Below are 67241 nucleotides of genomic sequence, written 5' to 3'. Positions count from 1 at the left end.
CTGCAATACTGTGTCCTGTTCTGGGCACCACACTTTAGGAAAGATGGGGACAAATTGGAGAGAGTTCAGAGGAGAGCAACAAAAATGATAAAAACTTTAGAAAACCTGACCTATGAGGAAAGGTTAAAAAAATGGGTATGTTTAGTCTTGAGAAAAGAAGACTGAGGGGGGACTTGATAACAGTCTTTAAATATATTAAGGGCTGCTATAAAGAGGATGGTGAGGTGATCAATTGTTCTCTATGGCTACCACAATTAGGACAAGAAGTAATGGGCTTAATCTGTAGTAAGGGATATTTATATTTAGGTTAGATCATTATGAAAAACTATAAGGATAGTTAAGCTCTGGAATTGGCTCCCAAGGGAGGTTCTGGAATCCCCATAATTGGAAATCTTTAAAAACAGGTTAGCTAAATACTTGTCAGGGATGGTCAAGTTTTACCTGGTCCTGCCACAACACAGGTGTCTAGACTTGAGGACTTTTTAAAGTTCCCTCCAGTTCTATGGTTCTATGAATGGGGATGCCTAGTGTCTGATGATCAAGGTGAAAGAGTTTTGTTTTTTTGTACATTGGGAAAATGGAGTTGGCAAGCTGTGATTTAGAGTCCTTTTAAACTAATTAACATTTGCAAAACACTTTGAGATCATCGCTGAAGCACAAAGGATTATTAATAATTAAATGCTCAGGGGGTTACTCTGTGACCACAGAAAGTGCAGTCCTTTGTGCTCTTCCATTTATTATCAGCTCTTATCTCAAACTATTAGCAATCATCACCAGTACTAATCACATTAGAATTACTGTTCATGTTCTTATCATATGCTCATGGTTATTGATTTTTGCTTTATATACCCATTTCTACGTTCCCTTAGGAGGAGAACTGAGAGCCCAAAGGATGTAGCAAAGTTAATACTACATATCCTTGGGAAAAAAATATTGATTAAAAAAAAAAAGATCAGTTTGTTGTCATTCCCCCAGACAACAGCAAGGTAAGAGAATTTAAAATAGTTTATGTATAATATAAACTAACAATGCTAAGAAAAAGTCTCTGATAAGTGTGGGTACAGGTATCGTTGAGTATCCTGTTAGTTCTCTGTACTTGGCGGGGAGATGATCAAAAAACACTCAGCTGCTGCAGGATGTATCAGTAGCTGGGGCCCTTCTCTCTAAGCAAGTACTTCCCAAGCATAGTGCCTGGACTGTACAACACAGTGCTGCTGATGGTGCCATGCAGTGTAAGTATCTCTGGAAATCAGTTCATTAATCTCTCTACTTCAGGTCTCTCATCTGTAGACTACGGATACTGAGGGTACGTCTTCACTACCCGCCGTATCGGTGGGTAGCAATCGATTTATCTGGGATCGATATATCACGTCTCATTAAGACGCGATATATTGATCCCCAAACGCGCTCACTGTCGACTCCGGTACTCCACCAGAGCGAGCAGCGGTAGCGCAGTCGATGGGGGAGCCGCGGCCATCGATCCTGCGCCATCTGGACCCCAGGTAATTCGATCCAAGATACTTCGACTTCAGCTATGCTATTCACGTAGCTGAAGTTGCATATCTTGGATCGATTCCCCCCCCCCCCAGTGTAGACCAGCCCTGATACTCACCATCGTAAAGTGCTCAGAGTTCTATGGATGAAAACCCTAATAGGTTCTAAGTAATATGAAGTTTACAAATGGATTTAGCCACACAACAGTTCTGATATTCAACCTGAATTTAAATTGTTATAGTCTGAAATTCTCTTTTGAAATATATCAGGGAGTAGCCGTGTTAGTCTGTATTGACAAAAACAACAAGGAGGCCGGTGGCACCTTAAAAACTAACAGATTTATTTGAGAATAAGCTTTCGTGGGTAAAAAAAACCTCACTTCTTCAGATGCATTGAGTGAAAGTTTGAAATATAGTTTTCCAAGATTTATGTTTAAGTGACTGAAGACCCTGCCGAGAGTGAGTTAGCCATAAAATTAGATTTTATGGAACAGCAAACAATATACATGTGAATGCTCTAAAATTAGAAGACATACACATATGTATAAAATATTTTAATATTAATGTGCTGCAATGTACATGGAGCTCACAAGTTCTATAATGTAAAAACAAAAGAACAAAGTTTAGCTGACTTTAGTTTGATGTCAGAATTTCTTGTAGCATAATTCCCATTCTGACTTTTAGGTGTTCGTTTCTGAAGATATAGCTGTTTGATAATGACCTCTCACTACTGGCTTCTGAAACAGAACAAAACAAAACAGGTAATGGTGACAGTTTAATGGACAAAAGCAAGGGCGAAATAAAACATGCCACTTTGACAAGTCTTTGCCATGGACAAAGAGAAGCAAGATCCCTTTTTTCTAGTAATCACCATCTCTCAAAGCCTCATGGCTTTTTGTTGGTTTACAAACATGGATTTACCACAAGTTCTCTCTATTCATTACAGTTTAAAGTATTTATGGATACCTGTGTAACTTTTTTTCTCCTCTAAAGAAAGTTTTGCCCAAGTTACCCTGTAAGTTCAGTTATCCATCCAGAGAATAGAAATGTTCTAGGTCATGGGTGGCCAACCTGAGCCTGAGAAGGAGCCAGAATTTACCAATGTACATTGTCAAAGAGCCACAGTAATAAGTCAGCAGCCCCCCATCAACTCTTCTCCCTCCCCCATTCCCAGCATCTCCCAACCACCGGCAGCCCCACAGATCAGTGCCTCCCCCTCCCTCCTGATCAGCTGGTTTGTGGCATGCAGGAGGCTCTGGGGGCGGGGGAGGGAGTCAAACAGTAAGCACCCCCGGCACACTGGAAAGTTGGCACCTGTAGCTCCATCCCCGGAGTCGGTGCCTGTACAAGGAGCTGCATATTAACTTCTGAAGAGCCGCATTTGGCTCTGGAGCCACAGGTTGGCCACCCCTGTTCTAGGTAATTGAACTTACTGGATGGCTGGGGCAAAAGTTCCTTGAGAGAAAATATCTCTGGCCCTGTGCTTAATTTTATATACACAAGTAGCCCCATGAAGTTAATGGGACTTTTTGCATACTAAAATTAGATACATGAGTACATCTTTGCAAGATTAGGGACTGTATTATAATAACCTGCTGTTTGTTTCTGTCCTCCTGAGCAGGGGACTATACCAGATCAAATACTTACTAGTGTGATTACTAAGATATTTTCATATTTATATTATTTGAGTGTATGAATACACTAGAAAATCTGCAAATTATTCTTCAGGGAAAAAAACCCATAAAAAATATGCAAACATTGCAAGCAACACTGGATCAAGCCCAACACTTTTGAAAGTGGTTTAGTGAAACAAGTTCCTTGATATAAACTATCAGGGGTGGGCAAACTACGGCCTGGGGGCCGCATCCGGCCCTCGAGCTTCTGCAAGGGGAGCAGGGTCCGGGGCTTACCCTGCTCTGGCGCTCCAGCCGGGGAGCAGTATCAAGGGCTTGCCCCGCTCCACCCGGCTTCCGCAAGCAGCAGCATGTCCCCCCCTCCAGCTCCTATGCGTAGGGGCAGCCGAGGGACTCCGCACACTGCCCCTGCCCCAAGAGCCGCCCCCGCAGCTCCCATTGGCCAGGAACCGCAGCCAGTGGGAGCTGCAGGGGCAGTACCTGCAGATGGGGCAGCGCACAGAGCCGCCTGGCTGCGGCTCTGTGTAGGAGCTGGAAGGGGGACATGCTGCTGTTTCCAGGAGCTGCTTGAGGTAAGCACCGCCTGGAGCCTGCACCCCTGACTCCCCCTATGCCCCAGCCCTGATCCCCTTTCTGCCCTCCGAACCCCTCAGTCCCAGCCCGGAGCACCCTCCCTGCATCCCCAACCCCTCATGCCCAGTCCCACCCCAGAGCCCACACCCCCAGCTGGAGCCCTCACTCCACCCCGCACCCCAACACCCAATTTCGTGAGCATTCATGGCCCGCCATACAATTTCCATACCCCGATGTGACCCTCGGGCCAAAACGTTTGCCCACCCCTGCTTTATATACTCCTCATTGTTGCTTGTTGTGTTCGGACCTCAAGAAACTGGCTATTGCCTCTATGGAATACTGTAGTGTATACGCACTCCTTTACTGCCAGCTCAGATAAACTGAGATTTTATTTCAATCCAGGCTACTGGTTCAGATATCTCATTGTCAACTGGAACCTACAGGGTGTATTCCTCATTCTGAGTAGTTTTCTATTCTCTGGTCAGCAAAAAGTTGCTGCTTCAGAAGTTCTTTACTGAAATTTACAAGATCAACTGTGCCTCTAACCCAGAAGTCTTTTTCCTTCTCTGTGCCTCTTTTTTCATGGCTTTAGGTTTACCATAAACTGTATATAACTGAGATCCAAGTATTAACACTTGTTTGTGTTATGGATACGAATATCCAGAGTCACACTACTAAAAAAAAAAAAAAAAAAAAAGTCAGAAGGAATATATAACCACGTTTCAGGTTTTAAGACAATCTCTAACTATTATTAGGTTAGGGAGATACTCTTTTGGGAGGTAGATTATCTTACATCTGCTTATTGTGGCATTTCTTACACCTTCCTCTGAAGCATGTGGTGCTGGCCATTGTCAGAGATGGGATTCTGGATTAGATGAACCAGGTGTCTGATCCAGTATGGCATTTGCTATGCGTCCAGAGCTTCACATTTTTCATCAGTGATGTTTTGTATTTTATCTGATTTTGCTGTTAGTTCCTCCAACATGTTTGGGCTTCTCTGGAAGTATTGGAAAAGCCATTATGACTTATTCCTCCAGCTTCTTCACTATGGTGGCATGCAAACAGAAGTCTGATTTTGCCAGCCTCTTCCCTTTTGGCATTTTGTACACAAGCACATTGACCAGTGTCAAATATTTCTGGGATAAAAAATGTTTTAGCATTTGGACAGACACACAGCCCAACAGAGCTGTTTAGCAAATGGGTTATAGTAGCTTTCCAGCACTGCTTTCTGTTTCAATTCTCAGACCTCCTCCAATATTTCAAGTAAACTCAAATCAACAAGTATCAAAACAAGACTTGGTAACCGGACTAAGTACGTCATCCATTTTATGAGATCTTGTAGTCAACTTTTCTTTTATTTGGAAAAAAAAAATCTATAAAAAATATAACAGTAGTCATCTTCACATGGCCACAAGAAACACATATGTAATTATCAATTGGTTAAGTTAATCAGGCAATAAACCAAACGTACAGATAGCAGTGAGAAAGTCCAGCTCTAAGAGCTCAAGTTCATTGTGGTACATCATTTTGTTATGAGCTGATCAAATTGTACTACAGTCTCACAATAAAAGATCAGCACCATTTCAAAATAAAGGATTATTAGTTTTTCAAAAGGTGAGGATTAACACCTGACTGTATCCTCCACACACTGTGTGACTGTTCACAGGGTGCCCAGGACTGCGAGTCACCTTGTTACCCTCCTGTCTCCAGTGAGAGGGAGACTTGCTTGTGCTTAACTGGTTGTCGTGTCAGCACCCTGACACTACCAGCCTATTATACCACCCAAACAATCTCTGGGCTTTGCCAGCCCTTACGTTGCCTTGCAGGTTAACAACAGGTGCACCCCAGTCCCTGAGCCCTTTGAAGCATTCCCCTGTAGCGTTCAGCTCCTCATACACTGAACACTCAGAGTAATACCAGGTATGCTGCCCCAAGGGAATAGTGTACACATTAGCTTGAATAATTCAGCTCCAGTTTAGCTCCTTGTACTATACCACAGCACTTAGGTATATTTTTAGTGAAAACAGGAATAGTTTATTAACAAAGAACAGAGATTCAAAGATTCAAGCGAACAGTGATTAAGGATAATGGAAACAGAAGGGTTACATATACAACAAAATCAATACATGCTTTCTAGGGACCACACCTTAATAGGCTAACCTCCTGTCTAGAGCAGTCTTATCTCACACATAGCCCTTTTTGCAATGTTTCCAACCAAGACTGCCTGGAGTCCTGTTTTTGTAAAGGTTAACATACTGTCCATTTACTGCCTAGGTGCAGGATTACAGGGTGCTTTCCTTGTCCCCCAGGTGTAGTCCAGTAAATCTTTCAGGTGCACCTCCGATTATGCTCTTTTCTCCCTGCTGTTCTTCTGTTAAATTTCACAATTTTTCATCTGCATTTAGCTCAAACTGCTGATCGTGAAGGAGACATTACTCAATTTTCATTTCATCAGCTAGATAAACATCTCTGGTCTGGCAGGAAGCCAGTTTTTCACCTCTGCTGGGGATTAACACCTTGATACAAACTGTAGGAACATTTTCAGTAAATATACATCACTCCTTACATAGTAGCAATACATATGTTACAACAACATTTATAACTAGGGTGACACTGGTTTTCCTTTGATTCCTTATACAATATTCTTTGGTGAACCAGAATGTACATACCAGAATCACGATATTCTTGTAACCCCCTTTACCGGTTGCCATTCAGGAGTGCTTAGGGTCACAATCCCTTACCTACAAACTCTGCTTCCCTGCCTGTCCCCATATACAGACACCTGTTCCTACAACCAAAGGCCCCCTGTTTCCAACCCTCAGCTGCATTACTAATCCCTACAAATCCATGGACTCACTTCACCCAACCCTCTTTCCTTAAACTGTGCACAGACCTATCCCTGACTTTAACATCCTCTGCTGCATCCCTGCACAGACTATCTTCCCCTCTGCCTCTTCCCTACTGATCCATACTTCAGAGAGCTCCCCCATTCCAGTCTGCTGCACTCCTGTTATACTCCCTACATATATACAGAAACTGTTCTTTCCCCTACCTGCATCCCCCTATGCACAACCCCCACCCCATTCCAATCATACACAGACCTTCCCCCCCGATCATTTCAGTCCTCCACAGTACTCATACAAAAGCCCACTTTCACTATCATTCTTATCCACTTCTGCTTCCTTGTCTGTCCCCCACGCTGCTTCTTCCCCATCTTCACCTCCTAACAAGGACAAACACATTTAATCTGCAGCAGCAGGCACTAACAAAACTCTCTGTCTAGCAAACAGCCCCACTCACTTCCTGTGGGACGGACAATGAAACTCCGAACGTTTTTAGTGTTGTACTCTAGTAATAGAACAAACCTTTAAACCTGCTCACCCCCACTTTTTTTTTTTAACTACTATTTCTGTCTTTAAAAAGGACTATTAGACTCCTCAAGGTAAAATGTTACATTTGTAGAATTTGCTTTTTAGTGAAATATGATAGACATCTTTAAAAGGAAGCCCATTCCATCTACACACTTGTATCATCCCATTAAAATCCTGACCTGTCCCCCCCAATTCAGCCCTGTCCAATGCTCTCAAATAAAGCTGAATTTTGTTAAAATCTTTAACTAATCTAATCTTCTCTCAAGAGTTTGTAATCCCAATTTTGTCAACCATTCTGTTTATCATATAATACACTTGCAGAAACTTATCCATACGTAATACTAGATCAGGGGTGGGCAAACTACGGCCCATGGGCCGCATCCGGCGCTCCAGACATTTTAATCTGACCCTCGAGCTCCCGCCGGGGAGCAGGGTCCAGCCCTTGCCTGCTCCGGTGCTCCAGCCAGGGAATGGGGTCGGGGGCTTGCCCCATTCTGCGCAGCTCCTGGAAGCAGCAGCATGTCCCCCCTCCGGCTCCTACGCATAGGGGCAGCCAGGGGGCTCCACGTGATGCCCCCACCCTAAGCTCCCCCCCGCAGCTCCCATTGGCTGGAAACCGTGGCCAATGGGAGCTGCAGGGGCGGCGCCTGCGGACGGGGTAGCGCGCAGAGCTGTCTGACTACACCTCCGCATAGGAGCTGGATGGTGGACATGCCGTTGCTTCTGGGAGCTGCTTGAGGTAAGTGTCACCTGGAGCCTGCACCCATGACCCCCTCCTGGACCCCAACCTCCTGCCTCAGCCCTGATCTTCCTCCTGCCCTCTAACCCCTCGGTCCCAGCCCAGAGCACCCTCCTGCACCCCCAACCCCTCATCTCCAGCCCTGTCCCAGAGCTCACACCCCCAGCTGGAGCCCTCACCCCCTCCCACACCCCAACCCCCAATTTTGTGAGCATTCATGGCCTACTATACAATTTCCACACCCAGATGTGGCCCTTGGGCCAAAAAGTTTGCCCACCCCTGTACTAGATACTCTATATCAAGCTATTCCAACGCAGTGGAAAGGTAAGAAGAGCCACAGGAGGCCAACGTGTTTGCATGAGGAGCTTTTTAGCGATCTAAAAAACAAAAGCGACACATACAGGAAATGGAAGGAGGGGCACATCACCAAGGAAGTATATATGGGGATAGTGTGAGTGTATAGGGACAAAAAAATCAGGAAAGTCAAGGTAAAGAATGAGTTACAGCTCACAACTAACATTAGAGACAACAAGAAGGGGTTCTTCAAATATGTCAGACAAAAAAAGAAAGATCAGAGACAGCGTGGGTCCGTTCCTCAATGGAGAAGGTGAGCTGGTAACAGAAGATGATAGGAAGGCAGAGCTGCTCAATGCCTACTTTGGTTCAGTCTTCTCACAAAAAATAAAATGACCGGACGACTAGCGAAGATATCAGACACAATGAAGGGGAAGGGATGCAGATCAGGATAAGTAAAGAACACATCAGAAATCTTTTGACCAAGTTGAAAGAATTCAAATCAGCAGGGCCTGATTCTATTCACCCGAGCGTACTAACGGAATTGGCTGAATAAATCTTGGAGTCACTGGCAATAATATTTACAAACTCATGGATGACAGGAGAGGTCCCAGAAGACTGGAGAAGGGCTAACCTAGTGCCCATCTTTAAAAAGAGGAGCTGGGGAACTATAATCAGTCTGACTTCAATACCTGGGAAGCTACTAGAGCAATGTATAAAATATTAAATTGGCAAATACCTGGAGAGTGAAGGGGTAATCACTAGCAGCCAGCATGGATTTATAAAGTACAAATCATGCCAAACCATTTTGATTTCCTTCTTGACAGGGTAACTGGTTTGGTGAATGAGGGAATACAGTGGACATAATATACCTGGACTTTGTCAAGGCTTTTGACACAGTCCTACATCACATTCTCATAAGCAAGCTGAAGCAATGTGGGCTCGGCAGAACTACGACTAAGCAGATACATCATTGGTTAAATAACCGCAAACAAAGAGTAACTACTAATGGAATGATGTCAGATTGGAAAGAGGTCTCAGGTGGTGTTCCACAAAGATCTGTTCTGTGTCCGGTGTTGTTTAACATCTTTATTAATAACCTGGATGTAAGAAGACAGCGCATACTGATCAGATTTGCAGATGACATAAAGCTGGGGGGAGAGGGGGCTGCCAACACTTTGGAGGATACAGCTAAAATTCAGAGGGATCTTGATAAATTGTAGAACAAAATGAAATTCAACAAAGACAAATATAACGTGCTGCATTTAGGCAAAAAACCAATGCACAAATACAGAATGGCGGATAACTGGCACGGCAGCGGCACTGCTGAGAAGGATCTGGGAGTTGTGGTGTATTACAACCTTAACATGAATCAGCAATGCGATGCTGTTGCAAAAAAAGCAAATGCAATTTTAGGTTGCATTAACAGAGGCATAGCATGCAAGTCAGGGGAGGGAATAGTACCACTCTGCTTGGCCTTGGCATTGATTAGACCTCAGCTGGAGTACTGCGTCCAATTTTGGTCACCAATGTACAGAAAGGATATGAAGAAACTGGGAAGGATCCAGAGGCGAGCAACAAAGATGGGCAAAGGGATAGAATGCAAGCCATAGGAATAAAGGCTGAAGGAACTGGGTATATTTAGTTTGGAAAAGAGGAGATTAAGGGTCGGGGGACATGATAACAGTGTTCAGTACAGGAAAGGCTGCCATAAAAAAATGGAGAAAAATTGTTCTCTCTTGCCAAAGAGGGCAGGACAAGAAGCAATGGGTCCAAACTACAGCATATAGCAGATTTAGATTAACTCTCAGAAAAAAGCTTCCTAACTGTAAGAGCAGTAGAACAATGGAACAGACTGCCTAGGGAGATTGTGGAGACTCCTTATACAGAGGTTTTCAAAAGGTGGCCGGACAGCCATCTGTCTTGGATGGTTTAGACGAGGGGTTCTCAAACGACAACCCCCTTCTGACAACAAAAATTACTACACAACCCCAGGAGGGGGAAACTGAAGCCTGAGCCTGCCCGAGCCCTGCCGCCCCAAGCAGGGGGGCCAGGGCCAAAGCCCCACTGCTCTTGGCGGTGGGAAAGCCAAATCCCAAGGGCTTCAGCCCCAGGTGGGGAGCCTGTAAGCTGAGCCTCCCACCCCCTACACTCAGGGCTGAAGTCCTTGGGCTTTGGCCCTGGGCAGTGGGGCTTGGGCTTCAGCCTTGGGCCCCAGCAAGGCTAATGCCAGCCCTTGGCAATCCCATTAAAATGGAGTCCTGACCCAGAGTTTGAGAACTGCTGGTTTATACACAACAAATTCTGCATCTTGGAAGGGGGTTAGACTAAATCAGTGATTCTCAAACTTTTGTACTGGTGACCCCTTTCACATAGCAAGCTTCTGAGCATGACACCCCTCCCCCTTATAAATTAAAAACACTTTTTTACATATTTAACACCATTATAAATGCTGGAAGCAAAGCAGGATTTGAGGTAGAGGCTGACAACTCACAACCCCCCATGTAATAAGCTCACAACCCCCTGAGAGGTCCTGACCCCGAGTTTGAGAACCACTGGATTATATGACCCTTTTAGAGTCTTTTAACTCTATGATTCTATACTGAATGCATCTGACTATTTCCACAGTTAATGAAATTATTCACATGTGTAAAATAAGTGCATGTACATTTTCAGTATTGGGGCCTCACTTAGGCCATGTCTACACTAGCACTTATGTCAGCAAACCTTTTGTCGCTCAGGGGTGTGAAAAACACCCCTCCTCCTCCCCCCCAAGCAACACAAGTTTTGCTAGCATAAGCACTCAACTCCACAGCACTATGTCGCTGGGAGATGCTCTCCCACCAACAAAGCTACTGCCACTCATTGAGCTGTTTTTATTATGTCCATGGGAGAGATCTCGCCCATCGACATGGTCTCAGGGTGTGTCTACACTTTGGACTTGTCCACACTTAAAATGCCACAGCTAAGTTGCAGTGCTTCAGTATAGACACTACCTACAACACCAACAGGAGAATCCACGAAGGTAATCCACCTCCCTGAGAGGCGGTAGCTAGGTTGAGGGACAAATTCTTCAGTTGACCTAGTACTGGCTACAGAAGGTTAAGTCAGCTTAGCTATATGTCACAGGGGTATGGACAGCTGATAGACTTAGCTATGTCAATATAAGTTCTCAATGTAGACCAGCCCTTACCCTGTACTGTACACACTCCAGTTTAACTACATGCTGCTACTGTATTTTGGCTTTTTACCATTTAATTTGGTTTTATATTACTTATTATCATACTTATAGGACAATCACTTATCTAAGTGATCTGAGTAATCCTACTTTGCAAATCCAAGCCACTAGGTTCCTGAATAGCTCCCTGCTAATAAATAAAGGATGTTTATACCTGTTTTTAAAGAAATTACAGAGTTATAGCATAGCACATGAAAACAGCCGCCTAACCTGAAGAAGAGCTCTGTGTAGCTCGAAAGCTTGTCTCTCTCACCAACAGCAGTGGGGCCAATAAAAGCTATAACCTCACCCACCTTGCCTCTCTCATAGCCTGGGACGGACATGGCTACAAACAACGCCACATACAACCTTGCGCCGTTCCCCCCCCCCAGGGTCAGCTCTGGCATTAGCTACCCTTTCTCGCAGACTCTCCATAACGCGAAGTGGGTTTTTGCCTTATCTCACAAACCAGACCCGGGCCCTAGCTCTGTACGAGGCAATAGCTCCAGGCTCAGGTAGGAGTCCAGGGCTGGCTCTGTGTTACCCAGTGCGAGCGTCTGCGAGCACAGCCGGCTCCGCAACACACCGCCCCGCAGCGCGGAGCCGCAGGAGCCCAGTTCCGCGTCCCCTCGGCAGAGGGCGGCGGCGCCCGCAGGGCAGCGCTCAGCGGGGCTGCGCTTGACACACACCACACGGCAGCTAGGACCGGCCCGGCCCCGCTTCACCCCGCGGGAGCGACCCCGCAGCCTGGCTCTCGTGGCGGGGGCTCCTGGGGCCCCACGCAGGGCGCCGAGGTCGGACTGACCCCTCCCCCATTCACTGAGGGAGCAGGAAGGGCCCTCATGTACCGGCCGCTCCTCTCCGCGCGCGAACATCCAGGCGCACGCGCCGAACCATCCGTCAATCACGGGCAGATTCACCATTCCTGACGCAGCCGTCGGACCCAACAATGCGCATGCGCGTCAACTCGGTTGCTCCGCCCTGTGGGTCAAAGGTCACGCCTGAGCAAGTGTTCAGACTATCCTCGCGGAACCCAATTTTACACCGCGATCCAGCCGAAACAGCGCACGGTCAGGGGAGTAACCCCCGGCTAGACTCGGTTGCCCAAACACTATATGGCCGCCCCCCCTGGAGCAGTGCGGAAAGGTCCGTTGGGAGCGTACCAACTTCCGGCACGTGCCGCGTGTGTAGGAGGTGGGTTCATTGACCCCCGGCAGGGCCTGGCCTTGGGCTGGCCCACGTGACAGGTGGGCGGGGGACCTCCAGCACCGGCCCATGCAGGTGAGGGGGGCTTGGGTCGGTTAGGGAGCGGGGACGCCTAGCGTCAGGGCCAGGCTGGGCGCAGCCCGGGCCGGGCTAGCTCCGCAGGGCTCGTGCGGGGCGCTGCCCCGGGGTCCCGGGAGGGTGATGGGGCGTCTCGTGCCCTTTGCCCTGTGGGGCCAGGGGTGAAAGGGCCGGGCTTGGGCGGATCCCTGGCTCTGGTTTAGGGGGCTCAGCGGCAGCGGCTCTGCACAGCCCCAGGCTGAAAGCGGAGCTGGGGAGTTAAAACCAGTGAAAAACCCACGAGTTGGCAACAGTGGGGTGGCCTTGGGCATTAGGCACTGGCCTGGGACTCAGGAGATCTGGATTCAGCTACTGGCTCTGACGTGAACCCCCTGTGTGATTGGGGTAAGGCAGTCTCCGTGCCTCAGTTTCCTATTTGTAAAATGGTGCCACTGTAATAAAACTACTCTGCCTTCCCCATCCCCTCTCCTATGGGACTTTAAAGAAACAGTACACATCTTCATTTCATGTGTGTTAATTTTTTTTCAGGTGTAAAAGTTTTCCTCTCACTTTAAAGACATGGACAGTTTTGTTGAACAACTGAAAAGGGGGACAGAGGAAGAGTTTACAGAAGAGTCTGCGTGGGATGGGTCTGTGGTAAACACCACAAGCAGTTCACTTCCAACTGTCTATTTACCTTTACTCCCACGGTACCTTTGGCATCCAAGTAATTGTATTTCTCTGTTGACTGCTTATCCTTACTAGCACATGCTGGTAACTAACCTAGTAGCATTAGAGATGTCACTGCCACTGAACTCACTGAGAGTTGAGGGCTCTCCCACAGTACTGGATGGGGGGGAGTGCCATAAAGATGCATCATTGCTTTCTGTGTCTTGACACAGACCTCACTGTACCCAATTAAAAAAAAAAAGCCCTATTGCAAACTGCTAACATCTCTAATGCTTCTATGTTAATGTATATCTGTATATACGGTATCTGGCTCCATTGGGCCCCAATCTTGGTTGAGGCTTTTGTTAGCTTCTAATACAAATGCTTAATAAAAATAGAGAATGGGTCAAAACCAAAACTTTAGTACAGAAATCCTCTATATTTTGAGAGAGCCTGGATCTGAATTTTGCAGCATGGACCCATCTCAAGGGCAGTAGTGTACAGTGAATGACCCTTGTATAATTCCCAAATTTCCTTAACTCTAATTGCCCCACAGGTGATAATGCCGTTTAACTTTGCATTTATAGCCCTTGATATGGTCTCTTGCTCCTCTGCTGTTTTTCAGACAGTATGTTTCTCTGGGTAACTTCAGATCCACATAGGTGAAGATCACTTTCCATAGCTTCCAAGGCAGGTATAGTTTGTTAAGAACAAAACATAAGGTTGGCTGTAGTGGGTCAGACCAATGGTTCATTCAACCCAGTAGCCTGTCTTCTGACAGTGGCTGGTGCCAGATAGTTCAGAGGGAGTGAACAAAACAGGTGAATCCTGTTAAATTGAGTGAGCCATCCCCTGTCATCCAGTCAAAGGTATCGGGACACCTAGCTCATGGGGCTGAGTCCCTGATCATCTTGGCTAATAGCCATTGATGGACCTATCCTCCATGAACTTCTTTTTTTGAACCCAGTTATGCTTCTGGCCTTCACAGTGCTCCCTGGCAATGAGTTCCACAGGTTGATTGTCATTGTGGGAAGAAGTACTTCCTTATTTTTGTTTGAAACCTGCTGCATATTGATTTCAGTGGTTGGCTGCTGGTTCTTGTATTATGGGCAGGGGTAAATAACACTTCCCTATTCACTTTCTCCACTCCATTCATGATTTTACAGACCTCTACTGTATCCCCCTTTAGTCATTTCTTTTCTAAGAGGAATAGTGCCAGTCTTTTTTTAATTTCTCTTGACATGAAAGCTATTCCATACGCCTAGTCACTTTTTTATTGCCCTTCTCTGCACTTTTTCCAATTCTAATATATCTTTTTTGAGATAGGGCAACCAGAACTGAATGCAGTATTCCAGGTGTGGATGACTGACAGATTTTTGTAGTTGCATTATAATGTTTTCTGCCTTGTCTATCCCTTTCTTAATGATTCCTAACATTCTGTTTGCTTTTTTAACTGCTGCTGCATATTGAGCAGATGTTTTCAGAGAACTATCTACGATGCCTTCAAGATCTCTTTCTTGAGTGGTAACAGCTAATTTAGACCCCTTCATTTTGTGTGTGTAGTTGGGATTATATTTTTCCAATGTGCATTACTTTGCACTTATCAACATTGAATTTTATCTGCCGTTTTGTTGCCCGGTCACCCAGTTTTGTGAGATCCCTTTTGTAACACTTCACAGTCAGCTTTGGACTTTAACTATCTTTAGTAATTTTGAATCATTGGAAAATTTGCCACCTCACTGTTTTCCCCCCTTTTCCAGATAATTTATGAGTATGTTGAACAGCACTGGTCACAGTACAAATCTTGTGGGATCCTGCTGTTTACCTCTCTCCATTGTTAAAACTGACAATTTATTCCTACCCTTTGTTTCCTGTCTTTTAACTAGTTACTAATCCATGAGAGCATCTTTCATCTTATCGCGTGGCTGCTTACTTTGCTTATGAGCCTTTGGTGTGGGACCTTGTTCAAAAGGCTTTCTGAAAGTCCAAGTACACTGGCTTTACATGTTTGTTGACCCACTGAAAGAATTCTAATAGATTGGTGAGGCATGATTTCCCTTACAAAAGCTGTATTGACTCTTCCCCAGCATATGAGTTCATCTATGTGTCTGATAATTCTGTTCTTTACCATACTTTTAACAAATTTGCATGGTACTAAAGCTAGGCATGCTGACTGTAATTTCCAGGATTGCCTCTGGAGCCTTTTTAAAAAATCATTATTACATTAGCTCACCACCAGGCAGCAGGTATAGTGGCTTATTTAAGCCATATGTTATATACTACAGTTATTAGTTCTTAAATTTCATATTTGAGTTCCTTCGGAACTCTTGGGTGAATACCATCTGGTCCTGGCGATTTATTACAGTTTAATTTATCAATTTGTTCCAAAACCTCCTCTACTGATGCCTCAATCTGGATCAATTCCTCAGATTTGTCACCTAAAAAGAATGGCTCAGGTGTGGGAATCTCCCTTGCATTCTCTGCAGTGAAGACCAATGCAAAGAATTTGTTTAGCTTCTTTGCAACAGCCTTGTTTTCCTTGATTGCTCCCTTAGCACCTTGATCATCCAATGGCCCTACTGATTGTTTGGCAGGCTTCTGATGGACTTAAAACAAATTTTGCTGTTAGTTTTTGTCTTTTCCTAGTTGCTCTTCAAATGTTTATTTTTTTTTGGCCTGCCTAATTATATTTTTATACTTGACTTGCCAGCGTTTATGCTCCTTTCTATTTTCCTCAGTAGGATTTGATTTCCAATTTTTAAAGGATGTCTTTTTGCCTCTAACTGCCTTTTTTTATTTTGTTGTTTGGCCATGGTGACTTTTTTTTTTTAAATTTGGGATATACATTTAGTTTGAGCCTTTATTATGGTGGTTTTTAAATAGTTTCAATGCAGCTTGCAGGCATTTCATTCTTGTGACTGTTCCTTTTAATTTCCGTTTAACTGGCTTCCTTATTTTTGCGTCATTTCCCTTTTTGAAGTTACTTGCTACTGTGATGGGTTTCTTTGGTATTTTCCCCTCTACCAGCATGTAAATTTAACTTCATTTTGGTTGCTATTATAATAGCAATAATAATTGATCGGTTCAGTACCAGATCCTGTGCTCCCCTTAGGACTTTCCCCTTGTGGGTTCCAGGACTACCTGTTCCAAGAAGCAGTCATTAACGGTGTCTAGAAATTTGTTCTCACATCTTTTTATCTTGCATCCCATCCTGAGGTGACATATATCCAGTCAGTAGGGGATAGTTGAAATCCCCCATTACTATTGTTCTTTCTGTTTTTGTAGCCTCTCTAATCTCCCTGAGCATTTCACAATGCTCAATAACGATCAGATGGTGAGTTGTATATTCCTACTGTACTCTCATTATTTAAGCATGGAATTGTTATCCACAGAGATTCTATGGTACTGTTTGATTCATTTAAGATTTTTACTGTATTTGAGTCTATGCTTTATTTTATATGCATCCGAAGAAGTGGGCTGTAGTCCACGAAAGCTTATGCTCTAATAAATTTGTTAGTCTCTAAGGTGCCACAAGTACTCCTGTTCTTCTTTTTGCGGATACAGACTAACACGGCTGCTACTCTGAAACATGATCTACTATGTCATTCCCATATGTTTTGTACCCTGGTATTACCATGTCCCATTGATTACCATCATTGCACCAAGTTTCCTTGATGCCTTATATCAATATAATTCTTTACAGCCGGGCATTCAATTTCACCCAACCTAATATTTAGACTTCTAGCATTTGTATACAAGCACTTATAAAATTTGTCAATATTTAGTTGTCTGCCTTCATGTGACATAATTGAAGGGGATGCTCTTTTTGACTGTTTCTCTTCATTTCCTACCTGTACTTTATCAACTTCTATTACAGAGCATCCCCTTTAATAAATCCTCCCCTAAGGTATGTCTCTGTCCAAACCTGGTGCTCCATACGTCCGCACCTGTTGGTTTCCCCCCAGCCCTTCATTTAAAAACTCCTTCACAACCTTTTTAATTTTACATGCCAGCAATCTGGTTCCATTTTAGTTTAGATGGAGCCCATCCTTCCTGTATAGGCTCCTCCTTTCCCCAAAGGTTCCCCTGTTCCTAATAAACCTAAATCCCTCCTCTGAACACCATTGTCTCATCCACTCATTGAGACCCTGCAGTTCTGCATGTCTAACTGGCCCTGCATGTGGAACTGGAAGCATTTCAGAGAATACTACCTTTAAGTTCTTGGACTTCAATCTCTTACCTAGCAGACTAAATTTGGCCTCTAGGACCTCTCTCCTACCTTTTCCTATGTCAGTGGTACCTACATGTACAATGACCACTGGCTCCTCCCTAGCGCTGCTCAGATATCTATCTAGAGGTCTCCAGAGGTCCACAACCTATGCCCCTGGCAGGCATTTCACCATGCAGTTCTCCTGGTGCATCACAAAACCATCTATGTTTCTAATAATTGAATCCCCCATGACTGTTACCTGCCCTTGAAGAGGTATCCTCAATGTGAGAGGATAACATTACGTCATCTGGAAGGAGGATCCCAACTATGGGATCATTTCTCTCCGCTCCAGCTTGATGTTCTCCTTCCTCAAGACTTTCATCCTCAGCACAGAGGCTGTCAGACTAGGAGTGGGACTGCTTTATTGGGTCCCTGAAATTCTCACCTGTGTATCTCCCTTAGCTCCTTCAGTTCAGCCATGCTAGTCTCAAGAGCCCGTACTCAGTTTCTGAGGGCCATGAGCTGCTTGCTCTGAATGCACATATATGCCACCAGTCCATAAGGCAGGTAATCGTACATGCTGCATTCAGTGCAGTAGAGTGGATAGCCCCCACTGTGCTGCTGGACTTCTGTCTGCATTATTTCTACTCTTGCAGGGTTTTTGTTTGTTCTGTGTCATTTAAAAAAAAAAATTGGGGGGGGTGTGTTATTAACCTCAGTTTAGCAAATGTTAGGTGTATCTGGCTTTCACGCTCCTTCTCTAAACTCCTGTGTTTGCTGCTTCTGTTCACTAGCCTCTCTATTCGTTTAGGAGCTGTTTTTTAAACCCCTGTTCTCCCTGAGTTCGTCCTACCCCCTTGTCAAGGGATACTAAAGGGATTAAGGATCAAAGGATGGAAGACTAGAGCCTTGTTATTGGCAAAGATATAGATACTAAAGTAACAGCTGTGTTTTTGTTTTGTTTTTTTAAGATCACAGTCAGTAGTTATCCACTAACCTTATTTTTTCAGCAACCAGAGGTCGAAAGGCAACAGAATTTCAGGAGACTAAGAAAGCTTGTTTAAATTACATTCAGGATGCCCTGCTACAACACCAGTGGCAGAGGGCTGCAGAATTCATGACTAACTATTTGGAGACATTAGAGAGTACTTCTGCTGAAAAACGGATGGCTGCCCCAGAGGTAAGTAGAAAGGAAAAATCAGTACTCTCTCCCTCAGTTGATGGAAATAATTTAAAGGGGCATCTGAGATAATTCAGGACCCATACTTATACTTTGTTTATGTAAAATATAAATCCCTAAAACTTCACAAAAATCTAATTGTCAGATGTTTTCATAATTTTCAGGTGTCACCTGTCATCTGTTTGCACAACAGATCAGAACGTGGCCCAAATATGAATAAATATGCCACAAATCACACCAGTAGCATGTTCTACTTAAAATACAGGTTTTCATAATCTCATTCTGAAACAGAGAAATAAGCACATTTGCCACTGGTTTCCTTACATGTTGGTGTCCATTTGAAAACTGCATCTTGTTTTTAGTTCTCCATCATCTTTCTCCAGTACTGCATGAACCTTCTTGCTAGTCCCTTCCCTGCTTCCTCTATGCATCTCAACAGATGGAAAGGGTAGTAAACTACACTGAGGCCTTGTCTACACTACGAGAGTAGTTCGATTTTACTTAAATCGAATTTTTGGAATCGATATTGCAAAGTCGAACGTGTGTGTCCACACTAAGGACAGTAATTCGACTTTGTGAGTCCACACTAACGGGGAAAGCGTCGACATTGGAAGTGGTGCACTGTGGTCAGCTATCCCACAGTTCCCGGAGTCCCCGCTGCCCATTGGAATTCTGGGTGGAGCCGCAAATGCCTTCTGGGTAAAAAAAAGGTGTCCAGGGTGCTTTTGGGTAACTGTCGTCATCCGTCCATCACTCCCGCCCTCCCTCCCTGAAAGCGCCGGCGGGAAATCAGTTCGCGCACTTTTCTAGTCAGTGACAGCGCGGACGCCACAGCACTGCGAGCATGGAGCCTGCTGCAACCATCACTGCAGTTGTGGCCGCTCTCAACGCCTCGCAACTTATCATACACCTTTCCCTGAGGCAGATGCAGAAAAGTCAGGCGAGGAGGCTACGTCAACGCGGTGATGGCCTGAAGTCTGAGAGTAGCACAGACCTCTCAGAAAGCAGGGGACCCAGCGCCGAGAACATCACGGTGGCAATGGGTCATGTTGATGCCGTCGAAAGGAGATTCTGGGCACGGGAAACAAGCACTGAGTGGTGGGACCGCATAGTGCTGCAGGTCTGGGATGAATCCCAGTGGCTGCGAAACTTTCGCATGCGGAAGGGAACTTTCCTGGAACTTTGTGAGTTGCTGTCCCCTGCCCTGAAGCGCAATGACACCCGGATGCGAGCAGCCCTGACTGTCCAGAAGCGAGTGGCCATAGCCCTGTGGAAGCTTGCAACGCCAGACAGCTACCGGTCAGTCGCGAACCAGTTTGGGGTGGGCAAATCTACCGTGGGGGTTGTTGTGATGCAAGTAGCCAAGGCAATCGTTGATGTACTGCTGCCAAAGGTAGTCACCCTGGGAAACGTGGAGGCGATCATAGATGGCTTCGCAGCGATGGGATTCCCAAACTGCGGTGGGGCCATAGATGGAACTCACATCCCTATCCTGGCACCGGAACACCAGGCCAGCCAGTACATTAACAGAAAGGGCTACTTTTCCATGGTGCTGCAAGCACTGGTGGACCACAGGGGACGTTTTACCAACATCTACGTGGGATGGCCGGGCAAGGTTCATGACGCTCGTGTTTTCAGGAACTCTGGTCTGTTTAGATGGCTGCAGCAAGGTATTTACTTCCCGGACCACAAAATAACTCTTGGGGATGTGGAGATGCCTATAGTCATCCTCGGGGACCCAGCCTACCCGCTAATGCCCTGGCTCATGAAGCCCTATACTGGCGCCCTGGACACTGAAAAAGAACTCTTCAACTACCGGCTGAGCAAGTGCAGAATGGTGGTGGAGTGTGCTTTTGGCCGTCTCAAGGGGAGATGGAGAAGCTTACTGACTCGCTGTGATCTCAGCGAAACCAATATCCCCATTGTTATTGCAGCTTGCTGTGTGCTCCACAATCTCTGTGAGAGCAAGGGGGAGACCTTTATGGCGGGGTGGGAGGTTGAGGAAAATAGCCTGGCTGCTGATTACTCACAGCCAGACAGCCGGGCGATTAGAAGAGACCAGCGGGAAGCGCTGTGCATCCGGAAGGCTTTGAAAGCAAAGTTCCTGAGTGAGCAGGGTAACCTGTGACTTTAAAGTTTGTGTATTGAGAAGCTAAACCTGCCCCCATTTCTTTGCCCAGTTAATGTTGACTATCCTATCCAATTACATACCCCCTTCACCCCACTTCCAACACACGTTTCAAAATAAAAATAGTTCTACTTTGTTAAAGCACACCGTTTTCTTTAATACTGTATTCGCGGGAATTTTTTAAAACTGGGACGCAGACTGTGGTGCGGAGCGGGTGTACTGTAGTGGCGCGAATGCAGCTTCTAAACTCAAGGATTGACAGGCTCCGCTGCGGTGGGATGGTTGTTTCAACGGAGCCTGTCACCCCTCCTGATAGGGACTGTGTGTATGGGGGGGTCTATGTGACTTTGTGGCAGGGGGAGGACGGTTACAGATCCCCTGCTGTGTGGCTCTGTGATCCTGCCTAAGGACCGCCGGTTAAGATCTGTAACTGCCCTCCCCTGCCACAAAGTCACAGAGCAACCCACCCCCCACCACATAACATGAAAACAACCTCCCAGACTAACCAGGGTAACTAGTCACTGCATCACTGCACTATGTATGTGCCCTGCTGCTGTGCCTGCCCCCGACTATATACCCTGCCAAAGGTGACTGTCCTGTCGAATTACCAACCCCCTATCCCCCCCTCCTCCAAAAGAACATGATGGAAACAGTAGTTAACAGAAACGTATTTTTTATTATCAACCAAACATGGAACTGGGAAAGTGAAACTTGGACGGGGGCTTGTGTCAGGCGGGAAGGAAAGAACTTGTCAAATTTTGGGGAATGAGAGCCTTCTGCTGCTCGAGCTCTCTGCAGGGGTGGAGTGAGAGTTAGCAGGGACTCTGCCGCCTCTCCTTCTGTGCACTTTGGGTGAGGGGAGTATGGGACTTGGTGGCGGGGGAGGGCGGTTAGAGATGGACTGCAGCGGGGCTCTGTCCTCCTGCCTCCGTTCCTGCAGAACATCCACAAGGCGCCGGAGCGTGTCCGTTTGCTCCCTCATTAGTCCAAGCAGGGTTTGAGTCGCCTGCTGGTCTTCCTGACGCCACCTCTTCTCCCGATCCATGTTGGCTTGGTGCATTCGGGTCAAGTTCTCCCGCCACTGGGTCTGCTGTGCTGCCTGGGCTCTGGAGCAGGCTATAAGCTCCGAGAACATGTCCTCCCGTGTCCTCTTCTTCTTATGCCTAATCCGCGCTAGCCTCTGGGAGTGTGATGACAGGCTAGGTTGTGAGACAGTCGCAGATGGGGCTGTGGGAATGGGAAAAAGGGAGTGAATTCCTCAGAAAGATAAATGTAGTTGTGAACAAAGAACATAGTCTTTCTCTGTTAACAAGACCATGCACAGCACCTATCACATGCGCACTCAGCACAAGGTCGAATTCTCGGCCTTCGCATTCAGTGCCTGGGGTCTTCTACAGCACATTTGAGAAGCCTCTCAGGAGAACGGAATTTCTGTTGCAGGCAGACATGGTAAGCCGTAGACTTGTGGCAGCTTAAAACTTTAATATTAGCAATGGCCTCATTTCACATTGAAATCAATGTCGGTTCCTGCTGCCAGCAATTCGGCAAGCAGGAAGTCTGCTCCTGTCCCACACCCTCGCGGCTGTCCCCGGGAACGATCCCTTTCGGCTGCCCCTCTCCCGCCTCCACCGCGTGGCTGCAAACCAGCGGTTACAGTTCTGTAAAGGAACGGCAAAGCAGTCCCAACACTAACATTCCCCTACCTCATTCAAAGCAGGTCATCATGAGCGACATCACCCTCATGAGGATCTCTGACAGCGAGAAAGAGAGAATGCTCCGGGAAAGCCTGCAAAGACCAGGGCCGTATGCCGCCATGCTGTGCAGAGCAATGATTCCAGAGTACTTGATAGTCTCGTGGCGTGGCAACGTGTCCTACTACGGAGGACCCAATAAGGCCGCTCTCCCCAAGAACCTAATGCAGCGGATTTCCAATTACCTCCAGGAGAGCTTCCTCGAGATGTCACAGGAGGATTTCTGCTCCATCCCCGGACATATAGACCGCATTTTACTGTAGCTGCTGTAGCAGTGACTAACCAGTAGAGCGGCTTGGGCAGGACAATCATGCAAAACCGGACATTGCTAGATTTTTTTTCAATAGTTGCACTGCCCATGACTGAACCGTTAAGCTAATCAAACTAATCATGAGAAACCCATTTTTTAAATTGTTAATATTCCTGTTCTGTTACAAATAAATGTTTAGATTTTTACAACACTTACTGGCTGATCCTTCCCCAGATTCTGTGTCCGGGGTAACGGCTGGGGAGGGTTGGTAGGGGATCTCTGTAAGGGTGATGAAGAGATCCTGGCTGTCGGGGAAATCAGCGTTGTGAGCGCTGTCGACTGCCTCGTCCTCCTCATCTCCTTCCTCATCTTCCCCGTCCGCTAACATGTCCGAGGATCCAGCCGTGGACACTATCCCATCCTCAGAGTCCACGGTCACTGGTGGGGTAGTGGTGGCGGCCGCACCGAGGATGGAATGCAGTGCCTCGTAGAAACGGGATGTCTGGGGATGGGATCCGGAGCGTCCGTTTGCCTCTTTGGTCTTCTGGTAGCCTTGTCTCAGCTCCTTGATTTTCACGCGGCACTGCGTTACATCCCGGCTGTATCCTCTCTCTGCCATGTCTTTAGAGATCTTCTCGTAGATCTTTGCATTCCGTCTTTTGGATCGCAGCTCGGAAAGCACGGACTCATCGCCCCACACAGCGATGAGATCCAAGACTTCCCGATCAGTCCATGCTGGGGCCCTCTTTCTATTCTGAGATTGCACGGCCATCACTGCTGGAGAGCTCTACATCGTTGCCAGTGCTGCTGAGCTCGCCATGATGTCCAGACAGGAAATGAGATTCAAACTGGCCAGACAGGAAAAGGAATTCAAATTCAAATTTTCCCGGGGCTTTTCCTGTGTGGCAGTTCAGAGCATCCGAGCTCGTACTGCTGTCCAGAGCGTCAACAGAGTGGTGCACTGTGGGATAGCTCCCGGAGCTATTAGCGTCGATTTCCATCCACACCTAGCCTAATTCGACATGGCCATGTCGAATTTAGCGCTACTCCCCTCGTCGGGGAGGAGTACAGAAGTCGAATTAAAGAGACCTCTATGTCGAACTAAATACCTTCGCGGTGTGGACGGGTGCAGGGTTAATTCGATGTAACGGCGCTAACTTCGACATAAACGCCTAGTGTAGACCAGGCCTGACAAACAGCTGTTTAAAAAAATAAATTCAGTGCAGAGAACATTGGCTACTGCCATTTTGTTTGGAATTGCTGATCTAACTGTGTAGACAAATCTTGATCACAAAGATATTTGGGGGCGGGGTAGGATGCCTCTGGACAGAGGGGATGTATTTCAGTTTGCAATTTCATCTAATTATCCTTACCTTTGTATTAAGGTAACGTGAGCTACCTATACCGTACATTTTAGTGGGGTAACATGAAAGGAAAATTTCTTGTTTGCTTGAGTTATCAGTCCATGGTAGGCACCTTCTGGCTTCTATATACGGTTTTGGTGCGTTTTGTTGAAGTATGAGATTTTGATGACCACTTGTGAAGTTTCCATTGCATTTAAGCTTTATTTTCACTTATACTACATGCTGGTATATTTTACTCTAGCAGCAAATAATACACAATAGTTTTCTATTTGCAATTTAAGCCACACATAATATGGCTAAATATAACAGCCATAGTTTAGTGATGAGAGACTAATGCTGTTCTGGCTGCTGTGTGCAGAGAGTTTTCACTTCTGAAATGTTAATTCTTTTGGGATTTTTTTTTTCTCCATTGGCAGGTGATTTGGAGAATAGGAACTGAAATTTTGTGCCATCATCCCAAGAGCAGCATTGAAGAGTTCAACTATTTTGCTGAGCGGATGAAAAATCTAGGAGTAAAAAGGTATTTAAAGGTGAGGATACCCTTAAAGGGACACTTCGGAAAGAAGTATGATTTAAGTCCTGTAAATTTTACCTACTGGTGTTACAAGCAACACTTAAGAAACTCTTAAGAATATTATCTCTGATAGTTAGTATCACTGAAGAATCAAGAGACTGCACCTTAGACTTATGTAATTGCATCATTATTTTTCCATCCCATTCCCTATATAGCCTATCGTCTTGTTTGCTTTTTTGACTGTAGCTGCACATTCTGCTGAAGTCTTCATTGAGCTGACCACAGTCCCTTTCCTAAGTTGATAGTTAATTTAGAACCATGACATGTATATGGATAGCCTGTATTTTTTTTTTTTCTCTTCCAATGTGTATTACTTTGCAGTTATCACTATTGAGCTTCCGTTATCATCATGTTGCCTGTTCACCTGGCTTGGTCAGGTCTCATTGTAGCTCCTCACAGTCTGCTATGATCCTGGTTAATCTACATAACTTTGTCATCTACAAATTTTGCTGCCTAACTCCTTTCCCCCCTTTCCAGATGCATAATACATATACAAAACACTAGACTAGTCAGGAACTTTGATGTACTCTTCTGTAAATCTTTTGGCATGATTACATTTTTCCATTTATTCCTACTCTTTTTGCTTTCTGTCTTTTTGCCAATTTTTGATTCGTGACAATATTATTTTTTATTATTTGTATTGCCATACCACTGAGGAGCCCTAGTCATAGAACAGGACCCAATTATGTTAAGTGCTGTATAAACACAGACCTTCAAGAGAATCCCTGCCCCCAAAGGTTTACTTTGACTCCCATTCCATTTCTAATTAGTTTTTTTTACTAGACTTTGTTAAGGACTTTTAAAAGTCTAAATAAGCTAGCATCTGATTCTCCTCTATATACTACTTTATCAACCTGTTAAAAGAATTGTAATAGATCAGTGAGACATGATTTTCGTTTGTTGAATCTGTGCTGGTTAGGCCCCCATCATATTGTGATCTTACAGATGTTTTCTTGTTTTAGTTTATTGTTTTTAACCAATTTGCCAGTTTACTGGTACGATTCACCAGATCGCCACCATTTCCTTTTTTTAAAAAAAAAAACTATATATTTTTAAAATTACAGCTCTTGCACTCTCCTGCATTTTCAGATTTTTATTTTGTTTAACGTTTCCCAATAATTTATCAGAGTTTATTACAGAAATTAAAAAGTGGGTGAAAATCAGTGCAAAAATTAACCAGTTTTCTGGGGAAATACAGGGTTAATATTGGGACGGAGGACAGAAAAAAATTAATAGAGAAACATCAGGATATTGTAAGCAGTTTAATGCTGTGGCTTATTTTGTGAACTGTACATTACCAGTACATGAACACATGCGTGTATGTCTGTCTGTCTGTCTGTATCTTCCCCAACATTGCCTTACTTTAACAGACAGCTTCTCATTTACACGTAGACAAATTTATTAACAAAAACACATCAACCTAATGTAATGTATTGGATTTGCTTAACATAATTAGTATTTTCATGTATTTGGTCAAAATTCAGGTGAAAAGCAATTTAAAAAAAAAATAGCATTTATAAAACCTGGGAAACTTTTTTGGTAAAAATTGGTAGACTGAAAATGAAGGGCCTTATATACTTGCTATCTTCTAATTCTCTGGAATAGTGGCTGTTTTTAGTGAGGGATTGCATATTTTTGCTAGCAGCTCAGCCACTTCATATTTAAGCTCCTTCAGAAGTGTTGGATGTATACCATCTCGCTTGTGACTTATTGCTTTATAAACTGCTTGTACTAGCATTACTTTTTTTGACACCGCCATCGCTGATAGTACCTCATATTTATTACCACAAAAGAGCAGGTCTGGGATATGTATCTTCCACTGCATCATCTATGGTGAAGACTGATGCAAAAAATCATTTAGCTTCTCAGCAATGTCCACACTTACCTATATCCATGTATTTTTCTTTCTCCTTTTCCTAATATTGTATGTATCTCCAACACTTTCTGCAGATACATCATTTGACTGAAAGAATCTATGCAAAATAACTAGAGCTGTCAATCGCAGTTAATTCACGTGATTAACTCAAAAAATTAATCACAATTTAATCACGATTAATTTTTTAATCCCACATATAACAATAGAATACCAATTGAAATTTACTAAATATTTTTGGATGTTTTTCTACATTCTCAATATTTATTTCAATTACAACACAGACTATAAAGTGTACAGTGCTCACTTTATATTATTAGTTTTGATTACAAATATTTGCACTGTAAAAATGATAAGACGTATTTTTCAATTCACCTCATACAAGTACTGTAGAGCAATCTCTTTATTGTGAAAGTGTAACTTACAAATGCAGATTTTTTTTTGGTTACATAACTGCACTAAAAAACAAAACAGTGTAAAACTTCAGAGCCTACAAGTCCACTCAGTCCTATGTCTTATTCTGCCAATCGCTAAGACAAACAAGTTTGTTTACATTGACAGTAGATTCTGATGCCTGCTTCTTATTTACAATGTCACCTGAAAATTAGCATGGCACTTTTGTAGCCGGCGTTGCAAGGTATTTACATGCCAGATATGCTAAACATTTGTGTGTCCCTTCCATGCTTCGGCCACCATTCCAGAGAACATGCTGATGATGCTCCTTTTTTTGGGGGGGGGGGGACAGTGTCAATTAAATTTGTGACTGTACTCTTTGGGGGGAGAATTGTATGTCTCCTGCTCTGTTTTACCCACATTCTGCATATATTTCATGTTATAGCAGTCTCAGATGATGACCCAGCAAATGTTCGTTTTAAGAACACTCTCACAGCAGATTTGACGAAATGCAAAGAAGATACCAATGTGAGATTTCTAAAAATAGTTACAGCACTCGACCCAAGGTTTAAGAATCTGAAGTGCCATCCAAAATCTGAGAGGGACGAGGTGTGGAGCATGCTTTTAGAAGTCTTAAAATAGCAACACTCTGATGCGGAAACTACAGAACCCAAACCACCAAAAAAGAAAATGAACGTTTGCTGGTGGCATCTGACTCAGATGATGAAAATGAACGTGCATCAGTCCGCACTACTTTGGATCGTTATCAAGCAGAACCCATCATCAGCATGGAAGCACGTCCTCTGGAATGGTGGTTGAAGCATGAAGGGACATACGAATCTTTAGCGCATCTGGCACGTAAATATCTTGCAATGCCAGCTACAACAGTGCCATGCGAACGCCTGTTCTCACTTTCAGGTGACGTAAACAAGAAGCAGGCAGCATTATCTCCTGCAAATTGTAACCAACCTTGTTTGTCTGAGTGATTGGCTGACCAAGAAGTAGGACTGAGTGGACTTGTAGGGTCTAAAATTTTACATTGTTTTCTTTTTGAATGCAGTTTTTTTGTACATAATTCTACATTTGTAAGTTCAACTTTCATGATAAAGAGATTGCACTACAGTACTTGTATGGGGTGAATTGAAAAATATTTTTTGTTTTGTTTTTTACAGTGCAAATATTTGTAATAAAAATAAATATAAAGTGAGCACTGCACACTTCGTATTCTGTGTTGTAATTGAAATTAATATATTTGAAAATGTAGTAAACATACAAAAATATTTAAAAGAAATGGTATTCTATTGTTGAGTAAAAGCGCGATTAATTGCAATTAATTATTTGAATCGCTTGACAGCCCTAAAAATAACCTAATTAAAATATTCCAGTTCTGTTACAGTTCTAATTAAAATGTATTTAGGCTATGTTGAATTGATGCCAGTAATGTGGCTCTCTTTTTGCAGGTGTATAGTAGGAGGTAAAATTGCAGTGTGCTGTCAGGATAGTCTGATCTGTATGACATAAAATTAAGTATTGTAAATTGTTGTAGGTCTGTTTAGAGCATGTCTTTCACCTCCTGTGTAATGGACTGATAGATGATGCATACCAAAACCTGTCCCTGGCAGAAGGCTGGAGGTATGGAGAACAAACAGTTGCTCAGGATAAAGAATTGAAACTCATTCAAGCTTACAAGGGACTGCTGGACTACTATAACTGGGCCAAAAAAAGAAAAGCCATGTTAGAGCTTGGTGAGTACCAGTGCTGCTGCCTTTAGATAAGAGGAGCTATTCAGCTCAGTCGTTCTCATAAGTCACCATGGCTTGCCGCTGATTCTTGAAGGAGGGAACATGGACATAGGTTAGAACATTGGTGGTGAAAGCTGCATTCAGTCTGATTACTTGCGGCACAGAGAACTTCTAAAATTCTGATGCATGCTTTTTATTAAAAAAAAGTGTTCATCCATTGGATCTGCAAGGTCTCCTCCAAAAGAACTGTTCTGAGTGGAGGACAAGAACCTGGCTGCCTTCTCAGTGAGAGAAATCTGAACATCTGGGTGTAATTTTCGCTCTACTTCATGATAAACACGATCTGATTGAGGCCAGGTTTATAGTGGCAGTGTCTTGGCTTCCTGAGAAATCACCTCCATGTACCACCATGGCCGTGGAGATCAGTTGGGACATAGGAGCTAACAGTCCCCACATTTAAATGAAGAAGAGGGGAAGGTGGCTCTTGTTCTCAAGGGCTTGCCCTTGACTCTGAATTCCTTTCTCATGCTTTTTCATGCCAGATAGTTGCGGGAGGAGGTGGAAAGTCACACTGCAATCTTGTTTGACATTTGTTTAAGTCATTTGTTATATCTATGTGCCCTGAAACTTTTGCAAGAGGGCATATTTATTATAAGCCAAATAAAAATAAAGGTAGAAAATCCCAGCTCAGGATCCTGGTCATTTTAAAAAAGTTGTTTGAACCCTTAATTCCTCTTACATTCAGCAACCAAGAGTTTTATATGAATGAAAATTATAAGTATTACCTATTAAAAAATACTTTCTGCTTAAGAGAAACACCATTTATTTTAGATTTTTTACCAGTAGACATTAAAAATCACCTACTTGAAGCTCTGTGTCCTTGAAAATATTCTAAAACTATACTACTACAGAGACTTGTCAATTACCCTGAGTTCAGATAACCTGGCAACAGCATCAATTATTTTTGGTACCTAATGGAGAATGCTTAATCAAAGGAGTTCCATCAGAGAACTTTTGTTTATAGGTAGTCTTTTCAGCTGCCTGCCGTATATGCATATTTAGAAGCTGACTTTCATATTTAATTGTTAATTTTTTAGTTTACCTTTGTAGAGATGATGGGATTAAATATATTATTTGAATAAAATGGACATTTCTTTAGATTTATTTTATTTACCTGTTTTGCTGTAACAGAAAATGAAGCCTCAGATAATTTAGTCAGAATGTGATGTCTATAAGGCAAGATCTGTAAGATTCAGATATAATTTGATAATTAATTAACTTAATTGCCAGAAACCCCACACCACAAGACTAGTAAGCTCCACAGTTCATTTAACTGTTGGTGGGTGGGGGGAGGTGAAGCAGGAAGATGGTTACTAGTATTTTTCAGCTAAGATCTAATCCTCCCACACCTAGCTCCTGAAATCTCTATACAGTATACAAATATTTCTTACCTTCTGCACTTGTTTTATAAAGCTACTACCTCTTCCTTTGTCCTTCTCATTTTTAGCTCTCACTGAGCTCCATTCTCTTGTGTTAAGGTGCTTTTTGAAATGGGATTCAAGGTGTTGACTTTTTTTCTGTAAAGCCCGCTATAGCTTGAGTCCTGACTTTGTGAGACTATCACTCATGTAAATTAAAAAAAAAAAACCTTCTATCTTTTGGCAGATGGTAATTTTGCAGACTCTGTTGAACAGGAAATGCACAGTTTCTTTCGGCAGGCAGCAGTGAATCTCAAGGAGATAATTAAAATACCTGGAGTTTGGGACCCTTTTGTGAAGTGCTATGTGGACGTAAGAGCCCTTTTTTTTTTTTGCAAATATTACTTAAATGCTGCTTTGTCTAATCTTAGACAAAATGGTTAGATGAAAGTGAAAGGTTTTCTGATGTTTGACCACTTGCAATTAAGTTATAGTTAGGAAAGGGACACTGTGAAAATGCTACCTTTTAAAACAATATATGTAGTGTCTTCATGTCATATCTGCTTTCATAAGTCATGTAAGCAAGTTTTTATTCCTGGTGGCACTGTGAGGCCAACATAACTATGAGAATACAAGCAGGAGTCTACTAGTAAAATCACTAGGTATACTGATTGCAGACTTTTTTTGTTACCGGTGATGGTGCCAAAATTAGAGCATAGCTTGATTTTTTTTTTTTTTTTTTTTTTTTTTCTTCATATCACAGGTTGTATTTGCTGCACAAAAGGATCAATCCTCTTTTAATTATCAGCTGATTGTAGTTGGATACTGAAGTCACAGAACAAATATTGAATCTCACAGTCTGATTTTCTGATTATAACTGCTAAATCAACTAATTTTTAAAATTTGAATTAAACTTAAAATAGCTTTGAAACCGTTTGATTTTTCTAGAGTTGCTAATGGCACTTGATTTTCTTTGGTGCTTGCCTGCCTCACATGATTCTACCTCCTCCTGGGGTCTTCTATGCTGTCTCATTAAGTTGACCACCCTCATGGAGGGACAGCAGTCCTGTTCACTGAAAAGAAGTACTGAAACAGTGACAGCAATTACACCTCTACCCCGATATAACGCTGTCCTCGGGAGCCAAAAAATCTTACCGTGTTATATCAAACTTGCTTTGATCCACCGGAGTGCGCAGCCCCTTCCCCCCCTTCCCCCCCCCCCACCCCCCGGAGCACTGCTTTACCGCATTATATCCAAATTTGTGTTTATATCGGGTCGCGTTCTATCAGGTTAGAGGTGTATTTAATATATAAATATTTAGCTATTTAATGTATTTGCAGTGCTTTTAATGACTTCTAGATATGAATATTTTTATATATGTTGTGGAAAGTGAATTGCATGTAAGAGGAGCATTATTAAGAGACATGAGATTTAAATGGAAATCTATTAGCATTGTTAAGTACTAGTCCAGAAGCATCTAGTGTTGCTGGGCTTACCGTATTGTGCACTGTAAAATCAAAAGTTTGGTGCCTCACACAGTTACAGAAAAGTGTCACCGCATTTTTCCTTAATTTTCGCTAGTCTCAGTCCAATTCCTATTTAAATCTAAGAGTATTTCCTTTGCCTCCAGTAGGATTTGGATCGGAGTCTTTGTTTTCAGAGGTGCAAAGACGTCAAGGATAGAATTAGTCATTGGGAGAACTAACTTTATGCTTAGAGAGGATCTCTCCAGGTTAAAGTTGGGATGCATTAGGGGTTGTGTGGGACAAGAGTATGGGGAAGCTTGCAGTGGAGTTACTTCTATCTGACCTGTAGAGGACTTAATTCTTCAGGGTTGTAAAACAAGGACCTTTCAGAAACACTAAAATGGATTTAAGAGTAACATTTTGAACTTCTTTGTGTAATGATAGCAAAAGGCTCCTTTCCATCCTAGTGGTGTTACTTACAGGATTGTTATAACAGTACAGTTTGTGACAATCCAAAACTAGTTGTGGATATTTCTGATCGTTATTACACTGACAGGCACCAACAATGTGCTCACATTTTCTTTTCCATAGCTATTGGAATTCTATGAGGATTATGATGAAGTCCGGCAAGTGTTAAGCGAGTATGCTTACAATTCGAAGTTTCCTCCCAATCCCAATGCTCATGTTTATTACTATCAGTTCCTAAAGAGACAGGGTGAATCAAAGAAGACACTGAAGTCTGTGCTCAAGGTACAAATTTTGGACTGTTTTAATATTTTTGTAACTATATTTATAGAACATAAATTAAATTAATTAGACTTTAAAAAACAATTTTTAATTTATCTCAGCTTTATTCTTGATAACCTGTATCAGCTGTTACAGATTTTGTCCAAAATTTTTAACACACTTTTACAGAAGGGAAACCAAATTCTACCCTCAAAATATTGTGAGCCTCCTACCACCACATAGCAAATGGTGAAAAAAGTTTAAAATAAACCCTTAAATTCCCCCCCACACACACACACATGTTTGGTATCACCTTCTACAGCCCTGTAAGTCTTATATTTGTGTTTAACTGAAATGTCAAGAAATTTCTGGATCAACCTGTTCCAGGGAAGGAGATGTTGATGTTTCATTTAATGTATGTCATAGTTATGGTCTGCTTTGTTAGTTTTAAAAAGCATACGGGCAATTACTTAGGCAGCATGCTGGATTGAGAATTTATCTCACGGTAGTTCTCCTTTTAGATTATTTGTATTTACCATATAACAATAACAGAGGTATTCCTTTGAGATTAAACATACAAATTATTTCTGAAGAGCAGAGTACCTGCCATTGTAAACACAGAGAGTTGTGGGGAAAGAAACTCTCTACATCTCTAGCACTAACATTGATCTGCCTGTAACTTAACAAAGGTTGTCAGGAAAAAAAAAGGGGCGGGGGGCATTGTGTCTGTGTTTGCAAGGCATTTGAGGGTGAAAGATAGGTATCTGTCTGCAGACAGAAGAGGAGGGTTGATGGGACGTACTTGCACACAATAAGTTCAACACATACACATTCTTTTCCCTTTGTTAATACCCTTACAGATTCTCTCACAGTGAAGATGTGTACACTGCAGCTGGTGGTGTAATTTTCAGCTCCGGTAGATGTATGTACGCTAGCTCTGATCGAGTTAGTGTGCTAAAAATAGCAGTGTAGCTGTGGCTGGCAGTTCAGGCTAACTGCCCGAGTACATATCTGGAATCCTGGGTGTGATTATACTCGGGCAGCTAGCCTGCTACGCTGCAATATTTAGTGTGCTAGCCCCAGCTAGAAATTACACCTCCAGCTGAAGAATAGACATCCCCTGATGCAGTAAAACACTCAAGCATGTGCTCAACTTTACATATATGTTTAAGGGCTTTGCCGGATCACAATCTTAGTCTCTGAAAAAATTAATCCTTTTTTTTTTTGGTTTTTACAGCCCAGAGCATCATCTGCTTCTGGTTCTGTTCTTTCTCTCAACTGTTTCACTCCATTATGTTCAACCGATCACACAGTTAACTCAATAAGTTTCCTGTTGTATAGCCTGCAGCACATGAGAACTCTTGACTACCTTGTTTTATTTCTTTGTATAGTGTGCACATGCTGCTGTTGCAAAGTAGAACTTATCCAATCATTTTGGTGAGTTTGTATTTTGCAGTCTGCACTGATCATAAAGGAAGTGGGATGCCACTTTGACAGGACACCAAAATGCAGACTCAAACTTAGAATTGATAGAGTCTTCTACTGTCTTACTTTCACACAACGTGTCTAAATTCAAATCTGTGTGTTTAGTCTTGATCTGTTTTGGGACTGATTCTCCATTTTATATGTTAACCGTTTCCAGTTAGTTCAGAAAAGATGTTGGTATAGCTTTCTGGAGCTACGTAAATAGGTTTGCATACAACATACATTGCTTTTGTCCTAGTTTTATCTTTAAATTTAATTTACTGAAGAAAACAATTTGGTGTTTGCTCTGTTTGTGCACACTGATTTCAGTCATCCTGCCTAGCAGTTGGTTTCTCTGACATTTTCAGTGAACTGTGGAACTAAGATACAGTAAAACTTGCTATCACTGCTATCCATTGGTAGTTGTGCCCTCTCTACGCTAAGCTAATTTTGTTCCCTTTGGGTAATTATGAATTGATTTGCCCTTGCTCCCTAAACGGCAGTACATTTTTTTTGCTTACCATGTTTATTATAATTTTAACCACTTGGTGGCACCGAAACACTTTCATTAGTGTTCAGAGTGGTAGCCGTGTTAGTCTGTATCAGCAAAAACAACACGGAGTCCTTGTGGCACCTTAGAGCAGAGGTGGGCAAACTACGGCCCACGGGCCACATCCGGCCTGCGGGACCCTCCTGCCTGGCCCCTGAGCGCCTGCCCCGGGAGCTCGCACTGGCCCCTCCCCTGTTGTTTTCCCTTCCCCGCAGCCTCAACTCACTCCACCGCTGGCGCAATGCTCTGGGCAGCAGGGCTGGGAGCTCCTGGGGCAGCGCTGCTGCAGAGCCCAGCCTGACCCGGTGCTCTGTGGTGCGTGGCTGGCTCCAGACGGGTGGCACAGCTGTAGTGCCGCCAGCCACCATGCTGCCTGGAGCACCGGTAAGGGAGCGAGGAAGGGGGGTTGGATAGAGGGCAGGGGAGTTTGGGGAGTTGTCAGGGGCCGGGGGTGTGGATAGGGGTTGGGGCAGTCAGAGTGTGGGGAACAGGGGGGTTGAATGGGGGCATGCGTTCTGGGGGCAGTCAGGAAGAAGGGGGGAGTGGATGGGGCAGAAGTCCCGGGGGAGGAGGCAGTCAGGAAGGAGAGGAGGGGTTGGATGGGGTGGCGGGGGGCAGTTAGGGGCAGGGGGTCCGGGGGCAGTCAGGGGACAGAGAGTGGAGGGGTGGATGGGGCAGGGCTCCCGGGGGGGGGGTGCTGTCACGGGGTTAGAAGCGGGGGGGGGGGGAGGCAGGTAAGGGGATGGGTCCCGCCTGGCTGTTTGGGGAGGCACAGCTTCCCCTAACCAGCCCTCCATACAATTTCTGAAACCTGATGTGGCCCTCAGGCCAAAAAGTTTGCCCGCCCCTGCCTTAGAGACTAACAAATTTATTTGGGCATAAGCTTTCATGGGCTAGAACCCACTTCATCAGATGCATGAAGTGAAAAATACAGGAGCAGATATAAATACATGAAAGGATGGGGTTGCTTTACCAAGTGTGAGGTCAATCTAATGAGATAAATCAATTAACAACAGGATACCAAGGGAGGAAAAATAACTTTTGAAGTGGTAAGAGAGTGGCCCATTACAGACAGTAGGGAGAAATTAGTATTGGGGAAATTAAGTTTAGGTTTTGTAATGACCCAACCACTCCCAGTCTTTATTCAGGCCTAATCTGATGGTATCCAGTTTGCAAATTAATTCCAGTTCTGCAGCTTCACATTGGAGTCTGTTTTTGAAGTTTTTTTGTTGAAGAATTGCCAAGTTGAAGTCTCTTATTGAGGGACCAGAGAGATTGAAGTGTTCTTCTACTGGTTTTTGAATGTTCTGATTCCTGATGTCAGATTTTTGTCCATTTATTCTACACAAGGGCCCATAATCAGTGACTGGTTAGGGAATAGAAAACAGATATCTCTTTCCAGTCCCTCACTAACTAAAAGGCAATGTGGTCTAGTAATCACAATGCCTCTTTGAGGACAATGGTTTACAGACACTTTTATAGCTAGTAAGATTAAATTACTTGTCCTGAATTCCCCAATTAGTCAATGGCCATTTTTAGTCTTTGTTATGCATTTTGAAGTTTATTTCTGGTCACCATGTGTTCGAGATGCTGAGATACTATGGTACCGAGGGCCATAAAAGTACCTAATGAGGGGAAAGCTGTTTACCACTGTACCCGAAGTCTTTGATTTCGACTATTTCCATATACTATTATTTCTATTAACAATGCATTTTTCTGTAGTCGAATGATCAAATATCAGATAAGTACAAGATATACCTCTTAAAGCTCACCATCTGGATAAACGTTTAAAGAATCTAGTTCTCTCCGGCTGTTGGATGATGTCTTTTCTGGTCCTAGTAGATTTCTTTACTCCAGTCATTAAAATAAATGCATTTTGCTTTTCTCTCCATTCCTTTCTGATTGCTGATTGGTTCCACTCCTTGTGCTATTGGAGGTGGGAGGGTGGGGTCATTGTCACTGGTTAATAATGGATCTTGTGGAACATCTGACTGGGTCAGTCATAATGGAGAAGACTGTGCAGAGCTAGTGTACTAAGGAAACCCTGAGGGAAGAGTGAAATTAATGCAAAAGAGGGAAGTAATGAACACTATGAGCTAGGTTGTGCCGAGTCCTATGTGGGTGCATAAAAGGGAGGGCAGCAGGCACAAGGAACACATCTTGCCCATCTGCAGCAAATTCTCAGTCCGTGCGCTCCTGCTATGCAAGGATTGTGGACTAGCACCAACTGTTGCATTAGAAACTCCAGAGAGAATGAGTGTGGGAGAAAATGGGACGATCGCCCAGCACTAGTGCACCACCAGCCAGTGGAATTGGGTCCCTCCAAGAGGAGCGCACACAGCACATTGCTAAAGGATGTATTGGATGCTTCCTCAGGCGGCTCCTGATAAATGTTGTGCCTGCATTGGACACAACGTCTCTGTGAACTGCCTGCCACCAAGATACTGCGCCTCCCCGTCATAGGAAGTATCTTAAAACTGCAATCTAGCCCTAAGTGTTATTTGTTGAAGTTGTTGTGTATGACTGAATTAAAGGACCAAATTGTTTATTTTAATAAAAAACAGATATTGTGGTGAAGCAGAAGTGTGGACTCTGCAAATCTTTTTGAAGATTCTATAACAGAAACATTTTTTTTTCCAGATTTTGCACGAGATTGTTCCCTCTCATGAATTAATGTTAGAATATAATGCCATGCTTCAAAAATCAAGTAAGTCTTTGGATACCTGTGTTCTTTTCCTTAAAGTTATTCTAAGTACAAGTTTCCTAGAATGGCTGTTGGCTTTTTCCTGTTTAAAGTAGTTTTAGTATATTTTAAAGGAAAAAAAAAATAAGGTGCAAGGAGGACAGGAATCTAGAAGACAGATGCATTGACAGATAGTTACAAACCTCTGCAAACAAATGCTTGTCTAAATAAAAATGTGCAGACACTAATTGTCAGAGTATGTAGGCAACACAGCCCAGATTTCAATATTAACTAGTGATTTGGGGTACCTCAGTGTCAGGTGCCCAACATGATAATGAGGCCTCTGACTTTCAGAAAGGATTGATGTGCAGCACTCTGCCTGAATTCAGTATGTATTATTCATTAGCTCCAAGAACAAAACCCACATCTCCTCCAAATGGATCTTATCTTTGTCTATCTGAAAATAATCTCCAGAATTGGCATAGCCCCCATCTCGATGTGCTAGTCACTTACAATGTAAGTCAGACTCTTCTCTTGAATTAATCCTCTGAAATGTAGTATATTGTAGAATGTAGGCAGTGTAGTGACAGTTCTTTAATTCCAAGTTCTTTTCTTCCCTTTCCCCTGGCCTCACTTGTCTTCCTGAAAAAGTTCCCCTTTAGGCTGAAGTATCTCTTGTGTTATCAGCGCACACGTGATATTTTTGGAAAATCCATTTAGCTGTTTTGAATGATCAGAGTTTGGCAGGGAACATCTCATATATTAGGATAATTTTTCAGATCCTTTTTTCTGTTCTGATAACTCAGATAGTCTTGTTTAAAAATCCAAACTTGGCAAATATGTTGTTTTCAGTGAGGAATGCCTGCTATATCAAGCCTGGGAACAAAATAAATACGTTGTTCCTTTCCAATTCAAGTGAGCATTAAGGACCCAATCCTGTGTAGTTCTAAGCACGCTCAACCCTAGCCTGGACTTAAATTAAAGGAGATGGGGGGACAGCAATGAGGATACACTGCACCTTTCAGGGGGTGTGCCACATCAATCAGGAGGAAGCCTATGAAGTGAACTCCTAGTTCTGCTAAAGTTCAATATCCAAAACTGTCATTGGCTTTTGGGACCAGGATTTGGGCTCAATGTTTGTCAGAGCAGAAAGGTTGGTGCTTTTAAATTAGTGTACCTACCTACCTAGCCTCCATGTGTGCTAAGATTTATTGTTCATTATTGTATTTTACCGTGAGTAGTGGTGAGTCACTTTAAATGAGGAACAAACATTGCTTCCTTGATTGTTTACTCTGACATGCTGCAAGTGAAATTAACTGTATTAATAGCATGGGTCTGACTGTAAGAGAAAAGTATCATATCTAGTAAACAGTAGTAAATGTTGTCTTGTTGGACTAGCCTGGAGGTCTGTGGGTTATTGTGGGGATTTGTGATTGAGTCAGTTTTTTCTCTATGGGCTTGTGGGAACTTGGAACAAACCAGAAGTAGAATGTTCAGTCCCCTCGAGAAGGGCGGATGATCTTTGATAGCAACCACTACTGACCAGTCAGGAGCATCATTAGTGAGCTCTAGGGATCTGCTGACCAGAGGCAGCAGCCACACTGTAAGACAGTCAGTCTAGGATGAGTGAGTGAACTTGGTTCTGCTGGATGGTTGCTCTTGAAACCTCTTCAATCAACCGTCATTAAGCAGGATTAAAAGGACAGAGAGCAGCTCCAATATAAGCTGTGTTCCAAAAACGAAGCAGCTGTTCTTGAGTACATATATACCTTGCCAGGTTTCCAGTAGGAGGAGGAAGAACCGGGTCTGAAATTGTGAAGAGGGCATCACCACGGCCAGCAGAATGAAGGCAATCTAGATCTTGTTGCTGCTTGTCTTATGAATGAATGCAGGATTGTTCATTAACTTGACCTATTCTAATTCCAGAAAAAAGAAAAAACCATAGACTGGGGCTGGAGATTATTTTCACACTCCTGGATTTTGCTGGGTGGAAGGAGCATGTAAAAGCTTGGAGCTGTTTAGCAAAACAGATTAAACAGATCCTGGAGCAGTAAGTACAGTATATCTGGTATTGCCATACTAGGGGAATTAAACATTACAGTGGGACAGTCCACATGGAAACTAGGATATATGCACTTTGGTAACAGGAACATTGTCCGCTTATGTCCTCTCACATGCTTGCCATGTTACTGAACAGAAGAGTAACTGGCAAGTCCTGTAGTAGTTCACTGACAGTGCCCGGATATCAGGGTGCTCTTTTAATAAAATGTCCTATAGCACTCTGCATTCCCAAACGCTGCATATTTCAGTGGCGATACTACAGTGTTTGGTCTGCTACTGTTAGAATACTGCAAGAATTTTATTTTTAAAAGATGATCATTATGTGGATAGTGAGTTTCTGAGCCAGCACTGAGTGACATTAACTACAACTCCAAAGAAAGCCATCTCCAAGCAGCCCACCCTGGTTAGAAGTTTACTGTGATGAGTAGACTTCAGAGGAGTGGTGAATGAAGGCATTCAAAGGGGTGATCTTGGAGGCTTCTCTACTTCCTCAAAGGCAAACTGTGCACCTGAACCATTCATATTGGCTGAGTGTGTCAGTGGTGCCCTTTAACATAGTATGCACGTTTTGTATGTAAAAAGTGCTCCAGGTTGTTTTCTATCTCCACTTTGAAAAAACACTTCTCAAATAGTAAGCTCTATGAGACCAGGATTATATCTTACTATGTAAAATATCCTGCGAATGTAATGCTTTTTTACAAATAGATCTGGTGGTGAGTAAAAGTAGTGTTTGAAAAGCATGTAGGACCATGCTCAATGATTTTATGAGGCCTTTATTTAAAGATCAACCAATGTTACTAGTCTCGTGGATGAACAATTAAGATATTTTCACTGTTGACTTAATAAACCAGAAGTGTCTTGGTGGTGTTTCTGTTTAGTGAAATCTGTTCAAAAGACCAGCCTTATCTGCAATCTCCTGGCCTGTGAGCCAACCCCAGAGTATAACCAAATGACCTGGGAACAGTTCTTATATTTATTGAAAAATTACCTCCATAAAACAGTCAGTTTGTCAGTCCCTTAAGTGGCAACTGGGACAAATTCATCTCTGGCGTCACTTCAAATTTACACACCCCTTTAAACTGAAACAATTTCACTATCCGATTTCTCGCAAATGTAGTTATTAAATTTGCTTACTACTATTGTACTAAACTGGCGCACAAGCTAAAATGTCACTCCATTTTTTGTATAAAATTTAGTTTAGTTCTCATTTCAAACCCTAATTAGTGCCAGCATGCAGACTTTAAATGAGATGGTGCTGCATTCTGTAGTGTAACTTTCTTTTCAGCTGGCAGTGCCACTCAGCCCTACGGTGGCCACTACCACTTTTTTCTATCAAATTTGTGGTGGATTGAATACCACATGCATTCCAGGTCCCTGTAAGCAACATATGAAATGTGCAGCACTCAGAGCAATGCTTTGGTAATTTCCACTTTATTTAAAAAAAAAGATTCCTCCCACCCAACTCAAGTTTAGCGGTAACCTATTAACTCTCTCCAGCTCTAGCAAGCATCTTGACTGGGTCACGGAGGAGTGGAACTCCAGAAAGGACTGGTGGCCAGCCTTCCACTTTAGCCACTACTTGGCGAAAAGAAATTGGCAGGAAAATGAAAGTCTTGCTTGTGAAAAAGCATTGGTGGCTGGAATCTTGTTGGGAAAAGGTAATTTTAAATCTTCTTCTTTACTCCCTGGAATAGAAATATTGGCTAGTTCAAGCTTTAATGGCAGGGGACGTGTCTGATTTGTGTTCTGGAAGAATTTTCAGCCTTGTGATTTCAAGAAAGAGGCTGGCTTGATCCTGCAAGGGTGAATACAAGAGAGGCTCTAAAATGCTTGGTATTTGCCATTGAGGTGTAGTTCACATCTCACAGGTCTTGCTGCAGCTATGGTTCCCTTGAAATGACACTGAGCTATATTCATCGTGGTTTGAATGATTGATTTATCTGCCCCTTGTTGAGTCATTGACAGTCAAAATAAGAACGAGCTAATAAACAGAATAATATTAGAAGATTAGGAACACAAGAAGAAATATTAGCAGGTGTTGCATTAGTGTTAGTACCCCTGAAGCCGTCATTCCAGAAATACTATGAGGAAGCAACTTCCTGAGTGAGTGTTGTCTATTATTAGTGTCTAGGGAGCTACTCAGTACTTAAGAACTAAATTCTTATCTCAATAGGACCCCAAGGAAGCTCGGCCTTTGCTGGGTGTGGTTTGCCTGGAAACTGTCTTCAGGGGCATGGTGGTTTAGTTGGATGGCTGGCTCTCATAACAGAACAGATCTGCGGTGACCACTAGGATATCAGTAAGGTCTCCAGTATAGAAAGATGTGTATGCTTGAGAGATACCATCATGTCATTATTCAAACAAACTTCTTAGTGCTTGAAAATAAGCTGTGCATTTAGTGCTTTCCTGCTTAATGTTGTATGTCCAAACTTGCATATAAGGAGAATGATTTGATTTATAAGCCTTGACGCTGGAGTATAGTAGTCCTCTGTCTATTGAGCCGAGGCAAGCAGAGCTATGTGAGGTGGGTAGCTTGATGGCAGTTCATGGGGCACACATGGGAGAAGGGGAATTGAAACAGGGAGGATGGAGAAATGGAATGGAGTGGAGCTGTGTTTGGGTGAATCACTTGTGGCTCATCAGAGCACAGCTCTGATTTGCTTCACTAGCCCTAGGTTCTTCCAGTTCAAGTCCCACTTCTCCCCATCGTCCCCACAAATAGGCCTGTATTCAAGAGGTGCAGAGTCCTTGTGGCTGTGAGGAGCTGCAGACAGCATAAGCTCTTAATCAGACTAAAATCAGGTAAAAATCCATGCTGTCAGGAAGGGGGATGACTGTAGTGGAAATTGCTGGTCCCTTGCTCCCGCAGAGCACTCTCACCCTGGAACTCTGGCAGAGGACCTTCTGTGGCTTCCCAAGGAGGGCTGCACAATGCCAAGGAGGCAGCACTGCACCTTCTTCCTTGCCCCCCAGAGTGCGACCTGTCTGAGTAAGGTCCCTCCTGCCCATAGTAGTAGAGTAGATGATTGAGGCATTAGTCTGAAGTTTGTGAAGTAGCTGGGATTTTCCAGCGAAAGGCAATGTCATTCATCCTTTAATGGGTCAGCTTTTCCATTACTAACACCTTCCAGACTTATTTTTAATATCAGGAGCCCACTTTTACCTCCAACAAGCGGCCACTGAACACTTGGCTGTTATCAGTAAGTGGGCAGTTAACTAATTTAGTTCCAGATGTAGGATGACTTTCTTGAAGCCCTTTAAGCTAAGGAAGCAATATGCACATATTGAAGAGAGACTAGAGCACATTAGTTTTACTAAATATTTGGACTTGTGTATATATACTTACTTTCTGGGGGTAAATAAACTTTTTTTGCACTCTTAAGTCTTAATATATCTGAAGGGTATTACAAAATTAGACTTGCCAGAAAAACCCAATGAAATGTACAATTACCTACACCTACCTTATCACTGTCTTTGAGGACGTGTGGGAGACTTTCTTGGTCTAAATATTATAACTGCTTATTTGGTAGTGGTGATATACCTTATGCATGCACATCTTATACCAGTGACTTCTATTATAGAAACTTTTCTTTTAAGGGAACATTTGTGCTCAGGGAAATGCCTCTTGTGTAAAAGCATTTTGTGTTCTTCAGTTTGTATCACAGTGTGGTTTATAACGTCTGTGACGGGTTGGATCACAGAAACCCCCTTGAGAGCTGCCACCTGATGTGCAAAGACTACCCCTGCTTCTGTTTTCCCTGCCCGCTCAGGACTCCAGCACCCTGTCTTGCTGAGCCAGACACTCCCGTCTGCTCCAACACAGACCCAGGGTCTGAATCACTTGTCCCAAAGCTGCAAGTTTACCTGAAAACAGCTCACAAAAGTGTACTTGTCCTTAGCACTCAGATGCCCAACTCCCAATGGGGTCTAAACCCAAATAAATCCATTTTACCCTGTATAAAGCTTATACAGGGTAATCTCATAAATTGTTCGCCCTCTATAACACTGATAGAGAGATATGCACAGTTGTTTGCTCCCCCAGGTATTAATACATACTCTGAGTTAATTACTAAGTAGAAAGTGATTTTATTAAATACGGAAAGTAGGATTTAAGTGGTCCCAAGTGGCAACAGACAGAACAAAGTAAGTCACTAAGCAAAATAAAATAAAATGCGCAAATCTGTCTAATCAAACTAAATACAGATAAGATCCTCACCAGTTCCAGAATACTCCCTTTTACAGGCTAATCTCCTTTTAGCCTGGGTCCAGCAATCACTCACACCCCCTGAAGGAAACTGGAACAAAGGACAGTAACTACAAGTATACGGGTGGGCTGGGGGGTGGAGAGGCTCCTTCTTTAGCCAGCTGAAGACAAAATGGAGGGGTCTCCCCCGGGTTTAAATAGACTTTCTCTTGTGGGTGGAGACCCCCTTCCTCTCTCCTATGCAAGTCCAGCTCCAAGATGGAGTTCTGGAGTCACCTGGGCAAGTCACATGTCCCTGCATGACTCAGTCTATACAGGCCGAAGCCATTGCCCACATGGTATCTTGTATGTCTCCAGGAAGACTTCTTATGTGGATTGGAGCATTCCAAGATGCATTGTTCCCCAAGTGCTTCCTGATCAGGTATTTAACCTTGCGAATTCCTTCCTAAAGAAACTGATCAAATGCCTCACAAAGCTTACTTAGAAACCACGCAAGTATACAGCCCATGTTCATAACCTCAAGTAGAAAATGATATACGTGTACAGATAGGATGAATAGATATAGTAGACAATAACCTTTACGGAGATATGTTACATGGCACAGGCAGCACAAAACATATTCCAGTTATGTCGTACATACATTTATAAGCACACCCCCCCCATAAAGCCTTATGGGGTACACTGTCACAACGTCATTTCATTTTTGTTTTAGATTGCAAATATTTTAAATATGTTTCACACCAAGGCTGCAAAGCCAAGAAGGAAAAGTTTCGGACAATGAAGAAATTTGTGAAGAAACACAGCTCTACCCATTTGAGAGCATCTGGTGTTTTGGATTCCTGCACGCACCTTTGATGTTTACAAGATGCCTTTTAAGGTCCTCTTATTAAAAATGCTAAATTATTTTCCCAGCTTTTCTGTGAGGCTTTTCTTTACAGGTTCTCACTTCAAAGAACTTTGAGACTAGATTGCTAGCTCAGTATATTGCTAGCTCAGTATATTGCTGGCCATATTCTTTGGTTTGTATTCTTATTTATAATAAAAGGGGAGTAAATCCATTGGTAAGAGAATCTGCTTTCTTTAATATTTTAGTCCATATTTGTTTGTGTGAGATTTAATAAGCAGAGCTGATGCCTCAAGAACATATTTGAAAGGTATTTAGTTGTGGAAAAGTAATGGTGGAGCACTGTACCTGTAGCTTGCTGATATTGAGACTGATCCTGCTCCCATTTGTCAAAACGAGTTTTGACATTGTCTTAAATGGGAGTGGAGCAAGGCCATGTTTCTAATCCAGTCAAATTGACAGTGACATAAAATAGTTAATTTCTGGCTGCGGCTGGAGTTTTCCAAGTCATGTGTTCCCTCTCACTTGTTATGCTGCAAGAAATGCAGTCTGAGAAATACTTAAACAACTAAGCAAGACATGTTGCTAGTTGACATCTTCTAGGGATTATCGTCTAGACTGAGAAATCTGTGGAATCAATTACTAGGAAAAAAGTGTGTGGAGTACATAGGCTTAATTAATAGTGGCTTATGGTTAGGCTTGGCAGAATTGGTGTGTGTCCTTTTTAAAATGTCACAGGCTAATATCTATTTTGAAGCATTTTTTTCCTATTTTTATTGATTTAAATTTTCACAGTTGCAGGAAATTTGGGGCAGGGGGGTTGGACTTGAATAATAGGAGCCAGGTCAGATTATTATTTAATAACTAGACACTGATTTAAAAAGTTAAAGCTTTATAACAATGAAAATACAAATAGTCAAAATATACAAAATTAATAACCATAAATCAAACTCTAATAGGTTTTCAAGTAGCATTTTTCTTACTTTGCACATCTGTAAGTTTCCGTTATCATTAAGGCTAAGATTTTGTCGGTTATTTTTAGTAAAAGTCATGGACAGGTCACGGGGAGTAAACAAAAATTCACAGAGCCTGTGACCTGTCCGTGACTTTACTAAAAATAATTGGGGGTGGGGGGGAGAGGAATGGAGTCTCATGAGGGGAGGGAGGATTGACAGGCTGAGCCCCCCACCATGGCGGGGGCACAGCATGGTCCCCACTGCAGCCCCCAGCTGAGTTGTGGGGCTGGGGCGCAGCCACTGTATTGAGGACCCAGCGGTCTGAAGTTATAGCTATCCATGCGGGGAGGAAAAAAGAAAGGTGGTTGGAGAACAGCAGGACAGACGGATCTGGGGTAAAGTCTGGTAGGTCGCCCTTGAGCGCACCCTCAAAACGTTTGCTTGCCCCTCTGCTTATTGTGAGTTGAGCCCGACTGGGCAGAGGGAGGAGGTGGGTGGCTCGGGCGGCGCTTGTAGCCACTACTCTTCTTATGGGGGGGCTCCTGGTGGGGTTGACTCCCTTGGCCCTGAGTTTGCTGCGGTTTGAACCACTTACGGGCTGGACCTGGAACATACAACCTCAGAGTTTTCAGGGTAGTGTGGGAGTCCTTAAGGCCATGCAATTTACTGTCTGTCTGTTCTGCAAACAGGGCCTGGCTGTCGAAGGGGAGGTCCTGCATCAATTGCTGAGCCTCCATTTACAGACCCAAGAGGAGCAGCCAGGACGCCCTTCGCATGGAGATGGCCGAGGCCATGGGGCGAGCCGCGGAGTCTGCTGCATCCAAGGCTGCTTGGAGGGTTGTGCTCACTGCAGCCATGCCCTCTTCAAGGATCACCCGGAATTCCTTCTTGGACCCTTCAGGCAGCGAGACCTCGAATTTGGCCATAGACTGCCAAGTATTGTAGTCATAGTGGCCAAGGAGGGCTTTGGTGGTTGGCCACTGTCAAATGAAGGCTGGAAGACTAATACATTTTTTGCCCAAACAGATCCAGTCTCTTCGAGTCTTTATTCTTGGGTGTAGCCCCGGGTTGACACTGCCTCTCCCTCTGGTTAACGGCCTCAACTATGAGGGAGTTTGGGGCTGGGTGAGTATAGAGATACTCATGGCCTTTAGCTGGCACAAAATATTTGCGCTCAGCCCTTTTTGAGATGGGTGGCAGGGAGGAGGGGGTTTGTCATAGGGCACTAATTATTTTCGATACCCCCTCGTGTAGGGGTAAAGCCACTCTAGCGGGTGCTGTGGAGCAAAGGATGTTGAACAAGTTCCTCTGCCTGGAGCCCCAGGTTAGAGGCGACCCTCTTCAAAAGCTCCTGATGACCCTTGACGTCATCTGGCAGAACTGGGTGAGGGGGACCTGTAATCGCTTTATCCAATGATGCTGAGGATGAAGCCAGTGCCGAGGGATCCACCACATCCCCTGGTGGTCCAACTAGCTGCTCCCCTAGGTCCTCATGGGCCTGGGAGGGGGGTGTCTTCCCCTGTGAGGCCTCCACCTCCGGCGGAGGGTGGGATGCTGTGGCCGATGGCCTATCTGAGGCCCCCACCACTGATTGGGCAGCCTGGGAAGGCTGAGTGAACCCCCATGATTCCAGGGGTACCACGCTGCTGGCCATTTGCCCAGAGGCCATGAGGTCAGTTACAGTGCTGATGAGGTCGACAGTACCACTGGTATTGGGGCCTGTCCTGCTACCAGGGACTTCTGATCAGCACCGGAGTTGTAAGAGGAACAGACGCTGCAGAGTGACCTCATTGTGGTGCTGGCCACTGTGCTTCGACGCTGACCCATCCGACCCGACAAGTTCCTTCCTTGGGACCCCAGGGATCTTTGGCGTTCGGTGGATTTGCATTGGTAGACCGACGATCTATGCCTTGCGCTGCTTGACCTGTACCGGGATCTAGAGCGGGCTCATTGTCTATAGAATCTCCCCGATTGAGGGGATTTGTGTCCCGGTGCCACCGGGTGACCGGTGACCCCGTTCTGGCGATTAGTCGCAGGACCAGTGCCGAGACGTTGGAGACGCGATGGGTCTGTCTCGACGCTCATGCCAGGGGCCGCGTGGCTCCGCAGGTCTGTGCCAGGTTACCGGCGAGCCGCACCTCAAATCCCGCTGTCGGTGCCCAGGATCCGGAGTCCGAAGAGGGCATCTCTGAGCCTACCTCCCAAAGTCCGATGCATGACCGCTCCGTGCGGGTGAGTGCTGGGGGGATGTCCCCCGCAATGGGGAGCAGCACTGCTGAGGCGGGGACACTAGAAAAGGTCACAAGGTGGGTTTACCCCTGGGCTTGGGTACCGCCGGAGCCGGTGTGGGCGGCACCGGTAGCGTCAGGATCTCCTGCGCTGCCTGCAGGGCCTCGGGCGTTGATGGGACTTCACGTTGACAGAGGCCCTCGTCACTATCCAGTGTGGCAGGCATAGTATGGGAGGGGGTCGATTCCCTGACAGAGGTGTTGAGCTGCCCAGTATCGGTCTTGGCTCTCCTCCGGCCCTCTCCTTTCTCTTATGGGAAGTGGGAGATCTTCCCCTCGCGGACCTCTTGGACTTCTTGGCCAGGGAGGGGGATCAGTGCTGGCTCGTAGACAGCACAGGCGAGGCGCACCGTACCAACGCTATGGTGCTCGGCGCCAAGTCGGACCTCTGCTCCAGGGCCGGGGTCAGCGCCGACTCGATCAGGAGTGCCCTGAGATGGATGTCTTTCTCCTTTTTCGTTCTGGGTTTGAACGACTTACACATGCGACACTTGTCACTTATGTGTCCTTCTCCTAGAGACCTTAAACTGCCGCATGTCACTGGTGGCAAGAAGGAACTGAGGGCGGGGGGAGCCGATGGCGCCCCTTATACCGCAACATGTGTGCGCCACTCCAGAGGGCTCCAGAGCTGGTCCCCTACGGATACTGCTAAGGGAAAATCTTCTGGCACCAGTACATGTGGCGAGCACACTCCCCCACCTCATATGGAATGAACATGAGCAAGCACTTGAAGAAGAACCCCCATATTCCTCATTTTTATATAATCATGATCTTACCTTACAAGGCATGCTTTATATGTATCGGGGAAAGATTATGTTCTGCTGAAAGTCATTTCTCTATCCATATACGTATATCCTTAATGTATATGAAGTTATGAGAATTGTATTGTATGGTTGTCACTAAAGCAGGTTGTAAGTTGGGGAATCAGATATTCGCTCCCCAGAGGCAACAGCAAGGAAAGTAACCAACGCCCAGCGGGGTGTCAAACAGCCATTGTCCAGCAAGGAGCTACAATTCAATGACTCACCTGCATGAGGCCACACCAGGGGAATTGCTCAACCTTGCTTGGAGACTCAGCAATGCCCCCAGACATGCCTGGACTTGTGTGTTCCCCAAGCACATAGGACTGAGGGTATAAAACAGACACAGGGGCTACATGCTGGGCCTTTCTTCTTCACCCACCTACGCTGCAAGCAACAAGGACACTGAAGACTCTAACTGAGGGGACTTGCCCAGATTTCAGGGTAAAATCTGTGTACTATGAACAGCAATATCAGGGTAAAATCTGTGTACTATGAACAGCAATGGGGTGAGAAAATGGCTTAATCTAGTTGTTGCCCAGTCTAATAGAGTTGAGAGTTCAGACTGCGTGCTCATATTTTATTTCTTTTGGTAACTAACTCTGACTCTTTGTCTATTACTGAAAATCTATCTTTTGTAGTCAATGAAATTTTTAAACTGTTTATCTTTACAAGTGAGTTTGTATGAAGTGCGTGGCAAATCTGCTCAGGTTTGCAAAGGCTGGTGTATATCCACTTTCCATTGATGAAGTGGTGACCCTATTAATAAATCTGCATTGCTTGTCTTGAGCAGTGCAAGACAATATATTCCTGAGGTGCAAGGCTGGGAGCTGGGAGGATTTGGCTGTTGCCTTTCTCTGTGTGATTCATGAGTGACTCTGGGTGTGGGGCTCCACATGCAGTTGTGCTGAGTGATAACAGCGCATGGAGGGGGTTTGCTGCTGGTCACTAGCAAGGCATTGTGAGAGACAGCCCAAGCTGGGGAAAGTTCAGGGGGCACCACGGTCCCACAGTCCCAGGCTGCACCCCGCGGAGTCCTTCACACACCCGTTAGGACCCAAGTGGTAACAGCATATGGTCATGAACTATATGTGAAATCAGCCATGATACATCCTGGTTACAACTTGGTAAAGGTGTTAGATTCACATATTGTTCATATTAAAATAAAACTCATACAATTACCTTTCACACAGTAGTTACCTAGAACTGTTATTGCTAACAACCAGTTCTTACAACTTCCAGGTGTATAGGGTCTTTCCTCTATATATAACCTGTAAAGCATTTTTTTGGTGAATCGCCTCCCCCACCCATGGGGTGGAAGGAAGAAGTTCTTTAACAATGCAATAGCAAGTGAATAATGATAGAACAGCATGTCCAACTGAAACTGCATGGTGAGTGTAGATAGGCAGAATGTAATTATCCAAGTGAGAATTTGGCCAGGAGTAATATTGGCTCGTGGGAAATGTACTAGCTGATCTTTAATAACATCAAAGGTCAGGACGTTAGCTTTACATTTCAACTGAAAGACGTTCTATCCCTGCCAAATCCAGCACTAAAGTGGACATTAATTCAATTGTGACTTAGCAGTAAGAATGCTAACACCACTTTTTGCAATACCCTGGGTTTTTGTTTTTTCTTGGCAGTCTCCAAATCAAGATTTGATCAGGCCTTATTTGTGAAATCTGACAAGATTACAGGTCAAGGTTATATGTATTGCTAGCATGAGACTTTCATCAGAAGAGCAGAACTTCTGAAAGACGAAGTTTAGGTTCATTCTACATATCCTAGCTAGGGTGAACTTAATGTACAAGATTCATAGAAGTTATGCTTGATTTTTTTCTTTAGAAATGACAGGTAACAGTAGTCAAGCTAGATAGACTTGAAGAGAGGATTTGCAAAATTCCCTGGGGTTAGGCTCCATTTCTCCCTCAGGATCTCATCAGCATTGTCTTTCAGAGTTAGCATGCTTCTGGAATGGTCCACACAAAGGTACTTGCTTCCCTTAAGGCTAGTTTGTCAGCCTGTTCTTTTTCTGGTCTGTGCTTTCTTCTGGGGCCTTGCACATCAGGATGGCTCCATCTTTCTTTGGCTCAACAAGAATTGAGAGGTGCATATCACCCTTTGGAAGAGACTGGGTTTCCTATAATCCTTCTGACTAGTAATTGTCTCCTGAAATGAAAAGTGGGGGGAGGAGGGTTTAAAGAGCTGAGATGTTAAACAACTTAAGCCCAGTAATTTCCAAAGAAAAGAAAAAATGGCATTTGATTTTAGGCTAATCTTAAAAAAAAAAAAAAAAAAATGGCTAAACCTTTCTTGAATATTAAAAAAAAAAAAAAAGTCAATTCTTGTAGAACCTGCTGTCTGACCTGTTGGGCGAGTGATGGAGTTCTTAACTAACAACCACAAACCCTTCAGAGATCTAGCATGATTCACCTGGGGGGAAATATATGCGCTACATGGTCTACTAATTTAGGAAAAAGAAACATGAAACAAAGCATCAAGGAGTGGGTGGAGGTGAGGGAAATAAGAGGGTAGAGAACAGTTTGATGGCTTTGAAGTATCTCTGCACTAAAGTCATTAGTTACACCAGTGTGAAACCAGGCTAATTGAGAGGAGAATTTGGCCCTACCTCTGTCCTCATTATTTAGGCCTGATTTTCATCTCAATTACAACAATGTAAATCCAGAGTAACTCATAATGGCCATACTGGGTCACACCAATGGTCCATTTAGCCCAACCTCCTGTCTTTGGACAGTGGCCAATGCCAGATGCTTCAGAAGGAATGAACAGAACAGGGCAATTATCGAGTGATCCATCCCAGCATCTGGCTAATAGCCATTGATGGACTTATCCTCCATGAACTTACCTAATTCTTTTTTTGAACCCAGTTATACTTTTGGCATCCACAACATCTGCTGGCAACAAGTTCCACGGGTTGACTCTGCGTTGTGTGAAGTACTTTCTTTTGTTTGTTTTAAACCTGCTGCCTATTAAGTTAATCAGGTGACCCTTGGTTCTTGTGTTAGGGGAAAAGGTAAATAATACCTTTTCTCCACACCATTCATGATTTTATAGACCTTTATCATATCTCTTCCCCCTCCCCCTTCCCCCACTCGTTCTTTTCCAAGCTGAACAGTCCCAGTCTTTTTAATTTTTCCTCGTACGGACGCTGTTCCATATCCCTAATCACTTTTGTTGCCCTTCTCTGTAGCTTTTCCAGTCCTAATATATCTCTTTTTTTGAGATGGGGTGTGCAATGGATTTATATAGTGGCATTGTGATACTTACTATCTTATTATCTGTCATTTTCCTAACAGTTCCTAACATTGTTAGCTTTGGCTGCCCCTGCACATTGAGCAGATGTTTTCAAGGAATTATCCATGATGAGTCCAAGATCTTTCTTGAGTGGTAACAGCTAATTTAGACCCCTTCATTTGGTATGTATAGTTGGGATTACATTTTTCAATGTGCATTACTTTGCATTTATCAACACGGAATTGCATCTGCCGTTTTGTTGCCCAGTTTTGTGAGATCTTTGTAACTCTTCACAGTCCCCTTTGGACTTAACTATCTTGAGTAATTTTGTATCATCTGCAAACATTGGCACCTCACTTTTTACCCATTTTTCTAGATCATTTATGAATATGTTGAACAGCACAGGTCCCTGTGCAGATCCTTGGGGGAACCTCACTATTTGCCTCTGTTCACTCTGAAAACTGACCATTTATTCCTACACTTCATTTCCTGTCTTTTAAGCAGGTATTGATAAATGAGAAGACCTTTCCTCTTATCCCATGACTGCTTATTTTGCTTAAGAGCCTTTGGTGAGGGATTGTCAAAGGCTTTCTGAAAGTCCAAGTACAATTTCCTTCAGCGAATATACCTTTTGTAAATGAAATCAGAATTCATCCTTTTTGCTTTCAGTAATAACTCTCACTGTTGCAACAATCACCCTTGTATTTGTTTGTTCTCAGATTTTCTAAGGCGTTTAGAATAATGTTTTTTTCCTAATAAAAGCTTCTCTGATCACTAGCTGCTCCTAGCTCAAGTTTTGGAAAGATTGCATTTTTTGAGGGGTGGGAGAGAGGGCAGAATTTCTTTTAGAAGAGAGCTTGCTGTTTTTGAACGTTGGAGTAGAAGGAATCAGAGGGGTAGCTGTGTTAGTCTGGATCCGTAAAAGCAGCAGAGAGTCCTGTGGCACCTTATAGACTAACAGACGTATTGGAGCATGAGCTTTCGTGGATGCATGCATTCGACGAAATGGGTAATCACCCACGAAAGCTCATGCTCCAATACGTCTGTTAGTCTATAAGGTGCCCCAGGACTCTTTGCTGCTTTTACGGAGTAGAAAGAGGGCCTGAAGCATGGGCCTGGTGCAAGACTTAAGGCCTGAACCAATGTTAGCAAAAGTTATGCTATGAGCAAGACTTAGGCCTTGTCATAAAACAGATGCTTGCCTGCAAGTTCACTGTCCGGTACATGAACTTGGCACTGGTATTGCTAACATTGCTAAAACACACTGAATGTGTAAACACATTCCAGCAAGCTAGGACAAGAACACCCCAACCTAGCAGATGATCAGATGGTTTGATAGAAGTGATGAATAGTGATGTTTTGCCTGAAACAGCAGGAGTAAAAATACAAAGACAGGTGCCGCATAGGGATGGTTATTCTGAAGCATCAGGAGAGAGTTACAAGGGGAGGTAACAACTATGTCATGGAACACGTAAGGTGATACATAAATTGTTTCATCTCAATCCATAAATGGTGGGATGCCTCACCGGAAAACCGCTGTTGTGTGTTCATACTGACAGCTGCCCGCACAATAGCGTGTTCACACTTGCGGCACTTGCAGTGCTACTTGGAGCGGTGCACTCTTAACCCTTGGTCTGGCCTGGGAAGGATTGGAAAGTCTTGCCACTTACTGAGCTGAGTCCATTGTCATGGGCATACATGTATTAAGTGTACCTGTAGTACTTATAGGGCACTAATACTGTGCCTTGTCGGTAATAATCCAGGCCGAGGACCTTTGCCGCCACTGAACTGAATCTTGTGGTTGTCTGGGGCAGTTTGATCGAGGTTTGCTGTCTCAGCTATCTGTACGGAGCTGGTTCGGTCCAAAGCGAGAACACACACATGCAACCAACAACTGATACGTGGTGTGAAGAAATCTCTGTGTTCTGAGAAGAAAATATGGTGATATCTCTTCCTTGCATCATGTTTTATCTGGCCTTTTCTTCTAGGAATCTTATACCATTGTCAAAATATCATAATTAGAATAATTACAGATAAGACCAAGCTGCCAATTTCAGATCTGGAGCGGACCTTACCCAATGATGGGGGTATTCAGATCAATGATATACTGAATAAAGCGTGAATCTGAACACTGTGTTGAAGAACACAGGGCACGTGTTGAAAATTTGCAACCTGGACCTGTGATGGGTTCCTCCTGGGATGCCACCTGAACGCTGGGTACCACTGAACCCCCCCCCCCCCGACCCATCAACCTGGGATCTCTTTACACTGTACTGCCGTGACAAGCTGCCCAGCCCACATACAGATAGGGACACACCCAGCTGCAGTTACACACAGATGCTGTGACCAGCCCTGCGTGGGAAGGTTCCAGCTAGGGAACTTCCCAGCTACTCAGGCGCGCACCTATGCTGGAGCATAAACCCAAAGTTATACTGTCTTGCACTGCACAGGGAACTGTACAGCATAAGCTTGTGAAATTTGCCCCTTCCCTTAATGTGGAGAGGAATACACAACAGCTTTCTGCCCCAAGTTAAGACTCCCACACACACTGGTTTTAAACAAAGCAAAAACAATTTCATAAACTACAAAAGAGGGATTTTAAATGATTATAAGGGATAGCAAACAAATCAAAGCAGATTACCTAGCAAATAAACAAAAACATAATGTAAGCTTAATATACTAAAGAGATTGGATATGAACAGCAGATCCTCACCCTAAGAGATGATACAAGCAGGCTACAGATTCTTAAGGGGCTAGCTGCACTTGCTTACCGCTTAGAATCCCCCAGGTGTTCCATTCACAGGCTAAAAATCCCTTTAGCCTGGGTCCAGCACTTCCCCCAGTTCACTCTTTGTTTCCAGGAGTCCCTTTGGTTGAGGAGTCAGTGAAGAACCATGATGATGTCACTCCTCTGCCTTATATAGCTTTTGCATATGGCAGGAACCCTTTGTTTCAAAGTTTGGTTCCCACGCCAGCCAGTGGAAAAATACTGCTGTACCAAGATGGAGTCCAGCACCAGGTGACCTGGTCACATATCTCTGTAGTGTCATAGCAGCCATTTCTCGGAGGTTGTCTGCAGAGTCCTCAGGAAGGCTCCCCAGGTGGGAAATAAGCTTCTTCTAAGGCTTATTGTTCTCCCTAATAGTTCATTAACTTGAATGGGCCCTTCCCAGCCAGCCATCTAGACTGAGAGCAATTTGCCTAGTGGGCATTCCCCATTTGTAAACACATTTGTAATACAGATACATAGTCAATATTCCTAACTTCAGATACAAAAATGATACATGCAGACAAACAGGATAATCATATTCAGTAAATCATAACCTTTCCAATTATATCTCATTACCTATATTGCATAAAATACATTATAATTATACCATAATCATATAATAATATATCTATGAAGAATATGGGGTGCAGTGTCACAGGACCTATCCAATTTTTCTTCTGTATGATAATACATTTATGAAGTGTTCCCGCCAAGGTACTTCCAGTGTTGCAAAATGAGCTAAAATGAAATGACAATAAAATAGATCCTATAAAACTCAGTTGCTCTGAAGAAGCCCTTCCTTCACAAATAGGCCATATAATAGCAAAACCAACTCGGCCAGGGAGTCCCCATCTTCTGAACAACTCCTTTGCAGCCAGAGATCCAGTACACGTCAACAAATATTCCATTTTCCTTCCCATATTTTTAAAATGGTAATCTGATAAACCTGATCACTATCGAGGTAGAGATTTAAATTTGTGATGTTTAGCTGCAGTCTCTGCATTTTTCTGCTCTGCATGATGTTATCCCATCCCCATGTGCCAAGCCACTGCCCTCACTTCTGAGTCCCTCATAAAAATCCATCTCCTCTTCTATAAAGCCCACGAGCAATGAGCTTATAGTAAATTAACATATTATTAAGTACATTAAGCCTCCTTCACTTCTACACTTTCTAAGGGCACGTCTACACTGGCAAAGTTACAGCACTGCTCAGAGAGCACAGAAGGAAAACCGCTGTTGTGTGTTCACACTGACAGCTGCCTGCACAATAGCATGTTCACACTTGCGGCACTTGCAGTGCTACTTGGAGCGGTGCACTCTGGGCAGCTATCCCACAGAGCACCTCTTTCTCTTTTGCTGCTAAGAGTTGTGGGAAGGCAGAGGAGGTCGCGGGGCATCCTGGGTGCAGTCCCTATGCCCCATGATGCATTGCTTCACATCCCAGCAATCCCTGTGCTTCCATCCACATTTGGTGCCATCTTTCAACGGTTTGTGTACTGCACACCCTGACTCTTTCTGGCTGCAGGAATGGATCCCGAACTGCTGACGACAATGCTGCTCACTCTGACCAACACGTCACGAGTGGCAGTGGAGTTATTCCTTAAACTACAAAGTCAAGAGGAGTGCAACATTTATCTCACCACGCGTAGTAGCTACGACACGAGATTGCTTGTGGCTGTCACGGAGGTGCTGACCACAGTGAAACGCCACTTATGGGCTCTGGAAACAAGCACTGAGTGGTGGGATCACATCGTCATGCACGTCTGGGATGACGAGCAGTGGCTGCAGAACTTTCGCATGAGGAAAGCCACATTCATGGGACTGTGTGATGAGCTCGCCCCAGCCCTGCGGCGCAAGGACATGAGAATGAGAGCTGCCCTGTCATTGGAGAAGCATGTGGCGATTGAACTGTGGAAACTGGCTACTCCAGACTGCTACCGATCGGTCGCTAATCAATTCAGAGTGGGAAAGTTGACCATTGAACTTGTGTTGATGGAAGCGTGCAGGGCCATTAATCGCATCCTACTTCGAAAGATCGTGACTCTGAGCAATGTACGTGCTATTGTGGACGGCTTTGCACAAATGGGCTTCCCTAACTGCGGAGGGGCAATAGATGGCATGCGCATTCCAATTCTGGCACCAGACCACCTAGCCACCGAGTACATTAATTGCAAGGGGTATTTCTCTATGGTTCTCCAGGCGCTTGTGGATCACCATGGGCGTTTAACGGACATTAATGCAGGCTGGTCTGGAAAGGTGCATGACGCACGCATCTTTCAGAACACTGGCCTCTTCAAGAAGCTGCAAGCAGGGACTTTCTTCCCAGACCAGAAGATCACCTTTGGGGAAGTCAAAATGCCCATTGTGATCCCAGGAGACCCCGCCTACCCTTTAATACTGTGGCTTATGAAGCCGTACACGGGGCAACTTGACAGCAGCAAGGAACGGTTCAACAACAGGCTGAGCAAGTGCAGAATGACTGTGGAGTGTGCATTTGGCCGTTTAAAAGTCTGCTGGTGATGCCTGTATGGGAAGCTGGACATGGCTGATGACAATATTCCTATGCTTATAGCTGCATGCTGTACGCTCCATAGCAGGGCTGGCTTTAGGCCGATTCCCCAGAATCGGGACCCGCGCCTAAGAGGGCCCCACTCCCCCAGCCCGAGCCCAGCAAGCCCCGCGGCCCCGCTCCCCCGGCCGGAACACCAGCCTGAGCCCGAGCTGCACACAGGCGAGCCACATAGAGGCCAGGGCAGAAGATGCAGGCTTGGAGAAGACCCTCCCTTGATTCCCTGCTCACCTGGAGTGCCGGCCCGAGCTGGGCAAGCCCCACGGCCCCACTCCCCCGGCCGGAGTGCTAGCCGAAGCCCGGCAAACCCCGCGGCCCTGCTCCCCTGGCCAGAGCGCCAGCCCGAGCCCTGCAAGTCCCACGGCGCCGCTCCCTGGTCAGAGCGCCGTCCGGAGCCCAGCAACCCTGTGGCCCCGCAACCCTGGCCGGAGCGTGGCAATCCAAAGTGCCGCTGAAGACTTGGAGCGCCGCCTGGTGAGTACAGGCCCCACGAATTGGGCCCGCACTTGCTAAAGCCGGCCCTGCTCCATAGTATTTGTGAAGGGAAGGGTGAAAGATTCACTCAGGGCTGGACCACAGAGGCTCAGCGCCTGGAGGCTGAATTTGAACAGTCAGAGATCAGGGCTATTAGAGGGGCACAGCGTGGGGCCATAAGGATCAGGGATGCCTTGAAGCAGCAATTTGAGGCTGAAAGCCACTAATATTTGTTGCTATGCTTGGGATTGCAGTGCTTGTAATGCTAGGAGGTGATTGGTTCACATGATGCAAGAAGGGGCCTTAACATAATTGTATGTTGCTTTGTTTTGCTCTTTTTGCTTTCACTTAATAGAATAAAGATTGCTTTCAAACCAACACAATTCTTTTATTAAAAGATAACAACCGGAGGAGAGAGTCAAACGACAAAAATACATCGGCAGGGAGGGGGATGGGAAAAGGGAAGGTCTCCAGAGGAGGAGGGGTCCCAGGATTGCTACAGATATGTGTATGTCCAGGGATCATATCCAGCCTTCTCCTTTGGAGTACAATGCAGCGGGTGATGTACTTCAGCAGGGCCGAACTGCAGAGGGATGGGTGTTGAGTGCAGTGGATAGTGGGAGTCCACAGTACTGGACTGTGAGGAGGGAGGAGTGGAATGCTACGGGTAGAAACTGGAGCCAGGAGGTTGATAAGAGTGTGTTGGTGGTGTGTAGGATGACCAGACGTCCCGATAAAATCGGGACTGTCCCGATTTTGAGGAGTTTGTCCCGCGTCCTGACTGAAGTACGGTTGGGACGCCATTTGTCCCGATATTTTGTTTCGGGCGTTTTTTTTTTTTTTAACTCACCCGTCCGGGTCTTCGGCGGCATTTCGGCGGCGGGTAATAAACCTTGCCACCAAAGGAAGCACCTGCCGCTGAATTGCCGCCGAAGACCCGGACAGGTGACTGTAACAATTAAAAAGGCACCCTCCCCTGCGGCAGTCCCGATATTTTCCACTTAGCATCTGGTCACCCTAGTGGTGCGTGTGCGTGTGTGTGGGGGCGCATGGGCAAGAGTTTTGTGAAAGTGACTGCAGGGAAGGGCGGGTGTGAAGCCGCTCGGTTTGAAGAGGTAGTATCACCTGGAGCGTGTCCACTTGGCACTCCATAATGTTTAAGAGCCACTCTGTGGCTTTATTTTGGCGTGCCGCATTCTCCTTTCAGTCCCTCTTTTTGCAGACCCGCCACTCCTTCAATTCCTGTTTCTCAGCGGCGGAGTGCATCATAACCTCACGCATAAAGTCCTCCTTAGTTCTTCTTGGACACTTTCTAATTCTGCTCAGCCATTCTGCCACCGATAAGAGAGGCTGGCCTCCCAAGATCATCTCTGTAAAGTTTAAATGCAACATTTTACAGAAGCAGTATTGTTTGCAACACAGACAACACCGATTCACTACTTTAAAACACACCTGTCACTAACTGGCTGACCCCAGGCAAGCACACATGAGCCACAAGACCCTGAAAATGGTGAGTAGCCGCAGGGGCAGGGTAAGTCACTGTTCCTGGACCCTGCTGTACACTGGGCATGTGGCTCTTGTGGAGAGCCAGCACTGTAGCGGGGGGCCTGATAATTATTCCTGTCTCCACACTTTCCACAGGATGTGATATCATTATGGAAGATATCTCGCTGCTGAGGGTGAGCAGGGAATCAAGGGAGGGTCTTCTCCAAGCCTGCATCTTTTGCCCTGGCCTCTATGTGGCTCGCCTGTGTGCAGCTATGGTCCCCCTCCTCCCCCCGACGGCACAGTGGCGCGTGAAAGTTACCGTTAATGGGGCAAGAAACAAAGCAGCTCTGCCGAGGAACATGTGATAGCGGATTACCCACTCAGAATAGGTATGAGGTGGGAGACAAGCCTGCTTTCTGCAACCTCCTGCCCCCAACAACTCGCTTCAGCAATTCCCAAAATCAGATCCACTTACCAGGGGCCTCCTCTCCTGTTTGTGCTTCACCAACATTCAACTGCTGTGACTGGCTAGGCTCCTCGGGGTAGAAAAGAGCTCCTGACTGCATGCGTCTCTGCCTCGGGGTCCCCGCCCCCTCTTCGTCCAAAATTTCCTCCTCCTGGCTTGGTCCACTCTTGACTGACACGTGAGCCAACAAAGTATCCACAGGGGCCTTCACAGTGGAGGTGGGGGGTCGTCACTGAGTATCGCGTCCAGCTCTTTGTAGAACCAGCAGCTCATGGGCGCAGCACCAGAGCGGCGGTTTGCCTCCCGCGCCTTATGGTAGGCATTCTGCAACTCCTTCACTTTTACCCTACACTGCAATGTGTCCTGGTCATGGTCCCTTTCTATCATGTATCATGAAATCTGTCCGTAGGTGGTATAATTCCTACGGCTGGAGCGCAGCTAGGACTGGACAGCTTCCTCTCCCCTAATGCCGATGAGGTCCAGCAGCTTGGCATCGCTCCAAGCGGGGGATCGCCTGGTGCATAGAGCAGGCATGGCCACCTGGAAAGATGCGCTGAGACCACTGCACGCAGCAGCAAGCAAACAGGAAGCAGACTTTCAAATTTGCAAAGGAATGTACGGGGTGGGGATGATGGTTGGTCACCTGAGGGCAGGGCAGTAGAGTTCAAACCGATGACCAGATAGGTGAGAACAGGCATTGTCGGACACCTCCCGGAGGCCAATTGCAGCGCTGTAATCACGGGGTATACACTGGCACCGCAGTGCTGTAGCCCCGGTGCAGAAAGCTGTACGCCTCTCATCGGGGTGGTTGTTTTAGAGCAGGGGTAGGCAACCTTTCAGAAGTGGTGTGCCAAGTCTTCATTTATTCACTCTAATTTAAGGTTTCGCGAGCCGATAATACATTTTAACGTTTTTAGAAGGTCTCTTTCTATAAGTCTATATTATATAACTGAACTATTGTATGTAAAGTAAACAAGGTTTTCAAAATATTTAAGAAGCGTCATTTAACATTAAATTAAATGCTGATCTTACGCCACCAGCCTGCTCAGCTCGCTGCCAGCCTGGGGTTCTGTTCACCTAGGCTGGCAGCGGGCTGAGCAGGGCCTATGGCTGGGACCCCAGACCTTGGGGGGGGGGGTGTTTCAGGGGTCAGGGCAGAGGGCTAGGGGAGGGGGTTCAGGGCAGAAGCCTGGGGTGTGAGGAGGGGTTGAGGGTTCAGGGCAGAGGGCTGGGGTGTGTGGGGGGTGTAAGGCAGAAGGCTGGGTGTGTGTGGGGTTCAAGGGTCAGGGCAGAGGGCTGGGGGTTTGGAGGGTGCAGGGCAGAAGGCTGGGGTGTGTGGGGGGGTTCAAGGGTCAGGGCAGAGGGCTGGCGGTGTGGGGGGGTGCAGGGCAGAAGGCTGTGTGTGTGTGGGGTTCAAGGGTCAGGGCAGAGGGCTGGGGGTTTGGAGGGTGCAGGGCAGAAGGCTGAGGGTGGGAGGGTGGGGGGGTTCAGGGCAGAGGGCTGGGGGGAGTGGGGAGGTGCAGGGCAGAAGGCTGGGGTGCTTGGCTTGTGGGGGTGCTCCCAGCCCCCTTCCCTGAGCGGCTCATTACAGGGGGCTGGAAGGGATATGCCCTGTCCCACCCCCTTCCCCCAGGCTCCGTCCCTACCTCTTTCTGCCTCCTCTACGGAGCTGTGTGCATGCTGCCGCTCTTCCTCCTCCCCCTCACTAGGGCCATCAGCTGATTGGCGCAGGGAAGGAGAGAAGGAGGGGCAGGAAAGCACCACGCTGGGGGAAGAAGCGGGGGCGGGGGGAGAAAGCTTGGCTGCCGCAGAACCAAGCTTCTGCCTCCTACCCCAGCAGGGGAGAGCGGTGGGCAGGGGGCTGAGTGGGGCTTGGACCGCGGCAGGGAGCTGCGTGCCACTCAGAATCGGCTCGCATGCCGTGTTTGGCACGCATGCTGTAGGTTGCCGACCCCTGTTTTAGAGTGTTACAACTGCACAGCTTCTGCGCACTAAGTGGCTTGGCAGTGTGTACACCTCGGGAGTTTCAGCGCAGAAAGCTGCTTTACTGCGCAGAAAGTTGCCAGTGTAGATGGGGTGTCAGTGTAGCCATCTTCTGAGTGTCCGTCTGTCACATTGTAAGTGGTCTAAGGCAGAGCTTGTCTTTATTTTTGACATCTGGTGCAGCCCTCAGCACATTGTGAGCACTAAACAAATAATGATACTCAATAAATCTGGAGATCTCAGCTAAGTACTGATTCCACAGTTGCGATTTTCCTTTTAATGCTTTTCATTACCAGAGCCTCATTTTCATAATATAAACAGTTGGTGCATTTACTTTTGGTCCTGTTTTGTTGCCTTCAGACAACATTTGCTTTTTATTTTGGTTAAGAAAAAATGCCTAGTTTAAAAAGTCTTTGGTGGCTGGGCCATGGGGGTGAGGATTTGCTTAATAGTATTCTCTGTGGTGTATTATGTAGTCTCTGAGCACCCAACATTCTCATTCTCTCAGCCCAGACTTGCATAAAGCCACACTAGCTTTTTCCTACTCAAAGGAGAGACAGGGAAGGCTCTTGTCTACAAATAGAGATATCAAGTAACTCAGTAGTTGCAATTTTCTACATGGATGATTCTGTAGCATTTGAATTTGTGAGGCTGGAGGCAGCACTTCTTGCACAAGGGCAGAGATGGGCTTGAATTGAAATGCTCTTGCCACTTAGAAAAAGGAGAGTGCATCAGCAGGAAGGATATTGCACATAGAAGAATCCAGTATCACTAAAAGAACAAAAGCCACAGAAAACCCCTTGTAGGGCCTGATTTTCAGAGACAGCCTATGTTTGCACCTGCAAATTGAGTAATTAGGTGTCTATTAATATTTATACCTGCAGTTCACTGTGGATGCAAAAATGAGGGTGCAATTATTTGTAAATGCAAAAGCAACAACGAGATGTTGCAGTGACTGGTGCTATGCAAAGATAATAGATATGTTAGGGAAGGCAGGCCAGGGTGAAGCCTGGCTGAAAACTGGGCCCTGAATATTTAAATCTGTTCAAGGTACTTTAGTCCATGCTTGAATCTTCTGGTTGTGCTGTATTTGCAATGTGTTGGCAGTCTAACCAAAGCTGGTAGATTGTGGGTGCTGAGCAGTCGGCTGATGCAGTCAAAACTCTCCAAGCTGTGGCAGCAACAAAAGTTTGTCACTATTTAACATAGGAATAGTTTCCTAGTACGAATAGTGCAGCTGTGCATTGTTTCATCTGGTACTTAAAATTTTCACTTTGCAGAGGTACTGTGCAGACAATGAACTTTGACTGTAGGGCCAGAGTTTCAATATTCTCAGGGTAAGACACACGAAAATAGATTGTGGAAGCAGATAGTAAATGGGGTTTTCTAAAGGGAGGAGGTTGAAGATATCCCAAGGGCAGGGACCAAGAACTCTTCTTTCATAGAGAGGCAGAGGTCAGTTGGGGCTCAGGGTAAGTCACAGCAAATTGTGGGAGAGCTTCAGTGAGTCGGGGCAGCACAGAACCAAAGACCTTAACACAGGAAGCTGTGGTGGATTCCCCAAGATCTGTGGGGGTCTGAACTCCTGCCTATTCTGCAGGGCATAAATTGCCTCCCAAAAGATGATCTGTTGGAAACACACTTCTCAGGGGAACTTTATGGAGTTTCCTGTCCCCTGCACAAGTTTTTCTATGTAGAAGACCAACTGGGGCCATGAATTCTGATTACAAGAGATTTTCACTTGAGTTGGTTGGTTGCCAATGGATTTGAGGGAGTTAATCCCTTTGTAAAAGCTAATCTGGACTCTTCCCAAACATTTGTTCCGGGATATAGATATTGGAGGGTTTACCCAAAGAATCAGTTCAATTTTTCATTTCAATTTGAAATTAAATTTTTAATTTTGAAGAAAAATCAAAGCATCTTAAACTATATGAAAATCTTCTACAAGACGTTAGCATTTAAAAGCCATTTTTAATCAAAAAAAATTCTGATCACAAAAATGTCGACCTGCTCTGGTGATAATACTCTGTCGTCCATCAGCATCTTCTACCCAAGAAGCTCAAAGCGCTTTACCATCTTCAATAGACTCCTTGGAAGGGAGGTCTCATTTCAGCTGGCATCATGTCTTAAAAAAACTGCCCCAGGCTGAGATATGGGAACTCTCCTGCTCCCTACTAACACTTCCCTATGTTATGTGATAGGATATGGTAAGGTTACCATATTTTAATTTTTAAAAAGGAGGACACTCCATGGGGCCCCGATCCCGCCCCAACTCCGTGCCCAGCCCCGCCCCAACTCTGCCCCCTCCTCTGAACGCTCCGCCCCTGCTCCTCCCCCTCCCCTGCCTGAAACAGGGAGGGAGCAGGTAAGCTGGGGCGGGGTGCAGCGCGGCGCAGCGCGGCTCAGTCCGGCCCCCCTGGCCAAGCGGTTCCCTTCGGCGGCCGGCCGGCCCAGACCAAGAGGTTCTGGCCCCGGTGTCTCCCGCCCGGCTGGGGCCCCGGCCCCCGGCCAAGTGCCCACACCTCCGGCCGAGCACCGCGCCAGCCCCTGGACCAGCACCACGCCGACCCCGGTCCCGGCCCCCGGCCAAGTGCCCGCACCCCAAGCCCAGCACTGCGCCGGCCCCGCGCCCCTGGCCCCAACCTCAGCCGAGCACCGCGCCGACCCCGGTCCAAGTCCCGGCCCCGGCCGAGTGCCCGCACCAGCCCCCGGCCCTCGGCCGAGCGCCCGCGCCCCCGGCCCAGCACCGCGCCGGCCCCACGCCCCCGGCCCCAGCCCCGGCCGAGCACCGCGCTGACCCCGGTCCCGGCCCCGGCCCCCGGCCAAGTGCCCGCACCCCCCGGGGCGGCCCAGCACCGCGCCGGCCCCGCGCCCCCGGCCCCAGGCCCTGCCGAGCACTGCGCCGGCCCCGCACAGCTGCACCCTACCTCCCTATTTTCCCGGACATGTCCGGCTTTTTGGGATTTCCCCCTGGACGGGGATTTGAGGCCCAAAAAGCCGGACATGTCTGGGAAAATCCGGACGTATGGTAACCCTAATAGTAGGTGCTGTTTCTATGTTTAGGCCTGAGGCGTTGTGCTGTACCTTCAGCTGCCATCAGGAATAGAGAGATCAACACTGACTTTGGAGAGTATTGGGGCTGGCTCGAGGTTTTTTGCCGCCCCAAGCAAAAAAAATTTTGCCTGCTCCCCACCCCAGCCCTCAAGGGTTAACTCTCACACTCTACAAGGCAGCAGGAAAGGTGGGACGGCAGACAGAGACACAAACCCTGGGTGTGAGAGAAGAATGAGCATTTCCCCTTTAAGTACGGACTCCAGGCTTACGTACATTGCCTTGTTAATTAAATCAGCTTGCTGAGACCTGAGACTTGCTGAGACCTGAGACTACTGCCTAGAAGCTCCCTCCGTAGTGTGTCCCCACTGCTCTATGGAACATGGGGTAAGCAGGTTGCAGAAACAGGGGGGAAGGGGAGACACCCTGACATTAGCCTCCCTCTTTCCCCCTCCCCCGATACAGCAAGCAGGAGTCTCTGGGAGCAGCTCCAAGGCAGAGGGCAGGAGCAGCACATGGCAGTGGGGGGAGGGACAGCTACTGCTCAGGGAACTTAGGGGAGGGGGGAGCTGATAGGGGGGCTGCTGGTCCACCCTGGTTCCAACCACCCACCAGCTATCTGCAACGGGCTGCTCTTCCTGCAAGCAGTGGACAAAACTGGCGGCTGCCAAACAACCTTAGTAGGGAGCATTTCACAACTTTAAATGAGCATGTTCCCTAACTGATCAGCAACTTAACATCGAAACAACGTTAACTGGGACAACTTTAAGTGAGGAGTTCCTGTACCATGTTGCACCAGGCCTCTTCTGGCTGCTCTTATAATTACTGTTAGCAGTAGTGTGTGTCAAACATTCAGTCATATTTACAAGATTCAAGATACTTGAATAATGTTTCTTAGAACATCCTGAGGATAATGAATTGAAAGTATGCATTATGTTGGACAACCTTAAGTTCTTAATTAGCTTGCCATTTTCTGCAAGGGTCCAAGCACTTCTTAGCAGGTACTTAGCTTCTTTCGGCCTCATGCCTTTGGGCATGATTCACTGAAGATCTGGAACATCTTCTCCAGTAGGGCCCTACCAAATTCACAGCCATGAAAAATGCATCACGGACCATGAAATCTGGTCATTTGTGTACTTTTACCCTATTCTATACAGATTTCCTGGGGGAGACCAGTGTTTCTCAAATTGAGGGTCCTTACTTCTGTGCTACCTTCAGAGCTGGGCAGCCGGAGAGCAGTGCCTGTTGGCCAGGCAGCCAGTTCTGAAGGCAGTGCCCCACCTGCAACAGCGCAGAAGTAAGGGTGACAATACCATACCATGCCATCCTTACTGCTGTGCTGCTGCTGACAGTAGCTCTGCTTTCAGAGCTGGGCTCCCAGCGAGCAGCTGCCACTCTCCGGCCTCCCAGCTTGAAGGCGGCGCCGCCACCAGCAGCAGCACAGTGGTAAGGGTAGCAGCACCGCAACCCCCCCGCCCCCACACACACACCACCTTTTTGGATCAGGACCCTACAATTACAACACTGTGACATTTCAGATTTAAACAGCTGAAATCATGAAATTTATGGTTTTTAAAATCCTATGACGGTAAAATTGACCAAAATGGACAGTAGTCCCTACCAATAATATTACATAGAGCAAGAATGACACCTGGTGACCAATTGTGACCTTAAAGGGACACTGTCATATAGTTTAACATTTTCAGCCTAAACTACCATAAATTAAGGGGAAAGTTACTTGGATTCTAAACTATCGCAGGCTAAATACTTGGGTAAATTCGAGTTAAGGATGAGAGTCCCTTACAATAAATTTGTAGTAATTAAAAATAACAAGTATTAAAAATACAGGAAATTCAAAGTTAAGTTAAACGTAAATCACAACCCAACATTTAAAAATTTGGAAATGTATCATTAAGGCTCTCAAACAACCTCAATTCTCCCTCTTCAGTGACTCTAGCCTCTAATCCTTCTTCCTGGAAAATGTGCTGTTTTTAAGTCCTTCACATAAGAGTTAGCAAGATTAGATCTCCATACTGAACTGGTGTTTTGATCAAGGGCTTTTTGTACTGGCTCTAGGACAATTTGTAAAAGCCAGTGTATTATCGGTTTAGTGAACAGACCACTGCTATCCCTTTGTAACTTTTTCCCCTTCGAGTGGTTATCCATATGCACAGTTTGCTGACGGTGTGCAGTGTACCCCACTCACCCAGGTTCAGAGTCTCATGCACCTTGAGCAGCCTCATGTCCTGCACCGAGGGCATAAAAGGGTGGAGCAGGCCAGCCACCACTCAGTTCTTCTCATGCCTCCTGGCTTCGAGAAGAACATGGGCAGTGAGCAGTGCTAACAAAATAGCTGGCTCTTTTCAAATTTGTGCATAGTATAGATAGGGCTGGTTAGTTGTTGCCCATTGGCATTTTGGTTTTTTAACCAGAATAGCTATTTCTTTCTGGTGCCAGGATGGCTTCTTCTAAGTCCCCTGGATTTACATACTGCCCATCAAACAAGGGCACTATACCCTTTAATGTTTGGCATTTAAAATATTTATTTTGTCTGGGGGAATATCCCTGGAAAATGTTCTATTTCCAAGTCCTTCACTTGCAGGACCTGCAAATCTAGAGAAGCCCTGCTCCAGATGTACTTAATGGGTAAAGCAATGAGACTAGCTTCAGGCCCTGGGTCATATAATCATAGAATATCAGGGTTGGAAGGGACCTCAGGTGGTCATCTAGTCCAACTCCTTGCTCAAAGCCCAACTTACGCTATCTTATGTCCGGACAAAGCGTCTTTAGGACACATCCTGTGTTCCTACTGACAGTTGTCACAGACTTCCATCTGAACTAGCAGATTCACCTGCATATATTTTTCTCTGAACCACCCGCTTCTAAGGCTGCTGCTATGCTCTCTATGTTGAATGTCAGACGTGCTTTGGCATGTTAATTTGCAAAGGATGAAATCTTTTAGATCTTCATCCAGTTAGGTGCATAGATGACTGTGTGAGGGCCTGT

The 67241-nt window shown here is 45.2% G+C and overlaps 1 protein-coding gene across 8 annotated transcripts; it reads left to right on the top strand.

Annotated features, from left to right (window-relative positions):
- Positions 1-12324: 12324 nt before the first annotated feature.
- On the top strand, positions 12325-46118 carry TAF1A (TATA-box binding protein associated factor, RNA polymerase I subunit A). Of its 8 annotated transcripts, none has more exons than XM_054023045.1 (12): positions 12325-12467; positions 13134-13311; positions 18474-18643; positions 24553-24666; positions 28523-28721; positions 30384-30508; positions 32195-32353; positions 36984-37050; positions 38953-39076; positions 40585-40745; positions 44004-44168; positions 45781-46118. In XM_054023045.1, exons 2-11 carry the CDS (start codon positions 13164-13166, stop codon positions 44144-44146), a joined length of 1410 nt encoding a protein of 469 aa, XP_053879020.1. In that variant the 5' UTR covers positions 12325-12467; positions 13134-13163; the 3' UTR covers positions 44147-44168; positions 45781-46118. The 8 variants fall into 8 exon arrangements, with proteins under 8 accessions (XP_053879020.1, XP_053879017.1, XP_053879018.1 ...); XM_054023042.1 differs by having other exon boundaries at positions 12325-12515; XM_054023043.1 differs by having other exon boundaries at positions 12325-12568.
- The last annotated feature ends 21123 nt before the right edge of the window (positions 46119-67241 follow it).

The sequence above is a fragment of the Malaclemys terrapin genome, chromosome 3 (assembly GCF_027887155.1).
Source record: "Malaclemys terrapin pileata isolate rMalTer1 chromosome 3, rMalTer1.hap1, whole genome shotgun sequence".
Classification (NCBI taxonomy): domain Eukaryota; kingdom Metazoa; phylum Chordata; order Testudines; family Emydidae; genus Malaclemys; species Malaclemys terrapin.
The sequence above is the reverse complement of the archived record's forward strand: the minus strand, read 5'-3'. Positions and strand labels throughout refer to the sequence as shown.

What these genes read in the sequence shown, in the direction of transcription:
- TAF1A (XM_054023045.1), top strand. Translation starts at nt 13,164, where the DNA reads ATGGACAGTTTTGTTGAACAACTGAAAAGGGGGACAGAGGAAGAGTTT. An exon ending in GAGTAAAAAGGTATTTAAAG is followed by an intron (nt 24,667 to 28,522) that starts GTGAGGATACCC and finishes AAATTGTTGTAG; the next exon opens with GTCTGTTTAGAGCATGTCTT. An exon ending in TTGTGAAGTGCTATGTGGAC is followed by an intron (nt 30,509 to 32,194) that starts GTAAGAGCCCTT and finishes TCTTTTCCATAG; the next exon opens with CTATTGGAATTCTATGAGGA.